The sequence below is a fragment of the Gossypium arboreum genome, chromosome 2 (assembly GCF_025698485.1).
Source record: "Gossypium arboreum isolate Shixiya-1 chromosome 2, ASM2569848v2, whole genome shotgun sequence".
Lineage (NCBI taxonomy): Eukaryota > Viridiplantae > Streptophyta > Magnoliopsida > Malvales > Malvaceae > Gossypium > Gossypium arboreum.
In genome coordinates, this window is record NC_069071.1 from 64611832 (window position 1) to 64680976 (window position 69145).

Genomic DNA, 69145 nt, shown 5'->3' on the forward strand with positions numbered 1-69145 from the left:
TACTCAAGTCATAGTCACTAAATTATTTATATCTAGAGCTACGGAACATCAAATTAAGATTCGATAATTTTCCATAAAACTAGACTCACATATATTCTTACCAAAAAAAATTCATAATTTTTGGTCTATCCAATAAGTACAGTTTATTCCTTAAATTTATATTTTTTTCGATTTTTGATAGTTTCGACCCTTCTTGAATAAAAATTAATTATCTTATAATACAGGACTCAGATAACATTCTCGTCTATTTATATTGAAAATAGACTCATTAAGAATTCTAATAATATAAATTATAACCCATAACTATTTTTTTTACAATTTCCAATGATTTTCTCAAATCAGAAGAGGGGATTTCGAAATCATTCTAACGTTGTCTCACAACAATTCAAATATTTCATAGTATGAAACTCCTTTGCTTACACCGTTTCTTATATGTGAAATTAGACTCATTAATATTTAATTTCATATTTTATTCAGCCTTTAACTCAATTTCTAAAATTTTTGGTGGATTTTCAAAGTCAGACTATTGCTACTGTCCAAAACTGTTTTAGTGTAAATTTATGATACTAAGTTTATGATCCTTATTAATTCATTTTCACCACATTGGTAAAAATACATGTTTATACATCATAAGTATAGGCCTATAATCACAAGGTCATCTCAAAATAATTCTCATAGGCATGACTTACCTATTTACATCCTTACCAAATGTACATCATAAATCGAAATCATTTCTCATGAGTTTGGCATACATACCTGAGTTACTCAACATGCTCATATACTTACTCATATTCATTCCTTATTAATCATACAACATGAATTGAATTCACATCTCATCAATTTCATGTAAGTACCTGTACCACTCACAACATGGTCATAATTTCTCTCATTTCGATATATATCATAAATCTCCTGTTGAACCATTTGGAATACTATAGGATATTCAATAGCCCCAAACATGGGATAAGATGCTGACGCCATGTCGCAGACATGGTCTTACACTGGCTAGCACATCAAAGTCGATGCCATGTCCCAGATAGGTCTTACACTGACTTTCATATATCGAGGCCGATGTCGTGTCCCGCATGGTCTTACATGGCTCTCATCTATCGGTGTGGATGCCATGTCCTGCATGTGTCTTGCATCGACACACAACAAGCTGACGCCATGTCCCAGATAGGTTTTACAGTAGCTTGTATATCTCGAGGCCGATGCATGTCCCAGACATGTCTTACACTAGCTCTCGTCTCAATGCTAATGCATGTCCCAAACATGTCTTACACTGGCTCTCATAATGTAGCTGATGCATGTCCCAGACATGCCTTACACTAGTACACATATCACCCAATGTCATGGCACGAATATCACAATCTATTCCTAAGGTTCAACAGGGAGTTATTGCTACGTAAATTCCCATAATTTACATTCACAACGCAAATCAACAATTCAGACCATACTAATTGTGCAATACATGGTAACATTATATTTGCATTATTTACATACAACTTACTCGTTTCAATGGAATATCATACTCCATCAAATTTATAATGTATTTTATCATCACATGTGTGTTATTAACTTTTGGCATCACTTTCTCATACATAACTCCATCAACATATAATTCAATACAATTATAACAAAATAGATTTCAAGTATATTAACAATAATATGGATAACATGTTTAGTCACAGAGACTTACCTCGAATGCAATTTTGGCTAATTACTCCATTTTAGTCCATAACCTCGTACTTTTCGATTTAAGCCCAAATCTCGATTTTCTTGATCTAACATGATGAAATTCACTCATTTAATCATTACATTAATTAAAACATTCTATAATTCACAATTCGGCAAAATGTCCGTTTTGCTATTAGACTTTACAAAAATTACAATTTTACCCTTAGGCTCGTAAATTGATTTTTATCGAATTTCCTTCTTTACCAAGCCTAGCCAAGTTCTTTTTATAATTATAGCAACTTACAATTTCAATTATTTCACACATTTACAACTTATTTTACAACTTTACAAAATAGTCATTTTTAGGTGTTTTCATGCAAACTTCTTTCACAAAAGTTGTTTATTACACAATCAAGACCCATTTTCTTCCATAAAAATTCAGCAAACAACATAAATTCTCTCATGGTAAAACCCTATATTTTCAACCATTTTGTAAAATAGTCCCCCTATTAGCTAGCTCATGCTACAAGGGTCTCAAAAGTGTAAAAATCATCAAGAAAAGTCATCAAAATCACTTACTTGCAAGAGAACTAAGTGGCTGAAAGCTTAAGCTCTTAAAACCCCCTTTTTTGCTTCCATTTTCGGTAGTTGTAACGCCTCAATTTTCGGGAATTCTGTGAATGATTGGCAAAATTTCATGCTTTAATTTTGTCATTTGTGAGTGAAATTATGAAATAGGACCTATGTGAAAATGTTTGAAAATGCTATAGGCTAAATTGAAGTGACCAAATAAATAGGAGTGCAAAATAGGAGGATTTGCATGACAAGCCTCCCATTTTACATGAAGTGGCCAGCCATCATGTTGAATGTAGACAAAATGTACACTTGATATCCATAGTTTATGGTACAAATTGATAATAGGTTAGGTAAATGTTTTATGATAATGTATTAGGTAAATGTTTCATGATAATGGGTTAGGTAAATGTTTCATGATAAGAATTTCATGTCTTTTGTATTAAAGAATTAAATGGATGAAATATGAAGTTTTATTAAAGAAAAAGGGGTGAAAAGAACAAAGTTTTGTCCATTTTTGTTCATCATAGCTGAAAGTTAGAGAAGAGAAAGGAGAGGAGAAAGCTCTTGAGTATTTGGTCATTAGGAGGAGGAAAATTGAAGGTAAGTTCTTGATACCTTGCTTCTATTTTGAAGTTCATGAGTTCTTCTTGATTCTACCTTAACTCTTGAAGTATATTTTGATTTTTAGTTGTGTTGTGAGCATTTAGTCATGAATTAAAATGAAGCAAATGATTGTTGTTTCATGTTCTTTTGATGAAAAATGGAAGATAGGTGAAGTTGAGCCAAACAAATGAGCATGCATGTGCCTTAGATGTTAAAGGGAAAAATCAGCTAACATGTTGTGCTTTAAAATGATGAAATGGAGATTATGCTTAAGTAAAAATCATAGATATGTGATGATTGATTGGTGATATACATGTTTAAATAACATGCATGCAAGGTAGGTGTATGAAAGAGTGATTTGGTAATAAATCTGCTTGGGACAGCAGCAGTAACATGACTTTGGAAAATTACCATAAATTGTGGGAGAAGAACTAGAAGCTGAATAAATTATGTAATTAAAGCTTATTGAGTCTAGTTTCTAATGAAATAAACAAGAACATATTTTGAATTCTGTACAATGAGAAATTTGATTCGTAATGAAGGGTGGTCAGAATAGTCAAATAGTGAAACATGGGAAACTTTGAGAAAAATCTGGTATTGATTGGCTAAACCAAAAATTCTGAAAATTTTATGGATAGAATATATATGAGTCTATTTTTAGGGAAAATTAACGGCACTTGATTTGGAGTTTCGTAGCTCCAGTTATAAATAATTTAGTGACTGTTGCTCAGGAAGACAGCTTGCAGTGAAATTATGATTATGTGGTAAACATTGACAAAAATTTGTTAATGAGTTGCCTATTGTTTTCTTATAAGCTTACTATAATCTGTAGGTGTGGTTGGCCGAATATCGTAAGGGGTTAATTACGTTTGTGGTTTTGGGCTTTTAAATGTAATAAGGCCGCTTATTTATTTTTGGTGGTTTTTAATATGTATTAGTAAGATAGGTAATACTTATTTTAACTGTTGAAATTGGATAGCTTTAGGGCGCGTTTTCAAAAACAACAGTTGATTTCAAAATAACACGACAACAAGCAAAGCTTCCGCAATGAAAGTATTTTCCAAAATTAATCACTTTTCCTAAAAATGACTTAATCGAACCGGTTTTCTAGAAATATCCATGACGTTAAGGTGTGGCAATGGCGGTATGCATGTCTAGGATTGGATCCGAAGGAGCTTGGTACTTAGCAATCCGATGGACTCACCACCTCTTTTCCGGTTTCCTACCGGTGCATGACTTCCATTCACTTTAACCCTTAATGAATTAATCTTTTGAACATCAAGTACGATTTTCTGGACTTAGAATGGAAAATTTTTTTTAACGTTTTTGGTGTGGCATGCCGGATCCGGCCATAACTTCTGAGCCGGGTTTGGGGTGCTACATTTAGTGGTATCAGAGCCCGGTTACAACAACTCGGCTGTGAATCGGGTCCAAAAAGGGTTTTCAAAACGTTATGCAAAAAAAAAAAGAGAGGGTATTTTTGGAAAAAAAATCTGATTTTTGTAATTTCCTGTTTAAAGGAGATAATCTCCGAACTTGTTTTTTTTTACACAAATGTTTGGAAAATGGATTTCAAAAAGTCTAAACCTTTTGAGTTTATCTGAAAACTGATGAGGTGGCACACTGAATCCCCGGCACCAAGGCTGTAAGTACTATTCTGTTTTATATAATAAACTGTACTGTAGTTAGTACTAAACCTTAGAGATAGTACTATAGATAATATAGCGTAAAGGCTACTGGCGAGACCGTAGGGTAAACTAAACCCTAGAAAACTAAGACATTAGCTAAACTGTGGTTATGCGAGAACAACTCTGAAACCTTATCTGTTCATAAGATATTCTGTAATAAACAGTGGAAACAGTAAACTAACTGCATAAAATTCGTAATCAGATAAATCGATATGAGTACGAGAGCTACTCGGGGAAGAGGCCGTAGTCGAGGCCGTGGTCGAGGCCGTGGTCGAGGCCGAGGTAGTACTCAAGCTGGATCTTCGTCTTCTGAACACATACCCGCTGGAGTAGCACGACCACCACCGGTGGATGAGAATGGGCCGTATGATCGGGACGCGGGGATAACGCCTCTCCCCGTGCCATGTTAAGAGTTTTGGAAAGGTGGTGGAGCTAATATCGGCCCATGAATAGGGGTCCATTTTCGAGCGACTCCGCCAACGAGCGGAAGTTTTAGGGGTGTATCTGGAGTAGCCCCAAATGTGGTAATCATTGGTGGAAGCCACGGAGCGGATTATGGATGACTTGGACCGCTCAAGAGAGCAAAAGTTAAAAGGAGCGATATCCTTACTACGGATGAGGCGTGTCGGTGGTGGATCATCGTGAGAGAGGGTACCCAGTGAGAGGGTAACACAGGAGTTGTTTAAGATCCTTCAAGGCGAAGTATATCGAGCTAGCTATGTGGATCTTGTGAAGGAAGGAATTCTGAACTCGACCTGTGGTGGTAAGACCGTTCTTGAATATGAGGCGAGTTTCGCGATTGAACCGTATGCTAATGGTATTGTCTCTACCGAATCTGCGCAGATGTTCGCTTTGAGGATGGCCTCGTGGATGAGCTAAGGGTGCTCATAGCTCGCAAAGAGAGCGCGATTTTGTCTGCATTGATAGAAAAGGCTAAGATAGCCAAGAGGTGAAGCAAGTGAATGAGGGAACCGTGTGAGGATCAAATCGATTCGGAGAGATGTTGGACCAAGCGATGCCGCAAACCGGAATGTTAAGAGAGCTAGGATGGAAGAACCGGTTCGGCGGTTCCGGTGAATACTGTTAGACCACAAGCTTGTGGAGATTGTGGTAGAATGCATCTGGGGGAATGTTGGAAACGTTCTGGGGCTTGTCTTCATTGTGGATCAAAGGAACATAAGATCAAAGATTGTCCTAAGAGGCCAGCTCAAGCTCAAGTGGTTGAACAAAGGACTGTGCAACCAGTGCAAACAGCGCGAGGTGGACTATCGCCGTCGAGAGGTCATGGCCGAGGTCGCGGTGGCAATGGCCATGGACGTGGGGCATCTGGCAAGGGTACTATTAACACTGAGGCTCGTCAGCCAGCTTTAGTATATGCTGCTCGTCACCGCGAAGAGGGTGATGCACCTGACGTCATAACTGGTACGTTTTTTATTTCTAGCATGTCATATACTACCTTGGTGGATGTTGGATCTACTCATTCCTATGTTGCATGTGCCATATCTGGGTCGTTGGGTGTGCACTCTGAGGAGATTGTGAGTGGGGTATCTGTACTAAGTCCTTTGGGTCACTCGGTTAGGGTAGACAAACTGTATAGGGATGTACCCTTAGAAACTCAAGGTAGGATTTTCCCTGGAGATTTGATGGAGTTACCATTCGGAGAGTTTGATCTCATTTTGGGAATGGACTGGCTTGTTAAGCATAAAGCGACCCTGGATTGTGCTGCTAAACGAATGGTGTTAAGGACCACAAAGGATGAGGAGGTTATGGTGATAGGTGAGCGAAGGGATTATTTGTCCAATGTGGTGTCGGCATTAAGAGCCGAGAAGTGGATTCGGAAAGGTTGTGAGGCTTATTTGGCATTTGTAAGTCAATTGGAAGAGGAGGGACTGACAGTGGATAAGGTTAGGACTGTAAAAGAGTTCCAAGATGTTTTTCCGGAGGAGCTTCCAGGATTGCCTCCGAACCAGAAGTGGAATTTGGAATCGACTTATTGCACGAAAAGACACTGTGTCTATCGCACCGTATAGAATGGCACCAAGGAGTTGGTGGAGCTAAAGGCACAAATTCAAGAGTTGTTGGATAGGGGCTTCATTAGGCCAAGCGTGTCTCCATGGGGAGCACCGGTGCTATTCGTGAAAAGAAGGATGGTGCGATGCGGATGTGCATTGATTATCGCCATTGAACAAACCGACGATTAAGAATAAGTATCCACCGCCAAGGATTGATGATCCATTCGACCCGACTTAGAGGAGCTTCGGTATTTTCTAAGATTGACCTTCGATCCGGATACCATCGATTAAGGGTAAAAGAAGTGGATATTCATAAGATGACATTCGTGACTCGATATGGTCATTACGAGTTCTGGTTATGCCGTTGGGTTGACGAACGACTTTCTTTGCTTTCATGGATCTAATGAATCGAGTGTTCCAACCTTACTTGGACCGATTTGTGGTAGTTTTCATCGATGATATTCTAGTATACTCGAAACCGAGGAGAAACATGAGGAGCATCTACGTATTGTCGCAAGTCTTTGAGAGAGAAGGAATTGTATGCAAAGTTTAGTAAGTGTGAATTTTGGTTGCAGAAGTGGCCTTTCTAGGTCATGTGGTTTCTCTTGAAGGAATTAGAGTGGATCCTCGAAAAGTTGAGGCAGTTTTGGGATGGAAGCCACCAAAATCAGTATCGGAAATTCGGAGTTTTCTGGGTTTGGCAGGCTATTACCGAAGGTTCGTAGAAGGATTTTCTCGATTGTTTGCACCATTGATTAAACTGTTAAAGAAAGGGTAGCATTTGTGCGGATGAGAATCAAGAAAAGCTTTTGACCATTTGAAAAAGGTATTGACTGAAGCACCAGTGTTGATTCAACCGGAGTCTGGGAAGGGCTTCACTGTGTACAGCGATGCGTCACATGTGGGGTTAGGATGTGTACTGATGCAAGAGGGTAAGGTGGTCGCTTATGCTTCGCGGCAACTTAAGTCTCATGAAGCGAACTACCCTACGCATGACTTAGAGCTAGCAGCAGTGATCTTTGCGTTGAAAATCTGGAGACATTACTTATATGGAGAAAAGTGTATCATATACACGGACCATAAGAGCCTAAAATATCTGTTAACTCAGAAGGAGTTAAACCTTAGGCAACGAAGATGGGTAGAGTTGCTTAAGGATTACGACTGTTCGATTGAGTACCACCCAGGTAAGGCTAACGTGGTGGCTGATGCGTTGAGTCGAAGGGTTGTTTCTGATTTGAGAGCCTTGTTTGCACGTTTGAGTCTGTTTGATGATGGAAGTCTGTTAGCAGAATTGCAAGTGAGGCCTATTTGGACTGAACAGATTAAAGAAAAATAGTTGAAAGATAACTCGTTGGTTCTTCAATTTCAGCAAGTTGAGAAGGGTGAGAATGAGGATTTTGGACTGAATACTGAAGGAGTTTTATGCTTCCGAGGAAGAATTTGTGTTCCGAAGGACTCTAACTTGAGACGGTCAATATTGAAGGAAGCTCATGGGGGACTTTGTGCCATGCATCCTGGAGGGAATAAGTTGTATCACGACTTGCGAGAACTGTACTGGTGGCCTGGGCTTAAACGAGAAGTAACGGAGTTCGTGGGGAAATGTCTAACATGCCAGCAAGTGAAAGCTGAACATCAATTTCCTTCGGATTATCGCAATCGGTGAAAATTCCACTTGTGGAAGTGGGAGAGAGTCACTATGGACTTTGTGAGTGGGCTACCTTTGACACCCACCAAGAAAGATTCGTGTGGGTAGTGGTGGATAGGTTAACAAAATCGCCCATTTCATACCCAACAGATCTGATTACTCCGCAAAAGTTGGCTAGGTTGTATGTGGCGGAGATAGTGCGACTACATGGAGTGCCGTGTCGATTATTTCGACCGAGACCCTAGGTTTACATCTCGGTTCGGAAGAAGTTGCAGGAGGCATTGGGTACACGTTTGATTTCAAGATCGCCTTTCATCCACGACATGATGGACAACAAGAGGGTTATTCAAATTTTGGAGGATATGTTAAGGGGTTGTATCATCGATTTTCGTGGGAGTTGGAAGGACTACTTGCCATTGGCGGAGTTTGCATACAATAATGACTACCAAGCAAGTATTGAGATGGCTCCATATGAGGCACTTTATGGGCGGAGATGTCGTGACGCCTACGTATTGGACGAGTTGGGTGAACGACAAGTGCTTGGATCGGAGTTGGTGGCGGAATCGAAAGTAAGGTTAAGTTGATAAGAGATCGATTAAAGGAGGCATCTGATAGACAGAAGTCGTATGCGGATCTAAAGCACAAAGAGATAGAGTTCGCAGTTGGGGATATGGTTTTCTTAAAGGTTTCACCTTGGAAGAAGATCTTGAGATTCGGCAAGAAAGGTAAATTGAGTCCGCGGTTTATAGGGCCTTATCGGGTTCTTAGGCGGGTAGGGCCAGTAGCGTATCAGTTAGAATTACCACCAGAGTTAGACAGAATCCATGACGTCTTTCATGTGTCTATGTTAAGAAGATATCGATCGGATCCCTCACATGTTGTGCCAGTGGAGGAGATTGAAGTAAGGACTGATTTGACCTTTGAGGAAGAACCCATACAAATTTTAGATCGAGAGGTTAAAGTTCTAAGAAGGAAGTCGGTTCCGTTGGTAAAAGTACTGTGGCGTAATCATGGAAGGGAAGAAGCCACTTGGGAATCAGAAGAGACTATGCGTCAACAATACCCTCAACTATTTGGATCAGGTAAATTTCGAGGCCGAAATTTCTTTAAGGGGGGTAGAGTTGTAACGCCCCAATTTTCGGGAATTCTGTGAATGATTGGCAAAATTTCATGCTTTAATTTTGTCATTTGTGAGTGAAATTATGAAATAGGACCTATGTGAAAATGTTTGAAAATGCTATAGGCTAAATTGAAGTGACCAAATAAATAGGAGTGCAAAATAGGAGGATTTGCATGACAAGCCTCCCATTTTACATGAAGTGGCCACCATCATGTTGAATGTAGACAAAATGTACACTTGATATCCATAATTTATGGTACAAATTGATACAAATTGATAATAGGTTAGGTAAATGTTTTATGATAATGTATTAGGTAAATGTTTCATGATAATGGGTTAGGTAAATGTTTCATGATAAGAATTTCATGTCTTTTGTATTAAAGAATTAAATGGATGAAATATGAAGTTTTATTAAAGAAAAAAGGGTGAAAAGAACAAAGTTTTGTCCATCTTTGTTCATCATAGCTGAAAGTTAGAGAAGAGAAAGGAGAGGAGAAAGCTCTTGAGTATTTGGTCATTAGGAGGAGGAAAATTGAAGGTAAGTTCTTGATACCTTGCTTCTATTTTGAAGTTCATGAGTTCTTCTTGATTCTACCTTAACTCTTGAAGTATATTTTGATTTTTAGTTGTGTTGTGAGCATTTAGTCATGAATTAAAATGAAGGAAATGATTGTTGTTTCATGTTCTTTTGATGAAAAATGGAAGACAGCTTGCAGTGAAATTATGATTATGTGGTAAACATTGACAAAAATTTGTTAATGAGTTGCCTATTGTTTTCTTATAAGCTTACTATAATCTGTAGGTGTGGTTGGCCGAATATCGTAAGGGGTTAATACGTAGTTTGTATTTGAATAGTTAGATTAACGTGTTAGTAATCCAATTGTAGGCGGTTCGTGTGTGGATCTCGTCAACATATCGTCGCAAATGTGTGTAACTAACACCCTCTTTCTTAGTCCGGATCGGCAAAAGTCGAAAATTCAAATGCCAAAACCGGTATTTTGTAGATTTGCGAGAAAAGCGAATGTTCGTGATGTAAATCGATTAATGTTTTTGGTAAGCTGCAAAATTTAGACTGTAAAGTGCATGATTTCGTGCCTCGATATTTTTGGGCTTAATGGGCCAAAATTGGAATGATAGCCAACGGCCCAATTCGTAAGAACCCTCAGACGTGATTCTATTAGTACGTGAAAGGTAGGAATATGCATGAAAAACCCTAAAATAGATAAATTATTGAAATACCTTTAAAAGTGGAAAATTTACAGTTTTACCCCTAGTAGATAAATTACCGAAATACCCCTAGGGTTAAATTGACCTAAATGCATGTTTCTAAATGTAGCACCCCAAACCCGGCCCAGAAGTTATGGCCGGATCCGGCATGCCACATCAAAAACGTTAAAAAAAAATTTCCATTCTAAGTCTAGAAAATCGTACTTGATGTTCAAAAGATTAATTCATTAAGGGTTAAAGTGAATGGAAGTCGTGCACTAGGTAGGAAACCTAAAAGAGGTGGTGAGTCCATCTGACCGCTATACCAAGCTCCTTCGGATCCAATCCTAGACATGCATACCGCCATTGCCACACCTTAACGTCATGGATATTTTTAGGAAACCGATTTGATTAAGTCATTTTAGGAAAAGTGATTAATTTTGGAAAATACTTTCATTCGGAAGCTTTGCTTATTGTCGTGTTATTTTGAAATCAACTGTTGTTTTTGAAAATGCGCCTAAAGCTATCCAAATTCAACAGTTAAAATAAGTATTACCTACCTTAGTAATACATATTAAAACCATCAAAAATAAATAAGCGGCCTTATTATATTTAAAACCCAAAACCTCAAACGTAATTAAAAGGATGTCCAGTTCACGAAGAAAATCAAACTTTCGAGCGGGTGGCCACTCCGAATTCCCTCACGCTCCAAGCCCACTATGGTTGGGGATTTCCTGCGTGGATGAAAATAAAAGGGTGAGTTTGGGGAAGCTCGGTGTGTAAGGAAACCCCATTCAAAGTCCAAGTCACTCAAGCCCATTGGGCCTAAGCCCATTCAGTAATAATGGTCTTGGGCGAGCCCTTTTCAGATTATAATAAACGGGCCTTAGCCCTTATTCAGATAACAGTATGGCCCATAGGCCCATTTCAAGATACATGCAACATCAATAACATATGCAAGCCCATTTGGGTAACAGTGATACTGCTCCTTTTAACTTTTGCTCTACTGAGCAGTCCAAGTCATCCATAATCCGCTCCGTGGCTTCCAGCCAGTACTCAGCCACATTTGGGGCTACTCCAGATACACCCCTAAAAACTTCTGCTCCGTTGGCCCAGAGTCGCTCAGAAATGGACCCCCTATTCATGGGCCCAATATTAGCTCCAGCCACCCTTTCCAAAACTCTTAACATGGCCTGGGATAGAGCGCCATCCCCCGCGCCCCGATCATACGGCCCATTCTCATCCACCGGTGGTGGTCGTGCTACTCCAGCTGGTATGTGTTCAGAAGACGAAGATCCGGCTTGAGTACTACCTCGGCCTCGACCACGGCCTCGACCACAGCCTCGACCACGGCCTCTTCCCCGAGTAGCTCTCGTACTCATATCGATTTATCGACACGAATTTTATGCGCTTAGTTTATCGTTTCCACTTGCTTATTATAGAATATCTTATTAGCGAGATAAGGTTTGAGTTGTTCTCACAGAACCACGCTTTAGCTACTATCTCGTTTCCTAGGGCTTAGTTTACCCTACGGCCTCGGCCAGTAGCTTTTATGCTATATTATCTATAGTACTATCTCTAAGGTTTAGTACTAACTACAAGACAGATTCAAGATATAAAATGTAATAGTACTTACAACCTTGGTGCCGGGATTCATGTGCCACCTCATCGGTTTTCAGATAAACTCAAAAGATTTAGACTTTTGAAATCCATTTTCCAAATATTTGTGTAAAAAATAAGTTCGAGATTATCTCCTTTAAATGTAAAATTTATTTTCAAAAGTCATTTTTTTTTGGCATAAAGTTTTGAAAACCCTTTTAGACCCGATCCACGTACCGAAGTTGTTGCAACCTAGGCTCGATACCACTAAATGTAGCACCCCAAACCCGCCCGAAGTTATGGCGGATCCGCATGCCACATCAAAAACGTTAAAAAAAATTTTCCATTCTAAGTCTAGAAAATCGTACTTGATGTTCAAAAGATTAATTCATTAAGGGTTAAAGTGAATGGAAGCTGTGCACTAGGTAGGAAACCGGAAAAGAGGTGGTGAGTCCATCGGACTGCTTAAGTACCAAGCTCCCTTCGGATCCAATCCTAGACATGCATACCGCCATTGCCACACCTTAACGTCATGGATATTTTTAGGAAACCGATTTGATTAAGTCATTTTTAGGAAAAGTGATTAATTTTGGAAAATACTTTCATTGCGGAAGCTTTGCTTATTGTCGTGTTATTTTGAAATCAACTGTTGTTTTTGAAAACGCGCCCTAAAGCTATCCAAATTCAACAGTTAAAATAAGTATTACCTACCTTAGTAATACATATTAAAAACCATCAAAAATAAATAAGCGGCCTTATTACATTTAAAACCCAAAACCTCAAACGTAATTAAAAGGATGTCCATTCACTGTAAGAAAATCAAACTTTCGAGCGGTGGCCACTCCAATTCCCTCACAGCTCCAAGCCCACTATGGTTGGGGATTTCCTGCGTGGATAAAAATAAAAGGGGTGAGTTTGGGGAAGCTCAGTGTGTAAGGAAACCCCATTCAAAGTCCAAGTCAGCTCAAGCCCATTGGGCTTAGGAAGAAGAAAGATAAAAAGATGATACCTTTTTGTTTTATTTGATTCTATTTCTAGTCAAAATTAAGTCACCAACCACACCAAATTTTGACTTTTCTACTTTCTTTCTCTCTATGGCCGGCCAAGCACCTTTTGTAGGGTTTATTTTCACTTTAAACATCCCAAAGTTTGGTTCTCTAGCTATTTAACATATTTAGCTAACAAAACAAAACTTTCGCCCTTTATGCGATTTAGTTCTTTTTCACAATTAAGCATGGAATCGTTAAAATTATTTCACCAAAATTTTCATGCACTCATATAATCATGCTATAACATATAAAATAACATTAGAAATAATTCTCCTGGCCCCGGAATAGTGGTTCCAGAGCCACTGTTCCGACTAGGCCCAAAATCGAGCTGTTACAACTAATAAGTAAAACTTTAGAAGAGATTCATGCACCTGAATCTGAATTTTAAAATAATGAAAATAAGATATCTCAATAAGTTATGTCAATTCAAGAAAATGTGGAACTGAATAATAAAAGTGGCTGACAATGATTTTGCATGCAACATTATTATTGAAATAATGAAATAAAAGGAAGATCTTGAATTAATCTATTGAGAAATATAGATATGGAATAAATTGATCAAAATAGAAAGACACAACTCAAGTACAGTTAAATTCATGGAGTTTTTGGACCAGTAGTCCAAATATCTAAAGGTATAAAGCCAGTGATGGTGCAATTGAAGTAGTTTTACAAAAGCGGAATAAAAATATAAAGTTTATCGCTAAATCCTAACATTGATTATGAAAAGATATAATATTCTTTTGTGGTAGATGCAATAACCTTTAGATAAATTATTAAATTGACAATTCATAAAAGATTTAACTTGCGTCTAATAGTTATTGTTACAACCTTTATGAATCATTATATAGTAAAGTTTATATTAAAATCCTTGAAGGATTTAGGATGCTAGAAGCATATTGAAATTTTCAAGAAATTGTTCATTTATATGAATTGAAATAATTTGAACATATGTGGTAAATTTGAATTAGTGACTAATAGTTGGAGGACTATAAAATGATCCAAAATACCTATTTGTGTTTTTATAAAAGAATTATTATTTAAGTTTATAATGATTATTGTTGAATCTCCTAAAGAGATCAAAATATATTTCCCCAAATTTCCCTCACTCATGACTTTAAAAGAATGGTAATATAAATGCTTAGTAAATACAGTCAAATAGTCATTTGAAAAACTAGTATTCAAGATTGAATATATAGAATATGAGAAAATATGTGATGTTTTTATAAGGGGGGAGTAAATACGCGTTGTACTCTTTTTCCCTTAATCAAAATAAGCGTTGTACTCTTTTTCCCTTAATCAAAGTTTTGTCCCATTGAGTTTTCCTGGTAAAGTTTTTAATGAGGCAACATATTATGTGTATTATAGATTGTGTACTCTTTTTCCTTCATTAGGTTTTTATCCCACAGAGTTTTTCCTAATAAGGTTTTAACGAGGCACATTATCTACCAATGAACATCCAAGGGGGAGTGTTATGAATATCTTATTAAGTGGATGTCCATCATGATCAAGATAAAGTTTTAATGTACTTTATATTCTAATAGTTATTAGAATTAGATCTATACTTTTTTTTTATACTTCTTATGCCTATAAATAGAGACTCTGATGAAGCATTGTAATCACCCATTTTAATCAACAAAATACATCCTCTATTACTTTCATATTTTCTTTATTTTTTATTCTCTCAATCTCTCTTTATTTTATATCAAAAATATTTTTTAAAATATTTTATTAATTTTTGAATAGTGAAATTGGCTTTTTGAGCATGTTAGGCCAGCCTAAAAATGAGTCTGGACTTGAAAATCTTTTTGGAACTAGACCCCATGAATAACTCTACATATCACTCACTTTAAGCCACCAATCACTGAACTCATCACCACTCAAACTCTTCACTCAAGCACCATTATATTTTAATCTCCCTCCCCATTTCTTTATTATCAAAATCATAAATACCAAACTTATAAAATGAAAAAAAACTCTATATTTTTTATAAATTTTATTTTTTATAAATTTTAATTTTTATATTTTATAAAATTTTATTATTTTTAATAATTTTATCATTTAAATTTGTTTACAAAATTTTCATAAATTTTTATAGTTTATCTTTTGTAAAATTTTAATAACTTTTCAATAATTTCTAAAATTTTTATAATAATTTAATATTATAATTCATATTTTCAAAATATTTTAATTTAATAGTTTTAATAGTTTTATAATATTTTGATATTTTCAAATTTTGAAGACGAGATTGTTAGAGTGACATCTACAAATTCCAAACATAAATCATAAAATAAGTATGGAAGATACTAACTTTAAATATATAATATTAATATTTTCATAAAATTTAATAAATTTAAAACTTTAAAACATTAAACTTTTATAATGTTTAATTTTTAAATTAAACTTAAATGCTAAAAGAATCCATTTTAAATAATTAAAATTTAATTAAGTCTTGCTAAAATAATTAAAAATCAATTAAACTCTGCACATTGACTATTTTTCACATCAACTTGTTAAGATATTTGCATGTCATCATGTTTCTGTGTTAGTCGCCATGTACATTTGCGCTTATCGGCCCATCAAAAGTTTGGTTGAAAATTTAAATTTGAACAACTTAAAAAATGAGTACAAATAATAATTTAAAAGGTTCAATTAGGTACTTTTTGGAAGACTTATTTGACATTTTATTTCTTTTTAACTTTGATCCTAATTATGTTAAATATTTTAATTAAATAAAATTATTAAAAATATATTTAAAAGTTACATGGTTAAAAGTTTTACAATATATATTCATTTTCAAAATTTAATCTATAAAAATAAGAGGAAGTAATATTATAAACCCGAAAAAAGATGACATGGTCCATCAAGGACCACTAAAACATGCACATCAACATCATAAGGCAGACTAAGTCGTACGATACGATGGGAAAAATGTACGCATCACTGCCATCAAGATCCACGACATTCCTGCCTTTGTCTTTCTTTTCCATATTTTTATTTTGTTTGCTAAGAAAAAAAATCAATCAATTGAAATAATCGAAGAAATGATTTTGATGATAAACTTGATGATAATGGAGTTTTGATGTGTATTTTATTAGATTATTAAGTTTGGATATCAACTACGATAGCTATAAATTCTTCGAAGAAGCTAATACCCTTGAAACTTCGCTGCTTTCGGTTGGTATCGACTACGGTCTATCTTCCCGATGGACCCTACTTCTCGCCCCACCGTCGTCATCGACAACGGTACCGGGTACGGTTTATCTGTAAAATCTTAGCATTATCTGTTTGATGAAATTCCCCAACATTTTTCTTTTTTTCTTTTTTCTTTTTGCAGTTTTTCTAAGATGGGATTTGCGGGTAATGTAGAGCCGTGTTTTAATCAACCAACAGTAGTAGCTCTTAACGACTCGTATCTAAATCAATCCAGAGCTTCTACAAAGTTAAATATGGCAGCTCAGTATTCAGCTGGGGTAATGGCGGATCTTGATTTCTTCATTGGAGATGAAGCACTGTTGAGGTCGCGAGCGAGTAACACTTATACCCTTAGCTATCCTATTAACCATGGTCAAGTGGAAGATTGGGATGCCATGGAACGGTATTGGCAGCATTGTCTATTCAACTATCTACGGTGTGATCCTGAGGATCATTACTTTTTGTTGACTGAGAGTCCACTTACTAATCCTGAGAATCGAGAATATATGGGCGAAATTATGTTTGAGACGTTTAATATTCCGGGTCTTTATATTGCTGTGAATTCTGTGCTTGCTTTAGCAGCTGGGTACACTACATCTAAGGTCGGTTACTCGTTTTTGATACATTATATTGTCATGGAATTTTATGCCTTAGTTGTTTATTGTTATTTTACATGATCTACTTTGGGTCCTTGGTTCTCCATGATTGTTTGTATTATTTACAATAATAAACTAAATCTTTTAAAATCGAATAACAATTGTATCAAAGCCCTTTCGTAATTCAGAAATGATTGTAATAGTAATTATTATGTTACATTGTCCATGAGAAAAGTCTACTAGCTATCTTTAATCTAATGTGTTGGATTTTCTACTAAACAGTAATATATGGTGTCATTTAATCCGGGAATGTGTTGAGTATACACAGTTGGAGTAATTTTATAATCAGTAGAGTTTTATAGCTACTGCTTACTGATTTATATAATTTATCCAGTCTTTACCTTTAAAATACATTACACAATTGGAGGTTGTTATGATGAAAGCATGAGCAGTGTGGTGTTGATCACATTTAGTTTGACCTACAGTTTTCTATAGTGTGAGATGACAGGGGTGGTAGTGGATGTCGGAGAAGGGGCTACGCGTGTTGTACCTGTTGCAGACGGTTATGTTATTGGGAGCTGCATTAAGTCAATACCAATAGCTGGACAAGATGTTACTCTCTTCATACAGGAGCTCATGCGGGTATTTTTTTTCATAACTCTGTAGTGCTTTGATATGCTATTCATTCAATTTCAAAGTACTTAAAGGTTATGATTGTGTCTTGATGAGAAACTTATCTACACTCCTTGGCATTACTCAGCTTTTTCTGTGGTTGGATTCATTTACTTATGCATTTTCCTTTATATGCTGTGCTTTTATGCACTCAGTTCCAGTTTTTATAGTATCATGCTTGCCTTTTGGGCTGTGTGGTCTCTTCTTTTAGGAAACTTGATGTCATTCTACAAGTGCAATTTATTGTTTTTAACTCTTTCTCCGATCCTTTTGTTGCCATTGGAAGAAATGCCAGTTTTAATTCTTCAAGATATGTTCTCTAGAGGCAATTGAAGTGTCTTCTCTTCTTTCTTTTTCAAATTTGCATCATTGTTGTGTTCATGGTATTTATTGACCAAGATAGCTTTCCTTGTAAAGGTTCATGGACACTGAACTTAAATATTGACTCTTCTAGCGGTTCTTTATCATGCATGTATGTGATTGCTGACGAAGATAGCTTTTCTTGTAGAGTCTCATAGACACTGGACTTAAATATTAACTCTTCTAGTGGTCATTTATTATGCATGTGTTGTGAAAATTTCCAGTGAAGAAAAGAAGAGAGACGAGAAGAGAAACATAAGAGAAAATTGGGAGGAAGAAACGATTTGATTTGATCCAAAATTCAATGAATACTGCATTGCTTACATTGTTTTCCTTAAGTTGCTGAAAATGAACTAACGGCCATTTAGTTATCACAGCTGTACACTAACAACTGTCAAAACTCACCGTTTCAGGTTTAATATAAAACACACTATGTTACTAATGGAAGTGCACTGTTTCACTCAACACCAAAACTCACCGTTTTGAAGCAATATTTCCCTCCCTACTATTCAACGGTTACAACTGAATTTTAAAACCACCAGGTATCCTATCCCTAGCGGTTTCTCCCGTAAAAATTACCCCCCTCTGCCAAAAGATCCTTGACCTCAAGGGTCAAAGTGAGGAAACTGGTGTTGCAGGTTCTCCAGTCGCTCCCAAGATGTGTCTTCTGGAAACGTATTAGCCTATTCTACAAGGACTTCAGTGACAACATAGTTGCCATGTTTAACCATGCGCCTATCAAGTACTCGAATGGGTTTCTTGAGCATAGCCCCATCAGTCCCCACTAAGGGCAATTGAGCCTGGTGAGGAGCCTTGCCTATGTGTCGTTTCAACTGGGAGACATGGAATGTGTGGTGGATGCGGGATCCTGGTGGCCGTTTCAACTTGTAAGCAACTTCACCATCCTTAGCTTCCACAGCAAATGGCCCATAGTACTTTGGGGCAAGTTTTTGGTTGGATGCATGTTGCACAGTAGACTATTGATATGGTTGCTGCTTTAGGTAAACTAGATCACCTTCTTTGAATACACCATCACTTCTTTTTTTTGTCTACCAACTGTTTCATTCGAGCTTGGGGCTTGGTGAGGTGGAATTGAAGAAGTTTTCTGGCAGCTTCCCTCTGCTGAAGGCTTCGATCTACCTTGTCCATACTTGAAAGACTAGCCAGGTACGGCAAGTGGGTGGGTGGGTGGCTCCTGCCTGTACGGTGCCTTATATGCCGTGGTTTGTATGACTGAGTGGAGGGTAGTGTTGTACCACCACTTGGCCAAAGGCAGCCATAGCTATCAATCACTGGGCCTCTCATCGATCATACAATGCAAGTACCCCTCAAGACAATGGTTAAGCACCTTGGTTTGACCATCGGTCTGAGAGTGGTAAGCAGTAGACATCTGCAACTTTGTGCCAAGGCGTTTAAAAAGTTTGTGCCAGAATTGGCTGATAAAAACTCGATCTTGATCAGACACCAATACCTCAGGAACTCTATGCAGTTTGCAAATGTTGTCTAAATAGACTTGAGCAACGATGATGGCAGTAAAGGGATGAGTTAAAGCAAGGAAATGACCATACTTGGTTAGTTTATCTACCACAAGGATGGTATCATTACCCTTGGACATAGGAAGGCCCCAATAAAATCAAGGCTGACCACTGCCCAAGCTTGATTTGGAATTGGCAGTGGCTGCAATAAACCAGGATAAGCAGAATTGTCAGCTTTACAATGTTGGCAAACTAGGCTTTCTCTGATCCACTGCTTAAGGTTCTTAGACATCCCCTTCCAATACTTTAGTCCAGACATCCTATAGCAAGTAGCATGCACACCTGAGTGGCCTCCAAGGGTGCTCTCATGGAAATATCGGAAGAGTTCCTTCCTAATTTACTAAATATCACTGATAATAATCTTCCCTTTTCTACGCAATACCTTACCATCCCATGAATACTTAGGATGCCAGTCAGGTTGCTGTTGAATCTCCTCGCAAATAGTGTGCAACCATGGATCCAATAACTAGGAATCCAAAGCCTTCTACCACAACTCAGTCAGAACCATACTCCCTGTGTATTGAAAAAGTTGACCCTCCTGCTCCTGAGGCCTCCTCGATAAGGCATCAGCCACTGCATTTTGGGACCCTTATTTATAAGACACCACAAAATCGTAGCCAAACATCTTGGTAACCCACTTCTGTTGATACAGAGTAATTGCCTACTTGTCAGTGAGGAGCCATAAGCTTTGGTGATCAGTCCATATATGAAACCTTCTCCCTACAAGGTATGGATTCCATTTTTTTAACAGCCAAGAGGGTTGCTAACATCCCTTTGTCGTATATGGACATAGCTTGGTATCTAATGCCTAAGGTGTTGCTGAAGTATGGCAAAGGCTTCCCCTGCTGGTGTAAAACTGCCCCTACCCCTAAACCACTAGCATCCGTATCCACACAAAACTCTTTTTGAAAATTCGGTAGGGCCAACACTGGAGCACTGCAAAAGGCTTGTTTGAGCTGATTAAAAGTTGTCTCGGCTTCCGCAGACCAGTTCCATTCCTTGTTTTTCTTCAACATGTCAGTGAGGGGTCTGGCTATAAGACCATATCCCTTGATGAGCCTCCTATAGTAGTTCGATAACCCTAGGAACCCTCTCAACTCCTTAAGAGAACCAGGCTTAGGTCACTGCATCATACACTCGACCTTTGAGGGATCCAAGGCTACTAATCCTTGAGAGATCAAATGTCCAAGGTACTTTATCTCCTGTACTCCAAAACTGCATTTGGATTTTTTTTGCATACAATTGATGGACCCTTAGTTACTGCAAAACTGCCTTGAGGTGTGCCAGATGTTCGAGCCAAGTAGTAAAAAAATACTAGTACTGACCTTCTGAGAAAGGGCTTAAAGACACTGTTCATCAAGGATTGAAATGTGGAGGGTGCATTAGTCAAGCCAAAAGGCATGACTAGGAACTCGTAGTGACCCTCGTGGGTCCTAAATGCAGTTTTCCACACACCCTCATCCTTCATTCTAATCTGATGGTAGCCAGAATGCAAGTCGAGATTAGAGAAGAAAACAGCCTGACCAAGCTCATCGAGTAACTCATTCGATTACTGGAATTGGATACTTGTCTTTGACAGTCATCTGGTTCAATTTTCTGTACTCTACACAGAGTCATCAATTGCCATCTTTTTTTCTGACCATAACAATGGGAGATGCGAATGGACTGCTACTGTTCCTTGTGATCCCGGATCCTGTTGAAGTTGGTTGACATCCGTCTGAAGCCTAGTAGTGACCCTATCGCTTGCTATGAGAGCCGATTGAAGCTCTGATACTTTTGTTGCGAAAATTTCCAGTGAAGAAAAGAAGAGAGATGAGAAGAGAAACAGAACAGAAATTGAGAGGAAGAACGATTTAATTTGATCCAAAATACAATGAATATTTCCTTGCTTACACTGTTTTCCTTAAGTAGCTGAAAATGAACTAACGAACGGCCATTTAGTTATCACAGCACACTAACAGCTGTCAAAACTTACCGTTTTAGATTTAATATAAAAGGCACCGTATTACTAATGGAAGTGCACCGTTTCTCTCAACACTAAAACTCACCGTTTTGAAGAAATGTTTCCCTCCCTACTGTTTAGCGGTTACAACTGAATTTTAAAACCACCTACTATCCTATCCCTAGCAGTTTCTCCCGTAACAGCATGTATGTGAGCCCATCTTAGATTTGAGGATATGGAGATTGTAAAATAACTACTATTTAGTTATCATGAAATCTTGCCCTTTTCAGGAAAGAGGAGAGAAAATGCCACCTGAGGATTCATTTGAAGCAGCTCGGAAAGTGAAGGAGATGTACTGCTATACATGTTCTGATATTGTCAAGGTTATTTTCTTTCATTGGATTGTGATTTTGGAAATATTTTGGGACAGCCATTAACCTCAGGATTCTTACCCAGCTTTAGATACTATAATGAAGTTCCCAACTTCTGGTATTCAAACGGTAATCTGATAATATCTATTTTTTGTAATTTTCTTAGGAGTTCAACAAGCATGACAAAGAACCTGCCAAGTTCATCAAACAATGGAGGGGTATTAGACTGAAGACGGGGGCACCATACGCCTGTGATATTGGTTATGAACGATTTTTAGGTCCTGAGGTTTGTTACACTTTTTCCTTGCAAAGTCATTTCTAAGTTCAAGGTTACTGGAACTTTTGGAATTTCTTCATATTTAATGAGAATTTTTTTGTGGGAATGTCTGTGTTATATTAGCATGTTCCTTTTGGAGTATTTCAAGGACTCTCATTAACTAACTCTCGCAAATGGATAAATCTCTTGGCTATCTTATGAAGATATTTCCCTTAATGTCTAAGTACTGGGATGCTTGATCTTTTCCTTATCGTCAATAATTTAACTATGTTCATCCTAGAGTCTTGGTTTCCTTGCAGCTAACATTCATGCCTATTTTTAATTTGTCAAGGAGCACACTCCTGCTCTTTTTCTGATTTGCTTATCCTAAAAAATCTGTCTTTAATCAGAGAGAATATAGAGTATGCCTTAACATGATCTTTCCAACAATATATATTTTCTTTGATGATTAAAGTCATCTTGCATCGGTTCAAACATAGCTGGGTGACTGGGTGTGCAAGTTTTTCTTGATTTCCTGTATTTAGATTTCCTAATGCCATGCTTTGGCATTTTCCAACTTCGATGATGCAACTAGGTATTTGATGATTTGCTTTATTTTTCAAGAAATGAAAATTGCTACTCGAAGATTGCTTGCTGCTGATGTTTTTTTCTTTTTAATGGTTGGTTTGACAGGTTTTGTTTAGCCCCGAGATATATACCAGTGATTATATAACCCCTTTACCAGCACTAATAGATAAGTGCATTCAGTCAGCACCAATTGACACAAGAAGAGCTTTATATAAGGTGAAGTATGCATAGGCTCAAAAGAAAAAGAAAAGACAGATTGCAAATTTTGGTTCTTAGCCAAGACAATCAAATGAAACAAGTATTATATTTGAAGGATGAGATGCACTTGTTAAGGATTGAACTGGTAGTCATTCACTTTGCTTATTGATGGGTTCTTAGCTCATCTGTCAGTTAATTTAATTTTCAAGGATGATATCTTAGAGATGTTATATATTTTAGGTTAATCTCCTATATCAATGACCCTTCTACTTATGAGTTGATTAGAATTTATTTTCTCAAACCTGGTCTGGTAGTAATCTGTGAATCGAAAGACATATAGCTGTTTGATTCGTTTTATTTTACTGCTAGACTGTTAGTCCAATATGCAAGGTTTTTGTACTTGGTTGTGCCGCTTGTTCTCTAACATTCTTGATAATGATCAAAACAAATGAAGGTTGCTTTTAAGTTCATAAACTGCTGAATGGAATGAGAAGAGAAAAATGAAATTTTACATGTTTTCCTCATATTTTAATGGAAGGTTTTACTCAATATTTCAACTGTTTCAGAATATTGTGTTGTCTGGTGGATCAACCATGTTCAAAGACTTCCACAGAAGATTGCAGCGGGATTTGAAAAAGATTGTGGATGCCCGAGTTCAAGCAGCTACTGCTCATCATGGTGGGGATATAAAAGTAAGTATTTTTGAGCTTAACTTGTTTTTTCATCCCGTTAACATTCAAGGAAAGCTCAGTGCTAATCTCCTTTCCAGGCAAAACCTGTGGAAGTTCATGTAGTGAGTCATCCTATCCAAAGATTTGCAGTTTGGTTCGGAGGTTCTGTACTAGCATCAACTCCGGAATTTTTCGAGGTACGAATCTCCATTTCTAAAAGAAATATTCTCTTCTTGTTTCTTTCTATACAGGCCAGTGAATGGCATTGAATTTGGCATGTATCATCATCCAATGTTCTTGTTGTTCTTGATATGTGAGTTGTCTGATGTGCTTGCTATTACTGTCTCCATATGCATCATTTTTAATCTTAAGAACTAAACTTTGATATGGGCTGAAAGTCTCCTCAACTTCTCTGTGTAAAGGCGTGTCATACAAAAGCAGAATATGAGGAACATGGAGCAAGCATTTGCCGCGTGAATCCTGTTTTTAAGGGGATGTATTGAGGCAAATATCCATTTTTCATTAAAAAAGTCTTCTGGTGGTTTGCTACTTCAACTTCCATTATTCCCGCTTTGCTCGGCGGAAAAGCCACGAGCCAGTCTCAATTACAGTGGTCAAAGAAGTTTTGACACTCATTCTTTACCTAGGAGTTTAGATAAGGATTTTACGGAAGTTTTCTTCTCATCACGGGAGTAGGGTGGTTGGTTGTGTTTTGTTGGAGCAGCAGCCAGCACGAAACTTGATGGTGATTTTATGCGATTATTCCACCTGTGAAGTTTCTGTTAGAAAGCTAGGTTTATTGACTACTATTGATGAGTTAGAAATATTTGTTTTTGCAACAGTGTTTTTAATTCATATTTCCTCTTTTTGTGTTACTTTTTATAAGAAGTTGGCAGATTTACAATCATGGGTTACAATGTGATTTTAGTAGCTGTGTGCACACTATATATATATATATATATATATATATATATGTAACTCTTGTCACATCGACCAATACGGTGATCTTATCTGGTCTGTGCTCCATTATCGGAGTATCTGGTTATTATTATTATTGTTACGGATGATAAAATTCAATCCATTTCAATCGCATCAGTTCCGAAGAGCATAGGTGTTTTATATGATTTTATAGATTTATTTATTTTAATTAAATTAATATTATTTTAATTATTAAATATAATAAAATATTTTTATAATTAAATTATTATTTTAAATTTATTCTTAAATTTTTAGAGTTGTTTTTTTTTGTGAAAAGAAAATTCCTAAAAGATTAAAATAAAATAAAACAAACTCCCAAAAGGGAAAACTTCAAACATTTGAAAACCTTCTCTCCTCTCTTGAATTAGTTTAGCAATTCCATTGGCTTCTCTATTATCTTCCATTAGAATATGTCAAATGACCCAATGTCCAATTCTAGACAAGAGTTGGTGAATTCTCCTTATCAAAGTTGATTCTAAGTCCTTACGAGCATGGTCTTGAATTGCTTGGACTGCCTCTATGCTATCAGTTTGGATTATTACGAAATCATAGCTCCACTCTAAAATAAGCGTTAATCTATCCAATATGCTCTACAGTTCGGCCTCCATAACAAAACAACATCCCAAATACCTATTATAGGCTAGGATCCATCTTCCTTCCTGATCCCGCATCACTCCTCCAACTGCAACAAAACCTATTCCCTCTTTGGCAATGCCATCTGAACTTAAGCAAACCAATTTTTTGCCTAAGGTCATAAGTGATGTTGGAATTTGCGAAGCCTCCTTTGTTGCCATATTATTAGAAGAAGCATACTAGTTCACCCAACTATACGAGACTTTAATTGTAATATCCTGATTTTGGGCCTAGTCGGAATAGTGGTTTCGTGACCACAAAATCCGAGATAGAAATAATTATTTTATGATTATTTTAAGGTCTATGATATGATTGCATGATTGTGTGAAAATTTCGTGAAGAAATTTTATGCATAAAGTGCTTAAATTGAAATTAGGGACTAAATCGAATAATTTGCAAAACTTGTATTCTAGAAGTTTCTAGTATGAAATTGTTTTGAAATATTAATTAGGAGGTCTTAAATAGAAATTTTACCAATTTCTAAGTCTATGGACAAAAATTGGACATGGATGGAATTTTTGGAAAGTTTAGTAGTAAGGGCATTTTGGTCATTTAGAGGTAAAATGAATTAAAATACAAAATTAAAAGCCAATTTTGCTCATCTTCAACCCCATGGCCGAATATAGCAAGGAGAAACCATGGCTAGGGTTTTTCAAGCTTACAAGCTCGATTGTAAGTCCGTTCTAGCCTCGTTTTTAATGATTTTTACGTTTTTGGAGTCCCTAGAGCTCGATTTAGCTTATGCTAGCAATAATTTAACCTAGAGTTTATATTTGGAAAAATACCCATAGGTGAAATTTGTGTATTTTGGTGTTTTATGATAGAATATGAGGTTTTAAATTATGTTAGACAACTTGTGCTACTCGGTTTTAAGTGAAAACGAGCAAAAGGGCTTAATCGGTAAAAATACCTAATAGTCATAAGTACATGTTAGAGTGAGAATTTGATGTTTCCATAGAAGGGAAAAATGATCAGCATGTCATAAAACATAAGAAAATAGGCTAAAGTTTAATTTACGAGCTTTGGGGAAAAAGTGTAAATATGCAAAAATTTAGGGGCAAAATTGTAATTTTTCCAAAATATGATTTTGGGTCAATTTGAATAATGTGAGTCCTAATTAGACTATATTTTAAATGATAGAGCAAGGAAAACTGAAATTCGGGCTAAAATGGGGAAAATACCAAGTTGTGGACGAAATGGTAAAAGTAGCCATTTTCGCATATGAGGTAAGTTCATATGTAAACGTTGGTAACATAGTTATTGTTTTAAATGTTTTAATGTTATTTAAATGATATGATAATTATTATGAAATATCATATTTGTGACAATTGTTTGATAATATGTCAAATTATGTGATATACTTGGAAAATGTGAAATACTACCGTGTATCGGTATCGACATTCCATAGAAGATGGTTGAGACATATGATTGGGAAAAATGTCCCGTTGAACCTTAGGAATGGATTAGGATACAAGTGACATGTCACTGGGATATTTGGGCATCCGAACTCGTTGAGTTGAGTCCGAGTTCACTTATGGATGCGAGCGTTCGAACTCGTTGAGTTGAGTCCGAGTTTGAGAGATGTAACTAGGCATCCGAGCTCGTTGAGTTGAGTCCGAGTTCACTTATGGATGCGAACGCCCGAGCTCGTTGAGTTGAGTCCGAGTTCACTTATGGGCGGGTTACATGGTAGCTTGGCTACATATGTGGCACTTATGTGCAAACTTTCCATGTATCCGAATTATATTCCGATGTGTTCAACGGGTAAAGTTCTACTGAAATGGAGGAATACTCAAGATGAAAGGGACGTATTGGTAAGTGTTGTGAAATGGGTACTTTGAACAGGTATGTACTTAACCCTCGGGTTGAAAAATCGATATAACAACAATATGGTAAGATGATAAATGAAAATGTGATATGAATGTCTTGGTGATGATTATGCAAATGATGTTTTATGTTTGCTTATATGGTTATGTTACTTGCTATTTGCATGTGAACTTATTAAGCATTTATGCTTACTCCCTCCTTTTCATTCCTTGTAGTTTTGACAAGCCAACTCGGAAATCGGGAACGGTCGGAGGCTTGCTCACACTATCTGTATACCATCTTGGCATAATGGCTTGTATATTTTGAGTATGGCATGTATAGCATTATAATCATTTTGTATATATGGTCTTATGATATGGTTATTGAGTGGTATGGAAATGCTCGGTAATGATTAGCCATTGGAATGGCTAATCATGATCACATTTGGTGTTATGTATGTCAAATTGCTAGCTAATCCATGGAAACCATGAAATGGGTAAAATTTACCATAAAATAGATACAGACAGCAGTAGTAATGTGAATTTGAAAAATCACTAAAAATAATAGAAATGGAATTAAATAATGAATAAGTTATGGAATCGAAGCTTGATGAGTCTATTTTCATATGGAAGAAGCGAAACAGGTATATGAGCTATATTTTATGAGGTGTTTAAATTTTTGTGAAACAGGGCCAGAGCGATTTTTGGATCCCCTGTTCTGACTTTGGAAATTCACCATAAATTTTAAAAAGATAATTAGAAGTCATGCTTTATATGTACAGATTCCTTATTGATTCTAGTTTTATTAGAGACAAACGGTATAGTCATTGAAGCTCTGTACAGGGAGATATCTTATTCGTAATACACAGAGGTCAGAGTAGTCAAACCCTGAAACAGGGGAGACTTTAACTAATAAACTGTACTAATTGGCCCAACCAAAAATTCTAGAAAAAAATTAGCAGATAGATATATGAGTCTAGTTTCAGGAAAAATTTACGGAATTGGATTTAGAGTTTCGTAACTTGAGATATGATTTTTAAAGCGACTGTGATACAGTTAGCCAGCTTGTCTGGAAATTTTAAAATGAATTGTATGAGCTGTTTAAGTAATGAATTAAGTCCGTTAACACCTCGTGTTCGACTCCGGAAACGGTCTCGGGTACGGGGCGTTACATTAATAATTTCATTTTCACTCTATGGAATACCCTGAAATAAAAGAAGATTGCGATTTTTCTATATACACCACACAGTAAGTCCAAAGAAACATTGCCTCTCAACATCTCCCAGACATATTTGAAGACGGTTTTGAAAGTTTGACGCAAACCACTCTAGAGGATCTCCTGAGAAAAATAGAGACATCTTGTCAACAGGGACAATAAGTTTCTAAATATCTCTAGCTGCAGGATAGTCTCTTAAGGCGTGCACCACATCTTCCTACTCGTAGTGACAAAACCCACAAGAACTATCCATACAAATATGCTTAATCATTCTTTCCACTTTAGTAAGTAGACGTTGTTGGAGGGCAAGCCAAATGAAATATTTAACACTCTAAGGTCCCTGAAATTTCCACAGAATCTGTCAAATTATCTTTTTTGGATTCCACGACCCACCTTGGATTCTCCTATAGGCACTTTTGAGTGTGAATGAACCTGTTGTTGAGCCTCCCCATACAACTCTATCCAAACCGACTACAGAATACGGTGGGGGACCCCTACAATCCTCTGGATGATCTCTTCTAAAAGCCAAAGTCAGAAAAGATCAGGTTCCAGTGTCCTTCATTAGTAATCATATCGTTAAGTGTGTAATCCATCACCAAGTTTGAATTAGATGGGATAAAATTATAAAGAGGACCAACATTAGGAATCCAAGTATCTTTCTAGAAGTTAATACTATTATCATCTCCTACTGACCAAATTAATTTTTTTCTAATTAGTGGTCATACCTTTGAGAGGTTTTTCCAAAGGAAAGAGTCGCTACTTTGAATCAAGGTTTCCAGTATACCATCCTGGATCATATATTTTGACTTAAGGACACAAACCCAAAGGGCTTCTGGCTCTGAAACAATCTAGAACCCAATTTTCATTATGAAGGTCACGTTGTGATCTCGAACCCGCCTTAATCTCAAACCACCATTGGGTCGCAACTAACAAACAGACTCCCATCAAACCAACGTCATTTTTTCCCACTAGTCGAAGATCCCTAGATAAACCATCTTACCAAGGGCTCTATTTCATCGCAAATACCTTTAGGAATCATCATAAACTGCATAAAAAAACTTGGGATCGATAAAAGAGCCAACTGAGCAACTGTGACCTTTCCAACTAGAGAAAGTTTACACGCGCATCCCAGCTATTCAACTTGCCTTGAATCTTGTCCACCACAAACCTTAGGGTGCTATTTGTAACTCGTTCATAAAAAAGTGGCACGCCCAAGTATGATCCCAGATTATTCATTTTTTGAAATCCCAAAAGGTTGCTAATCCTCCACGCTAGATCCTCCTCAACCCCTTTGAGGAAAAGAAGTTTATTTTTAATATTTGAATGTTGAATACTAATACGTTGGTAACTCTTAGTTTTAAATTATATGAAAAGTATAATTTAATACGTATCTAAAGTATATTTTCATCTTTAATATAATATTTTTTCATAATTAAAATTTAATAATAAAATAAAATATTATTCTAATGTTAATATAATATAATAAATAATAAAATATTTCTTCAAAATAAATAAATAAATAATAAAAGTATATTTTAATAAGTAATTCAATATAAACTTTTCAATTTTTATTATTACTATATAAATTCATTTTAACCAAAAAAATTAATTTTTTTGTTTATAAGAATGATATGTTTAGTAAACTTATTTAACCAAATGTCTAAATAAAATTAAAATTTTAATTTAAGTAAAAAATCTTATAAATACTTTTAAAAATTAAAATGGAATATAATAAACAACAAATGGTATATTGGTTAGTTTAAATTTTTTCCAAACTCATGCTTTTATATGGATGATATTATTTTACTTCATAATATAAGAAAAGGGATATATCTTAAAATTATATATGAACTTTGATTCAATATGCAATTTGATATATGAATTTTGATTAGATGCAATTATACACATGAAAATTTGTAATTCAAATATATACAAGAAATTTTGATTTTGATTTTAATATACACATTTAAAAAATAAATACATAAAATTATTTTTATATTTGATAAGTATAATTATATGTATATGTAATATATAAATATAAAATGATGGTATGTCAATAATTGTGTTAATAATTTTTAAAATTGAATAAAATCAAAATTCCATATATTTATAGTTTAGGTGCTTTATCCATTTTTGGTTTCATTGCTTGTTGCTTTGTCTGGTTTAATAATACTGCTTATCGTAGTGAGTTTAGGCCCACTGGACCAGAAGCTTCTCAAGCTCAAGCATTTACATTTCTAGTTAGAGATCAATGTTTTGGGGCTAACGTGGGATTCGCTCAAGGGCTTATTGGGTTAGGTAAATATCTAATACATTTCCTGATCGGAGAAGTCATTTTTGGAGGAGAAATTATGCGTTTTTGGGATCCGTGTGCTCCTTGGTTAGAACCTCTAAGAGGTCCCAATGGTTTTGACTTAAGTAGGTTGAAAAATGACATACAACCTTACACATTAGACTATAATTCATGTATAATTTTAAGATTTATTCTTATAAATAGATTAAGCATTAATTTAGTGAATAAGATTGTGGTTGCGTTGGCAACGTAACACCCCAAAAGATTTTAAGTTTTCGACATTTCTCTTAGAGAATTTTTGTCCATAATTTAGTGTGTGGAATTTGATTTATTTAGATTTATTAAGACTTTGAATATTATTGTGTCATGAATTAGTATCATAAGTTATTTTTAAAATTTAAAATTAATCGAAAAAATTACGAGATAAAAAGATTAAATAATGATAATTTTATGTTTGAAGTTATTTTAGTCATTTGACACTTGCTTATGTTAAAATATTAGTGATTAGGAATGTGTGCGGTAATGGAATAATATTTTGGTTTATTTTATATTTAGAGATATATAGGTGACATACTTTGAAGATTAAATCTTGATATTTTGACTTTTCTTGTGTTTTTAAAGGTTAAAAAAAATGAACATAAGAGGACAAAGCCCCCATTCTTCATCTCCACCACACTTAGGGAGAAAGAAAAGCTTTGTTCTTCCATCTTTTAATCTTTTCTCTTAAATCCTGCAAGCTTCCAGAATCTTTTTCTCATTTTCTTGCAAAATCACTTCATCAAAACCTTGCTTAACTCATTTCTTTCATCATTCTCATCACCTACTCACTTAGGATTTTGTTGTTTTGTTGTCTAATATGAAAATATTTAATTAGAGTGGTTTTAGTAATTTAAGTGGCTATTTAATGTTGGCATCAATGATTTAAATTACGGTTATAGTCACGTTTTCGATCGCATTACATTTATTACAATTATCAACTAAGCGGAGGTTATTGCTATCATAACACTCATAGTAGTCATGATTTTTTTAAAAAAAATTGCACAATTTATTTTAAATTTTAAAAATATAATTACAATCATAAAATACTATCTTCTCATAATTTTTAAAATATTTTATGATATTCTATAATGTTTTAATTGATTTAATATATTTATATAGCACATGAAAAAAGTGAATCCTTTTAAAATTTTATATTATTTAAATAATATTTTATTTTATTTTATAAATATTATATCTACTATCCTTAAAATAAATATATAAACAAATACATTAAAATAAAATCATTAAAATTTTGCAAATATTATATTTTTAATTTTCATTTTTCCCATTTTAACTTTTTTAATTAATTTTAGTTTGGTAGCGTGTATCTCAAAGCAAAAGGTTAAAACACAAAAACGCTTAAAAATTTTTGTGAATTTAATTTTGTAATTCAGATACCTAGGTCCTTATACTATATATTTTGGCATTTTGCTAAATTGGGTACTTATACCTAAGGGAAGGATACTCAAACATGATCCCTTGAAATAAAAAATTAACCCTGTAGCTATCTTGTTTTAGCACCTAAATATACCCTTCACTAATTTGCACTTGTAGGACATGAGATTCAAACTTAGAACACCAAAAATGTATACAAAAACACCTCCCAACATAGTGATTATGAAACATGTTTAGAGAACATCCATTTATAAGTACTTTTGTAAACCATGATCAATCTAATTTTAATTCATTCAAAAACAAGATCAACTATGACTCAAAGGAATCCATAAAACTTAACCATTAAACACACCCAAAGATTACCAAAAACACATTCAAATATGGTAGGCATAAAGTGTTCTAAAAGAACAACCAATTTCAAGTGTAATATCATTGAAGCTTACTCAAATTGTCGAAAAATATGGACATCACATATATAATAATTGCAATTACATGTTATTACTCACTATCATAAAAGATTAGCCGAAATTAAAAGTGATCTAATTTGATTAAGGTTTATCGACTTTAGTAATTAAATAAAGTATGTCACATCCCATATTTTTACTTTGGTAGCGTAAAAATAAAAATAGGAAGTGAAGTGATCTAGTGGTTTAATGCTCCTTAGCTATTCTAAAGGTTCTAAGTTTAAGTCCCCTTGTTCATATCCTATTTATTTAATTTTTTAAAAACATTTCCTATGTGCATAATGAGCTTGCCGTCCACCCCATAGCTACCTTGTTTAGGAGGGTTCCTTTCCTTCTTTAGGAGTCAAACTTACCATAAGTTGTAGTAACATGATCCCTTTTTCACTCCATGTTTTCCTCTCTTGTCATTTCTTCTCTCTATTGCCAAAGAAGTGGTTCATTGAACTTAGACTAGGTTAACCACCCGTTCTCCCCACTCTCTAACTTTATTTGTTGTCCTCTACTCGCTCTCCTCCATATTCTCTCTTTTTCTTCCTTTTCTTATCTATTTTTCTCCCTTTTGCTACACATCACCTTTTTCTTTTTCATTTTTACTTCTTTCACCGTAACCAAACCTATCACCACCAAACACCATACCTCTTAGCCACTGTAGCTCCTCCTACTTCTCCTCCTCTTTCTCTTCCTCATTGCCGCCAATCACTATCGTGATCAGCACTGTGCGCCACTACGGGTCTCTTTTCTCCTCTATCTCCCTTCTCCTTTCATCTTCTTTTTCCATCACTTCTTTTGTCGAACCTTTATTATTATTATTTATTTTTTTGACACCCTTTGCCAGATCATCACTCCTCTGGTCTTCGAACCGCTGTCACCGCTATTGGACCACTACCGTCTCCATCGGTGGTTGAGTTTTCTTCTTCTTTTCTTTTAAATCTCTTTCATCTCCTCTAGTGACCAAACCTACACCACTCTCCTATTTGAATTCCTTACTTTGTATTTTAGTCTTACCGATCAAATGATTCTTGTAGATCACTAAACTTCTCTGTTCCTTCACCAAGTCGAATCACCGACTTCGTCGTGTTAAACGAGTAAACTACACAAGTAGTTTTGGCATCATTCCCTTCTCTCTATTTTTCTCTTAAACCGAATGGTACTAAGTTTATATGCTTGTCCTTTGTGTGTTAACACCCTTGTCCCTATGTTCTTTGAAGGACCGAACGACAACGACTTAGGAAATCATTAATGTTGGGAGTGAAGGTGTTAGATTCGAGTGTTAGATTAAGAGTAAGTTTATCGATGAGACTTAAATGATTAATTTCTATTAGGTATAACATTCATAGTGGATCCTAACCAATAAAGATTATTTGTGTGTTTAGATACATTTTTCGGGTTTAAATCCAAGTGAAATCATTACCAGGGGATTGTGGCATATTGAATCTACGAAAAAGATGTGGGTTCAATACTATTACTTGTGTGTGATATGTTTTCCTTTTTTATATTAATAAGGTAATTATAATTAATCGTAAGTACACTAAATATTTAAAAAAGAGTTGAGAAATTAATCAAAGGAACCCAAGTAAGTGACTTTTACTTGAGTAATTTTATGAAACACATGATATGTGATGTGATTATAACTTTGACAAAGATGTATGTGTAGATCTCATCCTCATGATATGTGATGCATGGCTTTTGTGATATATTAGATAATTTAAAAATGTGATATCTATATATGTGTATGTTAATATTGAGATCTATGATCTAATGTGAAAAACATGTTAAAGTATGTGAAAGTGATTAAAAGTGATTATTAAGTGATATGTGATTATGTGATCATGTTCACAGGCCTAAGTGTAAAAGTGATTCCTAAGTGTAAAAGTGATTCATATGTATTAAAAAGCGAACCATATCACATGCATGGGGTGGGTTTTGTGAAAGCTGGGAAGTATGTGGCAGTTTATCTGCAAATCAGTGATGGCTTGTCCACAAAGTGTTCCAGTGGCAGTATATCTGCATATGTGGTGGATTGTCCACAAAGTTTACCAGTGGCAGTTTATCTACAAATCAGTGGTGGCTTGTCCACAAATGGTGTTCTGGATGGGAGAGTTCTTGGGAACTCAATATTGGTGTGAAGCGGAGATGGGTAGGAAATTTTATTAAATGTGCATCGTTTTTAAAATTGTTCATGCATAAGTAACAATGTTAAAATTTATGAAAGTTATGATGATCGATATGTTGAGATTTATATTTTGATATTTATGTGAATATATATTTATATTGATCTCACACTAGGCCCTTTAAAGCTCACCCACTTTACTTGTGTGTTTCAGATAATCCTTATGGTTAGTACTCGGATGCGATCATCAATGATGCTCTTGAAAATGTTTTTAAATAAACATATGGAATTTTATTTATGATTTGGATGTTTATGGACTTTATTGCTATTTGAGACTTTTTATGTTAAATGATGGTATTGTGGCATGATTTTTAACATTGGTCATTATGCATGGATTATACTTATGGATTGAATAAATTGAACTTTTTGCTAATAAATAAAGTTTTGAAAAATTAAAGAAAAACTATTTTTGCAAACTCGTTTTATCAAATTTGAATTTAAAGATCACTAAGATGTTTTCCAAATAATGACAAAGAAATTCTATCAAAGTTTTTGCAATTAAACTTATCATTTTTTAAGAGAAATAATAACACATGTTTTCAAAGATGAATGAATTCACTTCAACTAATAGTTTCACCATATTTATGGCCCATGTTATCGCTTATATCGGGCCGTAATGTCTAGGCCCAGTTTGAGGGGTTACATTTGGTGGTATTAGAGTCCTGTTCAAAACTCAGACTATGGGTAAGATATTTTCAAAAAAAACATTTACATTATAAGGAGTATTTTCAGAGGGAAAAAAACATACCTCATGTTCAATTTGTTGTAAAAAAATTTGAGACTCCCGAAGCTGATCCGAGGTAAGTGTTCTTTAGATTTGAAACTATAGACTGTGAAAACTGTAGACTGTGAAAAATCTAGATGGTGAAAATGATAAATACTGTGGCAAGTGTTAATTCAAATGAAGCTTCGATTAAAAATATTCAAGTGATAACATATAAACTTACCTCTATTAACAGACAATTCATAAAACTTAAAATGAGTACTCACGAAGTTAGAACTCGGGGAATAAGAGCTTACGAAGTGAAGGGTCATGGAACCCAGGTTGACTCATATGCATCCCAAGTACGAACCCCTAAGCCAGCAATCAAAAATGTTGATCGTGTACCCACTATTGAGGAGAGTCAACATGAGCCTGCGGATAAGGCTATATCACAGGCCATGCTTCGAGTGTTAGAGCGAGTGGTAAGTACTCAGTCTGGGGCCAGTAGTCATACCACTATTAATGAGAGGCTTCATTCAAGTAGAACCAAGTTGTTTAGGGGCGTTGCTGAGACAACCCTCACTGTAGCTAAGTACTGACTGGAGGCTACAAAGAGGATTTTAGATGATATAGAGTGCACTCAAGGGAAAAATCTTAAAAGAACTATGTCACTGCTACATTATGAGGCCTATCGCTGGTGGTAGACCATTGTGGGAGTATTTTCTAGATGCCTTCCATAAGAAATAGTAGGCATGACGGACGTGGAGGTTAGGAGGCTAGAATTTATTGAGCTCAAGTAGGGTGACATGTCCGTGACAGAATACGAGGCAGAGTTTCTAAGGCTTAGCCATTATGCTCCATGTATGGTTGCAACTGAGCAAGATAAGTGCAGTTGATTTGAGTTTGAGATGAGGTCCTAGCTGATGATGCAAGTGGCCTCGCTTCAAAAAAATGTTTCAAAGCTTTGGTGGAGAAAACCAAAATCTATGAGGAAGCCCGACACATAGAGCACGAAAGGAAGGAATAGGTGAGAGTTCCTGCGAAGAGATAATTAAGCCCTAATGTGCAAGGCCCGCCTTCAGTTAAGTCGACCAAAGATGATCGACTAGGCCAGAATGTTGTTGTAGCGGGAGGTAGAATTCAGAACTGTTCTACTTGCGGCAAGAGACAATCAGGTGATTGTTGGAAGAGTACGGGTTCATGTTTGAAGTGTGGGTCACTAAATCATAAGATTTGAGATTGTCCGTAATGTAATTAACAGATGCAAGTATCAAGACAAAATTGAGCCTCGAATCAAAGAGCTGGACAACAACCCTAGAGAGCTTAGGGATAGAACAGAGGTGGAAACGCTTGGCAGAGGCAGCAAGCACCGGGTCAGGGTGCTAATCGAGTATTTGTGAGGTAGTCGACACCTACGTATGCGGCTAGGCACAAAGGAGATCATGATGCAGTAGACGCGATAGTAGGTACTTTTACCGTTAATGTTGTCTCATACTTCGCATCAATTGATAATGGTTCTACCCACTCGTATGTGTCTTGTGTGATGGTTTATAAGCTAGGAATTTAAGTAGAGGAGACTGTAAGCGATATAACTATCCTTAGTCCTTTAGGACAATCTGTGCATGTGAACAAGATATATAGGAGATGTCCATTGCAAGTCTAAGGTGACGTATTTCCTGCTGATCTAATGAAATTTCCATTTGGAGAGTTTGATCTCATGTTGGGCATGGATTTGTTGAGTGAGCATCGGTTTAGTCTTGATTGTGATATGAAATAGGTTACCCTAAGGACTACATATGGGAAGGAGGTAATTATGATCGAGGAGCATCGAGATTACTTATGTAACGTGATATCTGCCTTAGTAGCAGATAACTTGATTCGTAAAGGATGTGAGGTCTATCTAGCATACATCATGGATACTAATTTAGATGGTGCTATGTTAGAAAGTATTTGAGCAGTGAAAGAGTTTCCTAACGTATTTCTAAAAGAGTTTCCCAGTTTACCTCTAGAATCTGAGGTTGAGTTCAGAATTGAATTGTTGTGTGGGACAGCACTGATGTCCATTGCACATTATCACATGGCACCTAAGGAGCTTAAAAAGCCAAAGTGAAGTTGCAAGAGTTGCTTGATCATGGCTTCGTAAGGCTAAGTGTATCACCATGGGGAGCTCGGGTGCTATTTGTGAAGAAGAAGGATGGGTTGATAAGGCTTTGTATTGATTATCGATAGTTGAATAAATTGACTGTGAAGAATAAATACCCTTTGTTGAGGATTGACAACCTTTTTGATCAATTTAGGGGTGTCACAATTTTCTTCAAGATTGATCTGAGGTAAGGTTACTATCAATTGTAGGTGAGAGAGGCTGATATACCTAAAACTGCTTTCAAGACTCGATATGGGCACTACGAATTTTTAGAGATGCCCTTCAAACTTACAAATGCTCTCACCGCTTTCATGGACTTCATGAATAGAGTCTTTTACCCTTATCTCAATCAGTTTGTAGTAGTCTTCATTGATGACATTCTAATATACTCCAAGTCTGAGTTGGAGCATGAGGAGCATTTAAGATTACTTATAACCCCCTAAACCCACATTGGCCATATTGATGGCGCAAAAAATCATTTAGCTATTTTCTCTTAAAAATCATTGTTGCTAAAAACGTCCTTGTTGAGAAAACCAAATTTGTTTGAAATTGTTTATTTTTAGAAAACTCAAGTTTTGATTTTTTTAGAAAGTGTCATACTTCAATTAAAACATCATAGTGGATAATTTGCATATCTAAAACTTGTCTGTCATTTTCAAAACATAGATTTAATATATATTTCATAAAATATCAATTTTGTGAGAAGATAGTGTTGAGTTTTGAAAACAAAGTATTGACTTTTTAAAACACCCTTGTTGGGCCTTGTTTAACTTAGTTATGAAAAATCCATCATAAATTGTCAATTTTACAATCTTTTAGATGATTATTTTAAAACCTAAATCATGCAGAAAAATCCAAAATCAAAATAGTCCAAAGTCCAAAAGAAAATCCCAAGCAAAAGTCCATAATAATAAAAACACACCCCAAAATATCGAATACCAAAAAAATATATTTTTCTGAAAATAAATGAGAGCACCTTCATAAACCGAGCCCATCCTAACCTCGATTATTATCTAAAAAGTCAGAATTAAAAGGGGTGAACTTTAAAAGCCTAGTGTAAGATCAACACAAATATAATCACATACATATCAAAATAGCAATCTCATCATATCAATCATCATGATAATCACAAGTTCTAATACTGATACTTATGCATGAACATGTCGATGCATACTTTAAAAACGATTCACATTTTATAAAATTTCCCACCCATCTCCGCAACACACCAATATCAAGTTCCCCAGAACTCGTCCATCCAAAACACCGTTTGTGGACAAGCCACCACTGATTTGCAGATATATTGCCACTGATTTGCAGATAAATTGCCATTGCTAACACTGATCTGTACAAACCACCACTGAATTGAAAATATACTACCACTGCTTCCGCCTTTCACAAAATCCCACCCCATGCCCCATGCATGTGATATGACAATTTTCGCTAATAACACATAGAGATCACTTATACACTTATGCATGTTAACATGCCCTCAAAATCACCAAGCACATAATAATAAATTTTAACATGTTTAACATGCTTTTCACAATATATCATAGATCTTGATTTTTCATACATATATAGACGTAAATCGCACTTTTTTAAATCATCAAATATAACATATGAACCATACATGTAACGACCCGTTTTGAGTGAAATCAGAATAGTGGTTTCGGGACCACAAATTCGAAGTAAAAAAAATTATTTTAATATTATTTTAATATCTACAGCATGATAATATGATAGTATAAAAACTTTGTTAAGAAATTTTACAGTTTGTATGCTCAATTTGTAAAAAAGGACTAAATTGAGTAAAGTGTGAAAGTCGTATTCTAATAGATAAAGGTGTTAAATAGCTATAGAAATTTAAATGGAGGTCCTTATTTGGTAATTAGACCATTAAATGAGTTAGTGGATGTGCATGACATGGTATTTATGAAATTTCTAAAGTTAGGTAAGGAGAATTAGGTAATTAGCCAATTAAAGATAAAAATAAAATAAAACAAATTAGTTATTATCTTCACACATGCATGAGCTAAAAATTTTAGCAAAGAAAACACCATTGAAGACCTTCAAAGATTTAGCCAAGATCATCCTTGCATGTAGGTGCGTTTTTGTCTCGTTTTTAATGATTTTTATGTTTCCGGGATCGTTGTAGCTTAACCTAGCTAGCCCGGGGACTAATTTGCAAAATGGTTGAAGGCTTGGGGTTTTACCATTGATAAATATGTTAGGTTTTGAATTTTAATGGAAGAAAAAATCTTTGTTGTTAAATAAACAACTTTTGTTGAAGGAATTTTAATAAAATTACCAATTATGGGTTAAATTGTGAAATGTGAAAATTGTGTGTTAAATGTGTGAATTTGTGGAGTGTGTGGGCTGCTATATGCATATAGTAAATTCAGCTAGGCTTAGTTAGGGATGAAATTGCATTAATTTCATTTTACGAGCCTAGGGACTAAATTGTAAAGATGTCAAATGTTTAGGGGGAAAATGGTAATTTTATTATAACATGAAATTTGGATTGAATTGATTAGAATAATGATTAAATGAGTTTTAGGTAAGTTCGTGTAGATAAATTGCGTATTTATATGTTTTAATTGAAATATATGATGTGAATAGTTTAATTATTATGTATAATTATCGAGCACATAACCGATGATATACGAAGAATACCAAGCCCCGTTTGAACCTTAGAAATTCGTAGGATACAAATGACATGTCATTAAGCTTACCGTTTTGGTTGAGGTATTGCATATGTTGCGGACTCACCATAGCTCGTATGAGCTTACCGATATTCAGCTCGGAGAAGCTTACCGTTTATTGCTCGTATGAGCCTACATGTACAGGAATTGATAGATTATAGTTCAGTAGACCTCGTGTATACTACCCGCGTATCTAACAAGATTCTAAGTGGTTCAACGGGCATAGAGTTATTACGAGATTATACAAGTTCAATACGAACTATTACATGTAGTTACTAGAGATGGTTTATATATATATGATATATGGATATACGGTATAAATGTTACATGTACATGGAATGTTAATAATTGTTGAATTCATACATGATTCTCGGTTTTTTATATGTATACATGTCTGACTTGTGAATGTTTATGTGATAGGATTTGGCCAAATTAAATTAAGTTACTTACCTAAATTTATGGTTATATGGTAAGTTTAATTCTATGTTTTACGAACTTACTAAGATTAATTGCTTACTCTGTTTATTTTTTGTGTTTTTTTATTGCTTCGGAAGCTTGCTTGGTTTGGACGTTTTCGGAGATTGCGTTACACTATTGAACACTTATTTTGGTACTTGGGACTTTATATTTTGGTTAAATGGCATGTATAGGTATTTTGGCTAATGTGGCATATTTGTTTGTTGTGTATTTAGCCAATTGATTTGGCTTGAAAATGGTATATGTTTTTATATGTAAATAGGTGTAAATGGCCTTATGATATGTGGTGTATAATTGATATGTGAATGCCTTGTTTTGTGAATTGATATTTAAGGTGCCAAATGGTTGAAATTGAGATGTGGCATGCATGATAAGTTAGGCATAATGTCTCACGTATGAGTTTGACCATTTAGGTTTTTTTTGGAAGTGTGATTGTTATGTTTTAAAGGGGTCAATGAATGTGTTGATGGTTATCATGTTGTATGTGTGGATATTACATGTTATAAACATGATATTGGTTGGTTTTGAATGTCTATTTATGTCATGGTTGTATGTACATTGTTGAGCTTAGGTTGGTACCACATTGGGTGACAAATTATGGCTTGGAAAATAACCTATTTTTACCCACACGGGCAGAGACACGGGCGTGTGTCTGAACCATGTGTGACACACGATCGTGTGTCCTCTGATACTTCTGTAGAATTCAAGTTAGTAGCTTCACATGGCCTAGCACATGGGTATGTGGCTTGGCCGTGTGGCACAAGTCAGTATACCCTCCAATTTTCCCATGGCTTAGCACACGACCTGACACATGAGCGTGTGAGGCCATTTCGAATGGTACACGACCTGACAAATGGGCGTATGGTCTGGCCATGTGACCTAAGTCAGTGAGTTACACTGGGTAGGACACAGGCTAGGACACAACGATTCAATGATGGAGGAGTTATAATGTTTGGCTAAAAATGAAAGAAAGGAATAGGAGAAAGAAAGTTAAATAAAAAATAGAGAAGAAGGAGGACTTGCGGTGGCACACGGCATCGACCACTGCAGCGCTCATAGTGGCGATGGAAAAAGGGAGATGAAAAGAGTGAAGGAGTGGAGGCCACAAGAGGTGGTGATTGGTGGAAGAAATTTTGGGCCACGGTGGAGGAATAAAAAAATTAAGAGGATGGCGATGGTTGTTTACAAAAAGAAGAGAAAATGGTGAGAAAAGAAAATGAAAACTGAAAGAAAGTGAGAGGGAGAAGGGGTATAAACGGCAATGCATGGGAGGAGGGCTTGGTCAACCATGGCCGGGTTCAACATGCAACAAGGTAAGAGGTGAGATTATGGAAATGGAGGGGGACATCGAGTAAAAAGAGGGATCACGCACCCTCAGCTTAAGGTAAGTTTGACCTAATTTGGAGGAAAGGAATCCTCCTATTTATGGTGAAAAAGGGGAGGCGGAAAGCACTTAAATCACATGGAGAAATTGTAAAAAAAAATTAAATAGAAGAGTGTGAACATTAAAAATTGAACCTTGGACCATTAGGATAGCTAAAGAGTTAATAAACCACTAGACTACTCACTTCCTTGATCTCAAACTTGCGCAAATAAAAATAAAAATATGAGATGACATTTGTTAAGGGTTTGAAACAAATTTTCACCAAATAGAAATTAACGAGGGCAAATAGATTCGAACTCAAATCATCAACGACAATTCCACCACTACGCAATCACTATAATTGATTTTTTTTATTATCAAATGTGCAAAAGACTATCTTACTAAAAATTCAGTTGTAACCACTCTCGGTTCATTAACCTTGTAACACCCCTAACCTGTATCCATCGTCGGATTAGGGTTAAAGGCATTACCAAACAAATCAGAACATTTAACATCCATTTCACAATCATCATAGCATCATAGTCAAACATCAATACAGAGTCCCTTACATAAGTCTATGAGACCTTAAACATGCTTTAGAAAGGGGTCGAGACTAAACCTAATGCATAAATTCTTTTTTGAAACATAAACATTTTTCAAAGTTACAAAGGTAACACGCCTGTGTGAGCAGGCCGTGTGCCTCACACGGCATTAGACACACCTGTGTGTCTAGGCCGGGGCAAAACAGAGCATACATACTGACTTGTCCACACGGCCACAAGACATGCCCGTGTACTAGGCCGTGTGAAAATTAAGGAGCCTACTGACTTGGGTCACACGGCAAGTCACACGCCCGTGTGTCTAGCTCGTGCTCGAAACTAACTTGGCCACATGGTCTGGGTGTGCGACCGTATGGTCTACCCAAGTCTCATTTCCAAATGGCCTTCGAGCAACACGGCAGTGACACACGCCCGTGTGGGAAAAATAGGTCATTTGCAATGCCATAATGCCACCCCTTAAGGGTCCTCCTACAATTAACAAATAGGCATCAATTACATATCAAGTCTTCAACCAATTCATAACCAAAACATACAACAATCATACCATATCATTATCAACCAATCTCATGCTTAATAACCATACCAAATTATGCCAAATCATAAGACAAAATCATATCTAAATATTTGTTTTATAACCTCATTTCAATTCTTTCATTCTATACCAAAATCATAACATTTCCTCAACTAAATCACATTACCAACTTACCAAATAGATCATTTCATTCGGCCAAACATATACATCAAAATTTTCCATTTTTGTATCACACATCATAAACCAAAATTAAACCATAAGTTCAACTATAATCAAGCCATATCACATGGCTAAATATACACTTCACAAAACATATTCACAAACTTCTAACCTATACATGCCATACTTCAATATATACATTTTCAAAAGGTACCAAAATAGAGTTTGATAGTGTGGTGATGATCCTCGATGATCCCCGAGCTCCCGGTAGCTTCGATATCTATAAAACAGTTGAAAACACATACAAAGTAAGCTTTCAAAAGCTTAGTAAGCCATATACAAATAAACTTATCACATAATATAATATAATTTAAATTCAATTCAATCATATAGATCATGGCAATGCATAACCACATATCTATAAATCTCATATAGCTCATACATATTTCATATGTCCATATATGTTCAAGTACTTACCTTTTATTCTTAATCATGATATTCAATTCAAACGTACCTGAGTTGATACACAACCTCATAGTTACTCGTTTCTAGGAATGCTTGTTGAACCGTTTGGAATCAATAAGGATACTTGGATAGCTCGGAAAGCTCATACAATGCCAACGTCCCAGACGTGGTCTTACATGTAATCAAATATTGATGCCACTATCCTAGATAGGGTTTTACACAAAATCAAATACGATGTCGATGTCCCAGACATGGTCTTACACGTAAATCATAAATTGATGCCAACGTCCCAAACGTGGTCTTATACGAAAACACATATCGGATCCTATGTCATGACATATGTATGCTAACTATTCCTATGGTTTGTATAGGGCTTTCTGGATGTCATTACATTATCAGAACTTTCTCGGATATCACATATTGAGCTCTCATATAGTCATTCATGTAACATCCTAAAATAGGGCCTAGTCAGAATGGTGGTTTTGGGACCACAAATCTGACATCAAAATATTTAATTTATGATTATTATGAGGCCTAGAATATGAGTATATGCATGTGTTAAAGTTTCATGAAGAAATTCTTTGAGTAAGGTGTTCAATTGGAAATTAGAGACTAAATTGAATGAATTAAAAAACTTGAATTCTAGAAACAATTTGTATGAAATTGCTTTGGGTTATGAATTAAAAGGTATTGGAGAGAAATTTGCCCAAATTCTAAGTTTTTGGACAAAAATGGGCTTGCATGGATGGAATTTTAAGGAAATGGCTAAAGGGCATTTTGGTCATTTGGTATTTTAATGAAATAAAATGGGAAAAATGAACCAAAATCAGCCCATTCTCTTCCTTTTCTGGCTGAAACTTAAATGGTTTCCATAGCTAGGGTTTTCAAGCTTTCCAAGCTCAATAGTAAGTGCTCCCAAGCCCCGTTTTTCATGCTCTTTGTATTTTTCAAATCCCGGTAGCTTGCTCTCTCCATTTCTACCCGTATTTCATGCTAGGGTTCATGTTTAAAAATTTACCCATGCATGAGTTGCTTGTATTTTGATGGATTATGGAGGAATATGAAAGATTAATGTGTATTAAACATCTTTTCCTAGTTGATTTTCATGAAAAACCCCTTATAGGGACTATTTTGCAAAAGATGTAATGTATGGTAGAAATGAGAAAATAATGGAAAATGTGGGCTACCATAAGAAGGAAAAGTGTTCGGCTAGGCTTGGGTAAGATAGAAAGTGCATGTGTTTCATTATACGAGCCTAGGGACTAAATCGTAAAAATGTGAAAGGTCAGGGGCAAAACGGTCATTTGGACCGGGGTAGATATTAAACGTGAAATGTATAATGTAGTGTATTAATGAGTTAAATTTTGTTGTTATAGACCTCGAGGAACAAATTTAGGAGGTCGATCAAGGTAAACGCAAGGTTTCGGAATAACTGAAACGCAACTCCGAAAAGAATACCAGGTAAGTTCAAAGAACTTAAAGTAAACCCCAATATGCATAATTGAATGATTTATGAATGCATGATGATTGCATTTATTATTAGCATGAAATATCATAGAAATGCATATTTGATGGTAACATGTAAAAAATGTCTCGGATGAGGTTGATAAAGGGAATTCGATGGATAAACCCTCATTGATATGTGTAAAGAGATCCTGCATGTGTTGCAGTAAGGATTTAGCCCAGACGGGTAATCCGTGATCTCAAGCATAGAAAGGATCTAGCCTAGACGGGTGTTCCTTTGAATGATCAAGCCACCCGAAGAACATGTGTACATTATGGATTTAGCCCGGACGAGTAATCCAATTAGGGTCTAAATTTAGCCTAGATTGGTAATTCAGATCCGAGCTCATTAATGGTGTTTGTCGTTATAAGGGATTTAGCCTGGACTGGTAATCCTGACATCACCTTATGAGTTCATAATATGGGGGATTTAGCCTGGACTGGTAATCTTGCCATGAGATGTGAGGTTATCATTCATAAGAATTGACGGATAATGGGTATTCCATCGAGATTTCCTAGAAACTCAACGAGATTAACATGAGATGTTTGTGTAAATCAGAGGTTGAATGATGAGCTCATCTAGTTAAATTATATGATGTTTGATTATGCTACTAACTTATTGATTGAGTGCATGTAATAAGGAACCATTTAATAATTGTTGGTTTCCTTATCTATCATGGATGCATGTTAAACACTTGGTAAGTTTACTTTCCTGATATTCGATCTTACTAAGCATTTACATGCTTATCCTCTCTTTTCCCCGTCTCACAGAGCTCGAGGACTCATAAGGACTGGAAGATGATTAGAGAGTGAATACACTACCAACTAGACAAGCTTTGGTATAAAGACTTTGTTTGTTTTGTTCAATGACATGTATAGTATTTTTGAATATTTTGTTATATATGCTATTTGGTTTGCCAAATGAAGGCATGTAAGAATATGTTTATCTCTTTGTATTTGGCCATGAAAATTGGCTTAATTGAAGTAGGCTATGACCTACGAATTTATGCATGGTTTTATTTACAAGTGATGGGTCGTTACCAATTGGCAATGAGTCACGTGAACGAGTCAATTTCGGATGAATTAAAGTGACATGGGAACCCATAAATACTAAGTGGGAAATAACCTATCATGTATGAAACTAATGACATGAGGTTTTCATACATCTAGTTTAATCAAGATTATTTCCAAGTGTATAATTGTGTTTTACTTTGAATTTGGTAACCACTAAGCACAAGTAGCAGAAACGGGTGACTAAAGGCTTGGAAAATAGCCTATTAGAGTCCACATGGTTAGACACACGGGCATGCGTCTAGGCCGTGTGTGACACACGGTTCCCTCCCATGGGCGTGTGCTATGGCCATGTGTCCCCTACACTTAAAATTTTAGCTCAAAGTTGTACACGGGTAGGCCATACAGGCGTGCACTATGGCAGTGTTAAAAAGACAGTGTCATCCATGGGCAGGCAGCACGGATGTGTGTCGTGGACCTGTTGATAAGTCAGTGTTGCCCACGGCTGAAGGGCATGGCCGTGCCCCAAGTCACACGGGCGTGTGAGTCCACACGGCCCACTTACACGGGCGTGTGACACTTTATGATAAGGAAAAATTCCCTAAGGAGCTCAAGGTTTATCGAACGTACCTGAATTTGTCCCGCACTGCCTCTCGGTATGTTATAGGCCACGAAGGCCTATATAAGGGACGAGTTGTTCATGGATGAAAAGCTTAAAATTTGAGTAAAACTTGGTGACTCAATTTGGTACATTTCAAAATGTAAAGTCCTGGTAATGCCTCGAACCCTATCCCGGCATCGGGTAGGGGTGAGGGGTGTTACAGTTCATCACAATTCAATGTCATATAAACATAAATAAAACAACTCAAACACGTTTATTTGTATATTGACTTACCTTGTACAGATTTGAACGAACGGAGTCGACCACTCAACGACTTTCGACTTCCCCCGATCTAATTCAGTTTTCTTTTGTTCTTGATCTATATAAATTCAAATTTGACTTATTCAATCAAAATTCATTCAAATCAATCCATATATACATATTTAGGGCATTTTACAAATTAACCCCCACATTTTCACATTTTGACAATTTAGTACCTAATTCACAAAATCACAAAATACACAAAATTCCCTTTTACATATGTTAGGCCGAATATTCACTTAGCTCATACAAGCCCACACATTTCATTTATTTCATATTTTAGTCCCTCAAAATCTTATTTTCACAATTTAGCCCAAATTACTCAAATTCATCAAAATTTCAAAGACAAAACATATTAACCAAACTTTAGGCTTCCATATACTATCATTAAAATTCATAAAACTCATAGTTTCATCAATGCCTCAACTCAAAATCATCAACAATTTCCAAAATTCAAACATGGGCTTGATAGTATATAGAGCAACAATCACAAAAACATAAAAATCATCAAAAACGAAGCAAAACACATACCTTAATCACCAGATCTCTTAGCCGAACCCTAAAAGCTCTTGTTCTTTCTTTTTCTTTTTTATTTTCTGCAAGGATGAATGAAAATGGCCTAATTTCGTGCTTTTATTTAATTATTAATTAATACATCATTTACCATATTAAACTTATTTAATCCATTATAAAATCACATATATTAAGGCCATTAATGTCCATTAACCATAATAGTGGCCTAATTTCAACATAAGGACCTCCCATTTAAAGAGACATATGAATTAAGCACTTTTAACATATGGCAAGCAACTTTTACATTTTCTGTGATTAGGTCCTTTTATCAAATTAAGCACACAAATTATAAAATTTTCATACGAAATTTTCACCGATATCAATTCACATATAATAAGTACAGAAAATAATATTAAAATATTTTTCTGACTCAGATTTGTGGTCCCAAAACCACTATTCTGACTAGGTTCTAAACCGGGCTGTTACAAACCCAATTTCTACTAACCCAATTTTTGGGATGTGACATTAGTCCTTCAAACATTACGTGAGAAAAAGTTATATGCGAAGCTAAGTAAGTTTGAGTTTTGGGTTCGAGAAGTGATTTTTTTTAGACATGTGGTATATGTTGAAAGTATCTGTATAGACCCCAAGAAGATCGAAGCTATTCTAGATTGGAAGCAGCCTAAAAATGTGTAACACCTCTTACCTGAGTCCGAGGCCAGGACTGGGCACGAGGCATTGATAAATGCCAAATTATACATGTTTTTACCCCAAATACTTAGCATATTTATGGATGTTTATTACTAGATTTATGGATTTTGGTGCTCTTAATCCTCTTATTTCATGTTTTGTACTCAAGAGAGCACCAAGAGTCAAAAGGAGCCAAAAAGGGACAAAACGGACCAAATCGAGAAGATGACACAGCCTAAGCCTTGCCACATGGGCTGCTCACACGCCCGTGTCTTTTGAGGGTGTCGACCAAGGCTTTCACGATTCACACGGCCTGACCATTAACCCACACGGCCGTGTACAATTTAACGGATCGAACACGGCCTGGCAAACACATCACACGGCCGTGGCACACGGGCGTGTCCCTTTTTCAAAGAGTTGTATTTTACACAGAAAATGATACTTAGGGAAGAATAAAACCAAGCCAAAGCCTATATAAACACCCTAAGTATGACTTAGAAAGGGGGCTCTCCTCTAGAACTTTTCTGGAATACAGAACCATACGTCGGGAATTACTTGAAGGAAGCCAGACGATCCATCCCAAAAGCCGGAGCTACTCCAAGACTGAAGATCTCTCTCAGAATTCCTTCAGGGGTTTTAGAGTTTTCTTTATGTTTTGTTATTTTCACACTTTTGAGATGTACTCTTATTTTATTATGAACTAAACCCCTTAGATACCTAAGGGGGTTGAAACCTATGATGGATCTTGTTATTACTATCTAAACTGTATGATAAATACTTGATTTGTTCTTAATTATGTGTTCTTAATGCTTGAGTTAATATTCCGGGTATTAATTCATGATTTGATGTGCTTATGCAGAGGAGCAAAATCTCCTGTCTAAGAGTAGATTTGGCATAATTAAGCGAAGTTGATCGAACGCCTAGAAATAGGGTTACGAGATTTTGTTTGATTAGGGTGAAACCTAATATGGTAGTCCATAGATCAATTTACTGCTTCTCTAGTGGTTTTAATTAAGAAAGAAATTTCGATTAATTCAACTGAGGGTTAGGTGTTATTAGTCTCGAAAGAGATAATAATATAGGTTAGGGAGTCTCACGGATCAAGTCAAGTGAATAAATCGTCTGGTTCAGAGTCAGATAACAAGTGAAATCTAGGTGGATTCCTCCTTGGGTGTCGTCTTTATCAATTACTTTTCTTCAAGTCATTTTCCAAATTTTCTCTTTACTTCAGTTTAATTAGTTCACTAGTTTAGTTAATTAGTTTAATAAACAACCCCTCTTTATTTCTAGGTTAAATAATAAAAAGATAGTTATTACTAGTACTTTTGGTTCCCTTGGGTACGATATCCCAGTCTTGCCATTACTATACTATTGTTCGATAGGTGCGCTTGCCTTTTCATCGTGATAATAGTTAGTTTAGGTTTGATCTTCATTATAAATATTTATTACTTGTTACGAATCACGCGATCAGACATTATCATGCTTTATCACATGCATACAATAGTTTTCGAGTCACCAAGACTTAATCAAATGTAAAGCTCCTTCTAACTTTCTTTAAACCCTTTAATGTGGGCCTATGAGGCCTCAAACTTTCATTGGAAACCATTTGGAACCAACTCAAATCCTTAAACTGACTAAATAAAAATAACTCTTGAAACAGGGCACACGCCCATGTGGAAGGGCAATACGCTCGTGTGGTCATTATAACATGGCCATGCTGATGGCCGACCTAAGCGTCTAGGGACACGCCCGTGTCCCATGCCTGTGTGAATTAAATACTAAATTCAAACCTACAAGGGTTTCCACATGGCCTGACACATGCCTGTGTTTATGGTCCGACACATGCCTGTGTTTATGGTCCGTGTCCCTCACACAGCCATGACACGTCTGTGCCCTAGCCCGTGTCTAAAAACCTTGACATTCTATTTCTGACGTCAGCATCCAATAAGGGGCAGAGGCACACACCCGTGGCCAGAGGCCGTGTCCTCCACACGGCTGAGACATAAGGTCGTGTCTCGTGTCTCTGTCCGTGTGTTTACTACCATGCATTCTGACTTGAAAATTTTACGTGCAGGGGATATACGACTGAACAACACGCCCATGGGGCTAACCGTGTGTCACACACGGCCTAGACACACGCCCATGTGTCCACCTATATGGACAATATAAGGTTATCTACCAAGCCCTTTGCCACTCTAAAACACAATCTAACATCAACCAACATATCAAAGTTTAACTTAATATGATTTCTCAACCAAACAACCATAGTTAAGACCTATATACATTACATATATTCAACCATGCCAACAATTTCGCATTCATGAAAAACTAGCTTGCATTCATATAATGACTTTAAATATTAGCCATTTTCCATGGCCTTATACAAAATGAATCAAATACTAAAGTAAGCCAGCACGTTTGGCTAATTAACAATGACACAAAACTCAAAAGTCAGGATCCTATACATGCCATAATCAAAATAAAGATCTATCTATACCAAGTGCTTTGGTTGATAGTGTGATAATGCCTCCGACGTCTGATGATCCTCGAGCTAATTAGGCGGTACTATAAGAAAATGGAAAGGAGAGGGAGTAAGCATAAAGCTTAGTAAGTTGCATGCAAATAAATATAACAATAACTTTACCATTCATCATCATGTTCATAATACAAAATTAGGCATAAGCACAACTTACTCATCACTATCCAATACAATTCATATAACATATATTGAGCTCACATCTCATACATTTCAAATAGGTACCTGTACCACTCACAACATGGTTATAGTCTTCTCATTTAACTTAAACTGCCACTCTCACCATTGAACCATTTAGAATGCTATCGGATATTCACTAAGCCTCAAACATAGGGTATAATGTCGATGCCATGTCTCAGACATGGTCTTACACTGGCTCATCTATCAAGTCGATGCCATGTCCCAAACATGGTCTTATACTGACTATCAAAATCGAGGCCGACACCATGTCCCAGACATGGTCTTACACTAGCTCTCACATATTCATACTGATGCCGTGTCCCATACATGGTCTTACACTAACACATCTCATAGACGATGCATATCCCAGACATGTCTTGCACTAGCTCTCATCTCAATGCCGATGCCATGTCCCAGACATGGTCTTACACTAACACACAAATGACCCAAATGTCATGGCATGAATATCCGATTTGTTCCTAAGGTTCACCTGGGAGTTCTATTATCTCAATTATCATCATGTATTTTCATTTCCACAAACAAGCAATTTATGCTATATCAATTCAAACCCATATAATAACAAATAGGTGTATTATTTACATACAACTTACCTCGGTGTTCAAAATATGGCGACTATTTCGGCTTAGTCCACTAACATTGCTTTTCCCTGGTCTAGGCCCGAATTTTGTAATTCTTAATCTAAAATGATAGAAATTCATTCATTTCATCAGCATATTAATCTAGATACTCAAAAAATCACAAAATGACCATTTTACCCCTGGGTTTGAAAATCAATTTTTATCACATTTTCTCATTAGTCAAGCCTAGCCGAATACTTTTTATACTAGGAGCAACCCACAATTCTCATTATTTCACACATTTATCAACTATTTTACAACTTATGCAAAATGGTCCTTAGTCAGGGTTTCCATGAAAACTACTTCACAAAAGTTGTTTATTTCAGAACCATGATTCATTTTCTTCCATAAAATTTCAAAAAATAACATGAACACTCTTATGGTAAAACCCTAGACTTTCAACCATTTTACAAAATAGTCCTCTCATTTGAAAACTCATGCAACAAGGGTTCTAAAAATACAAAAATCATCAAGAAAGACCATCAACATCACTTACTTGAGAGAGTTACAAGTAGCTAAAATTTTCAAGCTTTCAAACCCCAACAATGGCTGAATTTTTGGTGGAGAAGAAATGGTGAAAAGGGATGATATCATATTTCTTTTCTTTTATCTCTATTTTAGTCAAATAAGCTACCAAAACCCACCTAATTTGACTTTTTGACCATTCTTGCCCCCATGGTCAGCCAAGCACTCTTTTTAGGGTCTATTTACCCTTTAAAAACCCCTAATTTTGGTTCTCTAGCAATTTGACACCCTTAACTATCAAAATAGGACTTTTGCACTTTATACAATTTAGTCCTTTTTCGCGATTAAGCTCTCGAATGCTTAAATTAATTTACCAAAATTTTCATGCACCTTTGTAATCATGTCATCAGACATAAAATAGTATTAAAATAATTTCTACGGCTTTAGAATAGTGGTTTCGTAACCACTGTTCTAACTAACCCTAAAATCAGTCTGTTACAAAATCGTAGCGAGATTCGAAAGTTTTCTTGGACTTACTAGATATTATTGGAGGTTTGTTGAGGGATTTTCATTGATTGGAGCACCGATGATGAAGCTATTAAGAAAGAGTGCACCATTTAAATAGACTGATGAATAGCATGCTAGTTTCGAGAAACTCAAGGAAATATTAACACATGCAATTGTATTGATTCAACCCGAGTCTGGTGAGGATTATTTGGTTTACAGTGATGCTTCTCAAACAAGCCATAGATGTGTGTTGATGCAGGATGGAAAAGTAGTGGCTTACACATCAAGGCAGCTCAAATCGCATGAGTGTAACTATCTAACACGTGACCTTGAATTGACTACAGTAGTTTTTGCTCTTAAGATCTGAAGGCACTATCTTTATAGGGAGAAGTGTGTCATATATAAAAATCATAAGATTTTTAAGTATCTCCTCACTTAGAAGGAGTTAAACTTGATATAGAGGTGTTGGATAAAGCTACTTAAGAACTACAATTGCACTATTGAATAACATTTGGGCAAAGATAATTTCGTGGCCAATGCATTGAGTAGAAAAACAATGAAAGATTTAAAAGCAATGTTTGCCAAACTGAGTTTGGTTGAGAATAGAGGCGTACCTACAAAGTTACAAATGCAACTTACTCTGTTGGAGAAGATCAAGTTGAAATAGTTATCAAATACATTTTTAGCATCTCATGTGAAACTTATTAAGGAGGTTAAGACTTCAGATTTTACATTTAATCCTAATGGAGTTTTGTGCTGTCGTGGGAGATATTGTGTACCTTCAATTTTAGAGTTATGGCAGTTCATTCTAAGAGAAACGCAAAGAAGTCCTTATGTTATGCATCCCGAAGGAAGTAAAATGTATCGGGATCACCGTGAGCAGTATTGGTGACTGGGACTTAAGCGTGATGTGACTGATTTTGTGGTAAGATGCTTGACGTGCCAACAAGTCAAGGCCAAGCACCAATTTCCTTTTGGTTTGCTCCAACCTATTCAGTTTCCTCAGTGGAAATGGAAGTGCGTCATTATGGACTTTGTTAGTGGCTACATTTGACGCCTTCTGAGAGAGATTCCAACTGAGTGATTGTTGACTAGTTGACTAAGTCCGCCCATTTTCTTTCAGTGCATATCGACTACTCATTATCTAGGTTAGTGAAATTGTATATCTCCAAGATTGTGATACTTCATGGGGTACCGATTTCTATCACTTCTAATCGGGATCCTCGTTTCACGCCTTGATCTTAGAAGAAACTGCATGAGGCTCTTGGTACAAGGTTGAACTTCAATACAGCTTTTCATCCACAGTCTAACAGGTAGTCTGAGAGGGTTATCCAAATTCTTTAGGATACGTTGAGAGGTTATGTGATCGATTTTTGAGGCAATTGAGAAGAACATCTACTGCTTGTTGAATTTACATATAATAATAATTTCTAGTCAAGCATACAAATGCCTCCTTATGAAGCTCTCTATGGATGCAAGTGTATGACACCTCTGTGTTGGACTGAATTGGGGGAGAAGAAAGTGCTAAGACTGGATTTATTGTAAGAGACGGAGAATACTGTGAAGATTATCTGGGATCATTTAAGAGCGACACTGGATTGATAAAAGTCTTATTCTTACTTGAAGATAAAGGATATAGAGTTAAGTGTTGCTGATCAAGTCTTTCTTAAGATTTCCCCTTGTAAGAAAGTGTTGCGGTTTGGTCACAAGGGAAACTTTAGTATGAAGTTCATTGGACCCTAACGCATCGTTAAGAGATTTGGACCAATGGCATATCAGCTATAGTTACATCTAGAGTTAGATCGTATTCACGACGTTTTTCAAATGTCCATATTGAGACAATTCCGATCTGACCCTTCTCATATAGTTCCGGTCCGGTTGATAGAAACTGGTAAAGATTCTTGATCGCAAGGTCAAATTTTTACAAAGGAAACAAATTCAAGTCATAAAATTTTTGAGGAGGAATCACGGTTCTAATGAGGCCACTGGGAAGCCAGAATATTTAATGCAGCAACAATATCCTCACCTTTCCCATCGGGTAAATTTCGTGGACGAAATTGTTTTTAAGAAGGGTAGAGTTGTCACATCCCACATTTTTACTTTACTAGTGTAAAAAAAAAAGTGAAGTGGTCTAGTGGTTTAATGCTCCTTAGCTATCCTTGAGGTCCTAAGTTTAAATCTTTTTTGTTCACATCCTTTTTATTTAATTTTTTCAAAACATTTCCCATATGCATAATGAGCTTGTCGTCCACCCCATAGCTACCTTGTTTAGGAGGATTCCTTTCCCTCTTTAGGAGACAAACTTACCATAAGTTGAGGTAACATGATCTCCTTTTCACTCCATGTCTCCCTCTCTTGCCATTTCTTCTTCCCATTGCCATAGAATTGGTTCATTGAACCAAGGCTAGGTTGACCACCCATTCCTCTCACTCCCTACCTCTCTGTGTCGTCCCCTCCTCCCTCACCTCCATATTCTCTCTTTTCTCATCCATTTTTCTCCCTTTTGCTGCGCATCCCCTTTTTATTTTTCATTTTTGCTTCCTTCCTCCACCACGACCGCCCTTATCACAACCAAACATCGTACCTCTTATCCACCATAGCTCATCTTCCTCCTTCTCGTTCTTTTCCCCGTCATCGCCCATCGTCGCCGTGACCACCACCGCGAGTCTCTTTTCTCCTCTATCTCCCTCCTCTTTTCATCTCATTTTTCCACCACTTCTTATGCAAAATCTTTATTATTTATTTCTCCTACACCTTTCATCAAACCATCACTCCTCTAGTCGTCGGACCACCGTTACTATCGCCTTCTCCGTCAGTGGTTGCGTTTTCTTTTTCTTCTTTTTTATATCTTTACCATTTCCTCTAGTGAACAAACCTACTCCACTCTGCTACTTGAATTCCTTACTTTGTATTTTAGACTCACCGATCAAATGATTCTTGTAGATTACTAAACTTCTCTGTTCCTTCACCAAGTCGAATCACCGATCTCGTCGTGTTAATCGAGTAGAGAAAGTACACAAGTAGTTTTGGCATTATTCCTTTCTCTCTACTTTTCTCTTAAATCGAATGGTACTAAGTTTATATATTTTCCCTTCGTGTATTAACACCATTGTCCCTATGTTCTTTGAACGGCCAAACGACAACGACCTTAGAAATCATTAACGTTGGGAGAAAAGGTATTTATTCGAGTGTTAGATCAAGAGTAAGTTTATCGGTGGGAGTTAAATAATTGATTTCTATTATGTATAACACTCACAACAGATTGTGTGTTTAGATACATCTTTCGGGTTTAGGTCCAAGAAAAATCACTAATAGTGGATTGTGACATATTGGATCTACGAAAGAGGTGTACGTTCAATACTATTAGTTGTGTGTGAGGTGTTCCCTTTTGTTATATTAATAAATTAATTATAATTAATCTTGAGTACATTAAATATTCAAATAGGAGTTCAAAAATTCATCAAGGGAACCCAAGTAACTGACTCTAACCGAGTAATTCTATGAAACGTATGATATATGATGTGATTATAACTTTGACAAAGATGTATGTGTAGATCTCATCCTTGTGATAAGTGATGCATGGCTTTTTTGATACATTTGATAATTTAAATATGTGATATCTATATATGCGTATGTTAATATTGAAATCTATTATCTAATGTGAAAAGCATGTTAAAGCATGTGAAAGTGATTAAAAGTGATTATTAAGTGATATGTGCTTATGTGATCATGTTCACATGCCTAAGTGTAAAAGTGATTCATACGTATTAAAAAGCAAAATTGTCATATCACATGCATGAGGTGGGTTTTGTGAAAGATGGAAGTACATGGCAGTTTATCTGCAAATCAGTGGTGGCTTATCCATAAAGTGTTTCAGTGGCAGTATATCTGCATATGTAGTGGGTTGTCCACAAATGTTGTTCTGGATGGACGAGTTCTAGAGAACCAAATATTGGTGTGTAGCGGAGATGGACAGGAAATTTTATAAAATGTGTATCGTTTTTAAAATATGCATTGATAAGTTCATACATAAGTAACAGTGTTAAAATTTATGAAAGTTATGATGATCGATATGTTGAAATTTATATTTTGATATTCATGTGAATATATATTTATATTGATCTCACACTAGGCCTTTTAAAGCTCACCCACTTTACTTATGTGTTTCAAATAATCCTTGTGGTTAGGACTTGGATGCGATCATCGGTGATGCTTTTGAAAATGTTTTTAAATAAACATGTAGACTTTTATTTATGATTTGGATGTTTATGGACTTTATTGCTATTTGAGACTTTTTATGTTAAATTATGGTATTGTGGCATGAACTTTTTAACATAGTCATTATGCATGGATTATTCTTATGGATTGAATAAATTGAATTTTTTGCTAATAAATAAAGTTTGAAAATTAAAGAAAAACTATTTTTGCAAACTCGTTTTCTCAAATTTGAATTTAAAGATCACTAAGTTGTTTTTCACATAATGACTAAGGATTTCTCTCATGTTTTTGAAATTAAACTTCTCATTTTCTTAAGAGAAATAATAACAAATATTTTCAAAGATGAACGAATTCACTTCAACTAATGTATTTGCCATATCTATGGCCCATGTAATCGCTTAGATTGGGTGGTAACGTCTAGACCTGGTTTGAAGGGTTACAGTATGGGCCAAATATGTGTAGATACTCTAGTAACTAATGTTTAATTGATAATGAGCTTATTAGAAATTAGGGTTAATTTGCAAAAGTTATATATTAGGGTTATGGTCCCCAAATTGCACATACATAACCTCTCTAATATTCCATCTTTAGAAAAGAGAGTCACATTCACTAAATTACTTGTGTGCTAATTTGGAATATCAAAACCACAAGATCGAAGATTTCAAGAAATCAATAAATTAAGGTATGCTTTCACATTTATTTTTGTTCTTGATGATTTTACATAAAAGATCTTGATTTATTATGTTTTTTAATTTTACAGTTTTATGAGAAGTGGTATTAAAGCGTCGTCATGTTGAATCATTGAAGACTAATTGATTCTCTATTATTTTTGGGTTTATTCATTTTTGAGAATTTTATAGACTTGATATTTGGATTCGATGTTTCGATCATACACATAATTAAAAATTTTGCATTTGGTTTTTCAATTTTCAATTTTGGTGATTTCAATTCTCATTGATTTTGCTAATTTTCGATAGAATTTCACATATGTTAGAATTGAAGTTAATATTTGACATAATTTATTGTCAATGTTTGATTGTTACAGCAAAAGTATCGCTTACTATTAATATCATTGTCCAACGATTTGATATTAAAGTTGTGTTTGGTATCTTGAGATAGGATTAGTCACTATCTTGAAATTTTTTGTTTACTTATGAATATTCATGTGAGCTTGTTTTTATCTATTTTGTTATATATTCAGCTAGTTCATCTTTTGCTGCCACAATATCTACTAATATAAATTCCATACTCATGCTTAATAAGACCAATTTCAAGGAATGGAAAAGGCATTTACATAGAGTGTTTCGCTGTATAGACATAGACCTTGCAATAAGGGAAGAATAACCTACACCCCTCACTGCTGCAAGCACCCCTGATGCTAAAAGGAATTTTGAGAGGTGAAATCATTCAAAAAGAATGAGTCTAATAATCATGAACACAGTATTCCAAAAGCCTTTAGAGGCATAGAATCTGAAGATATTACTCAGGGAAAGGGTTTCTTTTACAAAATTGAGAAACTTTTTTTTCAAAACGATAAGGTTGAGATGACATCACTTTTGACTTCTTTGATGTTGATGAAGTATAAAGGTTAAGGAAACATGAGAAAGTAAATTATGGAGATGTTCCATATTGCTTCAAGACTTGAGACACTTAAGATCAAGCTTTTTGAGGAATTGCTTGTTCTTATAGTTTTGGTATCGTTTCCTGCATAGTTTAACCAATTTAAAATTAGTTACAACTGTTAAAAGGAGAAATGGACTCTAAATGAGTTCATTTCTCATTGTGTGAAAGAGGAATAAAGGTTAAAACATGATAAGTTTGAATGTGCTCATTTGGCCAATGTCTCTAAAGACAAAAGCTTACATTCTAAATAGAATAACTATTAAAGCAGTTGCAAAAACACCTTATGAGTTTTGGGCAGCTCAAAAGCCTAGTTTAAAGCACTTTCACATTTGGATGTCTAGTTGAGGCAAGGCCTTATAGGCTACAAGAAAAGAAATTAGACTTCAAAACAGTGACCTGTTATTTTATTGGTTATTCTTAGCGATTTAGGGGCTATAATTTTCATGATCCCACAATTAGAATAGTTTTTTAGAAGGGGACTGTACCATTTTTTAAGGATTTTGAGTTTGAAGGGAGAAATAATGTTACAAACATTACTTTTGATGAGGAATTGGATTCTAACTCAGTTCTTGCTATCACATTTGATGATGTTCAGGTTCTCATACCTATCATTGGTCAAGAAGAAGATCCAGAACTTTAACAAGACAATGTATTTAAGATGAGGTAATTGTTCCACAAGAATAAACTCAACAACCTTTAGAAAAATGCCATTAAGTTTCTCCAAGAACATGAAGATGACAATGGAATGATGGAAGATGATCCAATCAACTTTCGTCAAACATGAAAAGTTCTAATTCTCAAAATTGGATTGATGTCATGCAAAAAGAGTATAAATTTATGCAAAACAATAAAGTTTGGAAACTTGTTCTATTACTTGAAGGTGCAAAACCAACTGCTTGTAAATGAATATTTAAAACGTAGAGGGATGCAAATGGTATATAGAGAGGTATAAGATGTATCTTGTAGCTAAAGGATATACTAAAAAAAAGATATTGATTTTATAGAGACTTTCTCTCTAGTTTCATCAAAAAACTATTTCAGGACAACCATGGCGCTTGCTGGTCATCTTGTTCTTGAGTTAAATTAGATGGATGTTAAGATTGTATTTTTCAATGGCGATATTAAAGAAACAATTTATATGGTACAACCAGAAAACTTTGGGTCAGGAGACCCAAAGAATATAGTTTGCAAATTAAAAAAATTCATCAAAAGGTTTGGCATACAAGGTTGTAGACCAGGTGACACCCCTGTTGCTAAAGGAGACAAATTTAATCTTACTCAATACCCTAAAAGTAACCTTGAAATTCAAAAAATGAAAAAAAATTCCCTATGCAGCAGTTATTGGGAGTCTAATGCATGCTCAAGTATGCACATGTCTGGATATTGTGTACATTGTTGGGATATTAGGCAGACATTTAAGCAACTTTATATGGACCATTGAGTAGCAGGCAATAGGGTTATGAGGTATCTTCAGAGAACAAAAGGTTACATGCTCACATATCGAAGGTCTGATAAGTTAGAGATCATAAGGTATACAAACTCCGATTTTGATGGAATATTAATGTAAAATTTTGTCACTAGTTTGCAAATTGTGATAATAATCGATAGTCCTATATTCCAATAACAACAAGAGCACATCAAAGTGAAAGCTCATAGACTTTAAGTTCCTTATTGTTAAAGTAAAATTTCAGAGCGGTTCGGTGCCTATAAAGCATATTGGGACAAACTCTGTGATTGCGAAATCGCTTACTAAGGGACTTCACCCAATGTCTTATAAGACTACACTGCTTATATGGGTGTAAAGTCATTTCAGGATACTCAGTTTTAGTAGGAGTTTGTGATTTTAAATACTTTTCTATTATAGACACATTTTTCAATTATTTAAATTACGAATATTAAGGATATTTTCTGTAGAAATAAAATTTATTTAGTTTATTCTTACTCTGATTTTAGTAAAATTTTATCTCACTAAGGTTAAGGAGGACCAACTGGAAATAGAAATGTTTGGTTCACATTGCATGTAATTTCCATGGTACACATACATGCTTGATCTATGTCATTTGGTTATGTTAATATCATCTTAGGAAATTTTCTCTCAACCAGACATGGCAGTCTCTTATTTATTTTTTGAACTTATCTATTCGCGGCTAGGTTGCTAACCGATCATCCGTTGGTTGACTATATAACCATTCACTAAGTTATGTAGTTCTCAAGAGTCTCGCCATAGACGCGGACTCTGTCCTTTTCTTACATACTTTCTTTCTACCCATAATTTTAAATCCTTAGTCACATAATCGAGTGGTCAGTTGCTATTATAAATTCTCTTTTCAACCCAAGACTTGTAGGGTAGTCATCCTGCCTACCACTCTAATAACCCTTTCGTTGTGTTTCTTGGCAATCATAGTAGTCCCAATTAGTCCTTGGCAGACTCTATTTTCTTACTTTAGACTTGTAGAACTTACTAACCTACGCCACTCTGGTGGAATAGATTTTTTTTCACCCTACAATCGGATTGCAATGTTGTTTGGGTTACTCCCTTGTGAACTGCCCTAATAGCAATACATTGCTTTTAAGGAGTAAGTCCGTCTATTATGGACCACTTTGGTAAATAGTATTTGACTGGTTGTTATCTGGGTGACCTTTCAGGCTTTCTATTTCTTCATGTGATGGTTCCCTACGAAACTGTCCTTTTGGTTGGTACTTCCTCAATGGTTTCCCCCTTAAAGGGGAATATTCTTGACATACATACCTATCACTCGGTTTATCCTTTCTAATACCTCTTTTCATAAAAGGGGTTCTAACTCCTCTTTATCGACTTGTCTATCCGGGGTGTCGACAATTAATCCTCCTCGCATAACCTTGGCTTCAACGAGCCTTATATTGGGGGCGAGTCTCCCAATAACCTTTTGAGGCTTTCCTCTAACATACAGAGCCTCTTTGAGCACTTTAGCAGCTCTTAATGGCAGATCCTTACAAGGCATTACAGGCACATCATTTCCCATATCTAATTCATGTTAGGTTACCACCCTTATGCTCTATCGGCTTCAACGGTTACTATTTTGGCAAATTGTTCCCTTTCTAATACTTTTGCCTTGTTTGGCAGATTCTTCAAAACCCGCTCACCAACATTTGCATTATTATTCTAACTATTTTTCCATATACATAATTATCGTCCTGGTAGTCTACCCCATGTTTAATGTCTCAGTGGACTATATCACGTTTAATGCCCTGGTGGACTCTATTGGTTTCCATAGTTGAACTATGGTCTTACACCTGTTCAACCCATGTTTAACGTCCTGGTGGACTCTCTTGTGTTTACTGTTCTGACGGACTCTCCAGAGTTTACTGTCCTGGTGAACTACACGGGTTGTCATAGTCGAGCTATGATCTTGCACATTAAACCTCTTTTGAGGTGTCACCCCATAAGACATTACCATCATCGTAGTTTTTCCCCTAGATTCTGCTGATCTCTATTGCGGTGTAGCTCAATGGAACCTAATATTCATCAATATCGACCCATCTCATATCCACATTGATGCTCAAACACTTAAGTGTCCCCAGTGTAAGGCCTGAAGCTTTGCACATCACGATTTGCACTCAGAAATACCTTATAACGGTATCTTAATGAAATTCTATTTCCCTATTCCTCGACCCATTCCTCATTTTCTCCATTCTTAACCTTAGTGCTCGAAAACTGTAGTGTCCCCTCGGCAAGGCTCAAAGATGCATACATCACGATTTGCACACAACAAAACCATATGGCGGTATCTAATAGAAATTTTCCTTCCCAATTTCTAACTTCACCTATCTTGTCAATAATTTTCCCGTCGTACCGCACTATTATCATCATGCAGTACATACATTTCACTTACATAAAAGCATGGAGTATACTCTCCTTCTAAACATGGTTTTCTAACTATCTCATGCATATTGGACTACGTGGCAGATACCATATATCAAACAATTCTATGAATATTTTGCATTCAAAATCAATAGAATTCATACATCATTGTATAATCATGCCAACCACACAGCATTCCAGAGATGGAGCATAGAAACTCACCTGACACTTCTTTGCCTCATCTGTTTAGCTTTTTTGAATGCAAAGTTTCCACTCTCTTGGAAACTAAGCATGACAACCCAAAATTATGAGTTAAAGTCAGTATTCTCAACTTAAAACTCAATTTTCAAGAAACATGCAAAGCCCTTACAAAGGTACCTAGAAATTCTTACTTTCATTCTCTCAATTTAACATATACAGAAGGACCAAAAACCTTACCAGTTTACTAGATTCTCTACTTTTCTAACTTAAACCTCCTGATCATCACCCCATGCAGAGCTCTCATAGTTATCTCTTCTTCAGAGCAACCAAGGAAGATGAAGAAGAAGAGAGAATGAAATATAATTGAAAAGAAGTCTCCCAAAAAGTTATCTCCCTACTATTTATATCCCTTCATGCTTTATTATCAACCCCATAAAAACTATTCATTGGTAATTATTTTACCTCCTACTAAGGAACCAATTGGTTTTAATCCAACCGAATGAGAACTAGGTCTTAACCATGTTCAATTCCATCACTAAATTTTCCTAATTTTTTAATAGATGTCATCAACTTATGGCTTCTTTCAATTTAACCCCTCAAAATTTCTTAATTCCTAGACCTAAAGGAAACTGTTGTGACATGTGGAGAGAGCTCGCACTTCACCACTTATGTTCAAGCTACTGCATGGTTGACCAACTTGTAACACTCATCCTTGGCTTTCATGCTACAAACACCAATATCATTCCTCAACTTCTTAAACCTGACAGTTTTAAGAGGTTTGTATCCAAACCAAGCTTCAAATAGATTCTTCCTCTTCACAAACTTGGTTGGCAATCTGTTTAGCAAATACACTAAGTTATTTACAGCCTCAACCCAAAAATATATTTGGAAATTTGCCTTCAACCAGGAAACATCTTGCCATGTCCATCAATGTCCTATTCTTCCTTTCACAAGCTCCATTATGTTGTGGAGTGCCAATGTTAGTAAGTTGGTGGTGGATTCTTTCTTTTTCACAAATGTCACATTAGTATTTAATTTTGGTCATATTTTCAACCAAATTTGATTTGCATAACTGACCGAGGGACCTATAGTCCATATCTCCTAGCCTTTTGTGCCAAAGATGAGACTCATCCACTGAACTGGTGTCGACACTTGAGGCTTCAATGTTTCAAACCAAGACAAAGCTCCTACCATTCATAGCAACAGATACTACTTCTTGTCCTAGTGAGTCGATTATTTTATAGCCATAATCTTTGAAAACCAAAATATAGTTTTTCTCAACTAACTGAGCAAAGCTAAGGAGGTTTTAATTAGCACATCACCTTTGCATTTAGCCTGAATAAACTGACCATTTCTAATCTTGACCCTTTATGTGCAACTTATATCAATCTCTTTGAAGATGCTCCTATATTAGGTCATATGGTTTGTGCAGCCACAATCAATAAGCTAGTGCTTTCTGATGTTGATATTTGTTGCAAAACATAAGGCAATGAACATCAACTCCTCTTGAGTTTGATTTCCTTCAACATCTAGAGCTTATGCAATTTGCTGCTCTTGTTGTTACCCCTCGTTTTTACACACCCTTTCTATGTGTCAAAATTGCTTACAAGCTCTACATTGGATATCTTGCCTAAACCAACAATATTTTACCAAATGAGTGTTCTTCTTGCAATAAGAATAAGGTGGATACTTCTTATTTCCACTATCTCTCGTTTTTCTTTTTCTTTTTTTTACTTTCACTCCATTTGTTCTTTCCTTTATTGCTTGAACAGCTCAAGCCTTCCTTGCTTCTGGCTTGGAGTGCTTCTCTTGTCTTTTTACTCTTCTTCGCTCTTGAGCATAGAGAGCATTTATCAACCTAAACAAAAAAATTGTTGACAGATCTCTTGAGTTTTCCAAAGACGAAATCTTAAACTCATATCTCTCACGGGGAATAGTTATAACCTTCTCCACAATCCTACTATCATTGAACCGATCTTCAAGAAGCCTTATATTGCTCACAACAACCATAATTTTGTCTTTGGGTACACAAACCCTATCTCTAAACATTAAACATCCCTCAAGACTAATTCGGAAATCTAACTCAACACCAGACTCACATTGAGCCTTTTTTGCTTGCAAGTCATCATCATTAAGCTGAGCATCATGAATTTCCTGTAGAAATGTTGGCCTAGCCTCCAACTCAGCCAGAACTGAACCATCATCAAGCAATGTCAAACGAGTAACCATGGTTCTCAAAGCATACAGAGATTTTCCACTCAATGCATTGGCGACCACATTTGCCTTTCCCGGGTGGTAGTCGATAATCAGATCATAATTCTTAATTAATTCTAACCATCTCCGCTGTCTCAAATTTAATTCTTTCTAAGTCATCAAATATTTCATACTCTTGTGGTCCATGAATATACGGCAAATCTCGCTATATAAATAATGCCTCCAAATTTTCAAGGCAAAAATAATAGCGGCAAACTCTAAGTCGTGGGTTGGATAATTCTTCTCGTGAGGCATCAATTGCTGTGAAGCATAGGCTATTACCTTACCATCTTGCATAAGTACACAACCCAATCTATTCAAAGATGCATCACTGTAGACCATAAATTCTTTTCCCGATTTAGGTAGCACTAAAACAGGAGCTTCGGTCAGCAATGTTTTTAACTTCTCAAAACTTTGCTGACACTTCTCTATCCATTCAAACTTAACGTCTTTTTGTAGCAACTTCGTCATCAGAGTCACTATTATGGAAAATCCTTTTACAAACCTTCAATAGTAACAGGCAAAGCCCAAAACGCTTCTAACCTCGATTACATTCTTAGGCGATTTCCATTCAACAATTGCAGAAATCTTACTTGGATCAACTCAGATGCCTTCACCTGAAACTATATGACCCAAAAACCCAACTTCCTGGAGCCAAAACTCAATCTTGCTAGACTTAGCATACATTTGTTTTTCCCACAAGGCCTGCAACACTATTCTCAAGTGCTTCGCATGCTCTATCTCATCTTTAAAGTAGATCAAAATGTCGTCGATAAACACAACGACAAACTTATCCAAATATGGTCGAAAGATTCTATTCATTAGATCAATAAACACAGTCGGTGCATTCGTCAGCCCAAACGGCATGACAAGAAATTCATAATGGCCATACCTCATTCTAAAAGTTGTCTTAGGTATATCCGAGTCTTTAACTCGTAGTTGATAATAGTCAGACCTCAAGTCTATCTTGGAGAATACAGTGGCTCCTCTCAACTGGTCAAACAAATCATCAATCCTTGGCAAAGGATATTTATTCTTCATAGTCACCTTATTCAGTTGCCGATAATCGATACATAACCACATCGAACCATCTTTCTTCTTTACGAACAACATGGGGGCACCCCAAGGTGAAAAACTTGGCCTTGCGAATCCTTTATCCGTTAACTCTTGCAACTGTGCTTTTAACTCCTTTAACTCAGTAGGTGCCATTCTGTAAGGAGAAATAGAAATGGGAGTCGTCTCTGGCACCGACTCAATACCAAACTCTATCTCCTTTTCAGGAGGTAATCCGGGTAATTCCTCCGGAAATACATCTAGGTACTCACATACTATCGGCACAGACTCAATCTTCAATGCAATTTCCTTAGTAAAATGCAAGGTAGGCTTCGTATCTTTTCCTCATATATCTCTGGGCAACCATTATTGGCGAACCCAATTCTCTTGATTCGACCCGTAGAATCTTACCATCCGGGCATTTCAACTTAATGTACTTACTGCCACAATTCACTATTACATCATGAAGGGCTAACCAATCTATACCAAGTATTACATCAAATTCATCGAATGGTAACAACATAAGGTTATCCGGGAAACAACAACCTCGAATCGCTAAAGGACAATTCTTACAGACTTTATCAACTAGAACCAACTTACCTAGTGGGTTCGACACTCTAATAATGAATTTTGTAGGTTCCACAGGTATGTTCATACTAGACACCAGTCTCCTGCAGATATATGAATGCGTTGATCCCGGGTCAATTAAAGCAATAACACTCGTATTAAAAAGAGAAAAAGTACCTGTAATAACATCAGAAACAAAGGCTTCCTCTCGAGCACATATCGCATACATTCTTGCCGGGGCTCGAACCTCTGATTTTGCAGCGTCTTTCGTCACAACTTGACTGCCACTAGCACTCCCAGGGTATTTCGGAGGTCTACCTCGTGGAATAGGAGTACTCGATTTCGGGGTTACATCCACTTCTTTTTTAACTCGCTCTGGGTAGTCGCTGAGGAAGTGATCAAAAGAATCACATCTGAAACATGCGTCGTTCTTTATTCGACACTCTCCAAAGTGAAATTTGTTGCAGCTCTTACACTTCAGTTTTTGATCATTTACACTCCCCATACTAGTCACCATCGGGGAGGAAGACTATTGACCTCGTCGCTTAGAGCTTCTTGATCTACCCGAATATCCCACTGACGAAGTGGAGCGTTCATGCAGGCTCCTGGCTTTCTTCGCGGAGAACGAGAGTGTTTTACCGCTAGACCTCTTGCTCGCAACTCGAGCCTCTCTCTTAGCTTCTTTTCTTTCATTATTAAGTTCCTCGGCCTTCTTGGCTTGATCGGCCAATGCGGTAAACTCCCATATTTCCAAGGTCCCAATTAACAACTTGATATCCTCATTTAGGCCCTCCTCGAAGCGTTTACAGATCTCAGATTCAGTTTGGACCCATTCAGTTGCGTACTGACTTAGTCGTAAGAACTCTTTCTTGAGTTCCGCTACAGCCTTGTTACCTTGTTTGAGTTCCAGAAACTCCTTTTGCTTCGAGTCCAAAAACCGTTGGCTAATATATTTCTTCCTAAACTCTGCTTGGAAGAAATCCCAAGTAATATTTTCCTTCGGCACTATCGAGGATGCGGTTTTCCACTAATTGTATGCAGTATCCTTCAAAAGGGACACAACACACTTCAAACATTCCTCGGGTGTACATGACAAATCATCTAGCACCCGCGTAATGTTCATAAGCCAGAACTAGACTCTTTCAGCGTCATCATCAACTTTCGCTCTAAATTCCCCAGCTCCATACTTCCTAAGCTTATCTACAGGGTCTTTACCGATTCTCACCGGTGCCATTCCTCGTGTACATCCTCATCAAGTTGGTTAGGGGGCAGGGGAGGTCTCGGTATATTAGGGCGATTTCTTAGATAATCCCCAAACCATTCATCCATCATATCAAAGAAGGCAGCTCGAGCCTCTTCTCGGCCTTCTGACATTAGCCTTCTACTACTACTAGATACAGCTCGTTGTACAGAAGCTGGAGCATGGCTCTCTGCTCCCTCGGACTCATCTTGTGCTTGATTGGAAGACATTTACTATATTCAAAACAATTTAAACAATTAGGAGACGTCACACTATCAACACTCGAATAATGGCATGTATAGAGAACCTTAACATCCTCTACGGTAGTCCTAGAACCGACTAAACCGTAGCTCTGATACCAATAAATGTAACACCCTTAACCAATATCCAACACCGGGACAGGGCTCGAGGCATTACCAGAACTTTACACTTTCAGTATTCTAACTTAGGTCACAAAATTTCATTTAAATTTAAAACTTTTCAATCATGAACAACTCGTCCCTTGTATAGGCCTTCGAGACCTATAACATATCGGAAGGCAATACGGGACAAATACGGGCACGTTCGATTAACCTTGGGCTCCTCAAAAAATGTTCCTTAACATAAAGGGACACATGCCCGTGTAGGTGGGTCGTGTGGACCCACACGCCCGAGTATCTTGGGGCACGCCCATGCCCTTCAACCGTTGGAAACACTGACTTATCAACAAGGCCATGGAACACGCCTGTGCTGCCTGCCCGTGGACAAAACTGTCATTTCAATATGGTCATGGCGCACGCCCGTGTGGCCTACCCGTGTACAACTTTAAGCCAAAATTTTAAGTGCAGGGGACACACGGTCATAACACACGCCCGTGGGAGGGAACCGTGTGTCACACACAGCCTAGACACACGCCCGTGTGTCCAACCATGTGGATTCTGATAGGCTATATTCCAAGCCTAAGTTCACCCTTTTTTTTCTTAAAAGATACCAAATTCAAAGTAAAACATGGTTATACACTTGTAAATGATCTTGATGAAGTTAGTTGTATGAAAACCTCATATCATTGGTTTCATACAAAAAGGTTATTTCCCATTTAGTATTTATGGGTTCTTATGTTATTATAGTACATTCAAAACTTGGCTTGTTTTTGAACTCATTGCCACTTGCAGCAACCCATCATAATGGAGCATAAACATGCATATAAAGGCAGGTCATAGGCTACTTTCAAATATGCCATTTTCCATGGCCTTATACAAAAAGATGAATGCATCATTACATGCCTTTATTTGGCAATTCAAATGACACATATGACAAAATACTCAAAGCCCTATACATGCCATTAACAAAATAGAAGTGTCTTTATACCAAAGCTTGACTAGTTGATAGTGTTGACTCTCCAATTGTCTTCCAATCCTTATGAGTCCTCGAGCTCTAAAAAACAGGGAAAAGAGAGGGGGTAAGCATTTTAATGCTTAGTAAGCTCGAATAACCGGAAAGCAAACTTACCGAGTAATTAGCATACATCCATACTTAATTCATGAAATCATCC

General features: G+C 36.2%; 1 protein-coding gene and 2 long non-coding RNA genes across 3 annotated transcripts; all 3 read left to right on the plus strand.

Annotated features, from left to right (window-relative positions):
- Nucleotides 1–16075: 16075 nt before the first annotated feature.
- Nucleotides 16076–24444, plus strand: LOC108466880 (actin-related protein 3-like). The gene is made up of 9 exons (XM_017767233.2): nucleotides 16076–16425; nucleotides 16510–16969; nucleotides 17459–17605; nucleotides 21763–21855; nucleotides 22010–22129; nucleotides 22793–22903; nucleotides 23452–23577; nucleotides 23655–23753; nucleotides 23979–24444. The coding sequence occupies exons 1-9, from the start codon at nucleotides 16379–16381 to the stop codon at nucleotides 24057–24059; spliced, it is 1284 nt and encodes a 427-aa protein (XP_017622722.1). The 5' UTR covers nucleotides 16076–16378; the 3' UTR covers nucleotides 24060–24444.
- A 1322-nt stretch (nucleotides 24445–25766) lies between these two features.
- On the plus strand, nucleotides 25767–27563 carry LOC128283778 (uncharacterized). Its single transcript, XR_008274190.1, has 3 exons — nucleotides 25767–25839; nucleotides 26308–26393; nucleotides 27210–27563. It is a non-coding gene; the product is annotated as an uncharacterized LOC128283778 (long non-coding RNA).
- Nucleotides 27564–32858: 5295 nt separating this feature from the next.
- Nucleotides 32859–34841, plus strand: LOC128283640 (uncharacterized). Its single transcript, XR_008274037.1, has 2 exons — nucleotides 32859–33660; nucleotides 34704–34841. It is a non-coding gene; the product is annotated as an uncharacterized LOC128283640 (long non-coding RNA).
- The last annotated feature ends 34304 nt before the right edge of the window (nucleotides 34842–69145 follow it).

Excerpts from the sequence above, each read along its gene's own strand:
- LOC108466880 (XM_017767233.2), top strand. The coding sequence starts at position 16,379 with ATGGACCCTACTTCTCGCCCCACCGTCGTCATCGACAACGGTACCGG. Across the intron at positions 16,426-16,509 it reads GTCATCGACAACGGTACCGG|TTTTTCTAAGATGGGATTTG; the intron begins GTACGGTTTATC and ends TTCTTTTTGCAG. Across the intron at positions 17,606-21,762 it reads TCATACAGGAGCTCATGCGG|GAAAGAGGAGAGAAAATGCC; the intron begins GTATTTTTTTTC and ends TGCCCTTTTCAG.